The following is a 72089-nucleotide window of genomic DNA, read 5'->3' as shown; positions in this document are numbered from 1 at the left end:
GATCAATTGAGATATGGTTCTTAATCATTAAGACCTATCATAAAGCATAAAAGGTACTCTCCCTTCTTCTTAGAATGGAGAAACTTTTATCTCTCTGCCTTCTTGATTCTTCTTATTCGTTTTGCTATTGATTTAAACTTTTTCAATCAACTAAGAATTACACTTAATCTTATAAGTATAATCATATTTACTAAACCTTTAGTAAATCATGACGAATATCTTGTTAATATTATGGTGGACTTGATCAACACACAACTTTGTGTACTCGATCTCCTAGTCCTTCACTTGACACTTTGTCAATGAATTAGTCTAATTTCCAAATACTAAATTTCTCATTCATCGTGCATCCATGTTGCATGATTCCAAGTTTCTGTCCAATTGAAACTTGGGTGATGAGAAACTCTTCCTATTCGGTAAATTCTCGACTTTCGATGAATAACATAAGAATCAAATCCATTTGTTGTAGAAAAATGCAAACACCAATTTTCATAACGATTTCATTGCAAGGAAATAAACAAATAAATAAGTCAAACGAAAATTTATTTTATTTATAAAAGCAGCGGAAAACATTTGTCCTTACAATGCAAAATCCATTGAAAACTATGTATTTCAAAAGAAAATTTTCTAACAACTCTATCATAAATATCTAAGATCAAAATCTAATCTTCAAGTCCATGCGATCAAGATCCATTCCTTGTGATTAGATTCATCTTGCTCTTTCACCAAGCTTCCTTTCTTTTCACCGATCCTGTAAAACATTTAAATGCAATCTTATTACATTATGTATTAAGAATTAATGAATAGGAACTTAATGGAGTTAGATAGTGGATTTTACCTGAAGTGCAGTCATACTCTTTGACTCTCCCATCTTCTGGACTCTTCAGGCTCTTTGGGCAGACTTGTATCCAACGCCCTTTCTTTTGGCAGTAAACGTAGGTCGGTTCTCCTAGAACGTCCTCGGAAGCATGGTCGGTTGATTTTTCCAACAAATACGCTCCATTGCTTCGCCAAATCATTTCTGATTCAGCAGCAATGAGCATGTAAGTTAGGTCAATGAGGTTGTCGTCATGATTCATCATATAATACTTTCTTTTGAACTCATTATATGATTCGAGAAGTGACTGCAAAACCCAATTCACAGCCAACTCATCTGGGAATGACACACCCAACATTATCAACCTATCAATGTGTGATTTCATTCCTAGAACGTGGGCACACACAGGTTTACCATCTTCATGCTTCATTTCCAATAGGGCTTTAGTGATATTGAACCTTTCAATTCTTCGATCTTGTGGGTTGGGGAGAACAATAGGAGGAGGAGGAGGAAGTGAAGCATGATTTCTCGTTCCTCGATTAAATCGTGGAATACCATCTTCATGTGGAATGCTTGTTCCACGGGATTTGGGAAGACCATAGTTGTCGAACTTTGACATCTACAAAACGGGAGAAAAAACAAATTCAAGTTAGTTGATTGATTGAGTCCTTAGTAAATCACCCAAATGAGATACTAAGACTAGGACCCAACACAATATTCTACAACTCGGGAGAGGGATGCCGTAACCCTAATTGCAGAATATTTGAAGGTAAGTGAATGACGATTCACTAATTTCCACCACGAAAAACGAAAATAAATTTAAGTTTTAAATCTATGAAAACTCCTAGATCCTTTGAGATTCATTGAACATTTCAATGGCATGTTTAAATCTCGATATGCCCCTCTAGTTTGTGACTGGGATGCCGAGGATCACAAAGTGGGTGTGAATAACCATGCAAACTTACATGGTGCCCTCACATGTTACAGTCACCTATTCGATGTGCCGGTAAACCACACACGCTCCACCGAACTATGACAAACATTGAGTCACCCTTTGCTACCTTTGCTTAGATCCATTTAGTGTGCCGGTAAACCACACACGCTCCACTAACGTCTTCGCAAGGGCGCAAAGTGTAATTTCATGGACTTGCATCAATTCACTTTTGCCTAAGTAACTAAGATTGGGAATTTTATAAAACATTTAGTTACTTTAATAATTCATTATACTTATAATGGAAGGTTTCGTCCTATCCTACCCGTTCGGCTAACGACCCTCCACTAGTCAAGAGTGCGGTGGGTAAGAGTGGATACCCATTCTGTCACACCCCCGAACCAGACGGCGGAAACGTCCGGGGGCTGTCGTGACTCAATTGAATACCATAACATTGAATATATATGAAACATAACCACATTCGTCACCATTCATCAACATAGTACAACCAGTAGTGTTTACATATCATACATTGTTTAAACATTACATTTCCCAAAAATTAATTTGTTCATTTCATACATAATAAACTGCAACCGTCACTGAATATGATTTCCCTTGATTCACTGGTTCCCTGAGAATACAAGTATTTTGAAAAACGTCAACATATGAAATGTTGGTGAGTTCATAAGTAGAGTTTGAAATCGAACGTTTGTATTGTTTGAAAATCCACCAGAAAATCCGATATTTTCTGAAAAGAAAAGCTTTCGAAAACGTTTGTGAAGATCCATAAGTATGCTTGTTTGTTTTCTATACTTGTAAAATATTGTTTGTTGAAATCGTATGTATTCTGAAATTGTATGTATTGAAAACCCTAGGAAAACCCGATGTTTTCCTAATTCCTTGAATTACGTGATGTTACATTGAAACCATTGCATAGCGTATAGTGTCAGTCCCGGGCAACGTTGGAAGGTTCTCGAGCATGATTATTTACTACAAACCCGCATTACACAAACGCCCAGTTTATAGTTATACTAACGAACCCGAAGGCGTCGTCCGTACTAATCACGTTATCCAATCGCCCTGACTAGGTGTAGTCCCACATCCGAAGAGAAAGAGGTCACGAAGACCCCGGTAACTCCATTAGCCGGTTGGGGATAAAATGTACGAGGGGTCCCCGACCCGCCTCGCATGAAATGTAGACTTTACTAGCAATACCAAAGGACCCTTGGGGACCAGTAGTATACAAGCCATTGAAAGTCCATTTACGTTGTGTCGGATCGGTAAAACCCAACACTCCGTAAAAAAAATGTCTTCGGGCCTTAAGATCAGGTCATTGGGCTAGCTAGGCTCAACGAACAAGATTTTACACTTGTGGGGCCCAAAGATGGTGCGTAGACGTCTGTGCACACTCGCATGTTTATGTATTACCAAACGTTACTTGTATGATTCGTAGTGTCGAAGAGTTAGTAGTTGTAGATTTCCATTGGCTCGAGACCGAGCCAATTCGTTTAACAACGACTTTTGGTATTGTAATGAGTTGTATTTCGTTGATATTCGAGGTGTCATTATTTGATCAAATTGTACATATTGAATTAGCCTTGAAATATTTCTGTTTTCAGCCCCTCATTATTTGTAAAATTTACATTTTTAACCCTTTTATTGCAATATTTACCGGTTTGGTCCTTAAACTATTTTTCTTGACATTTTAACACCAAAAATTATTGAAATTAATATTTTTCAGCATATTTTTCATAGAAAACAGTTTAAGTCCCTGAAAATGCAGTTTTTCTCGGTTTTAGCCCATCTTTTCGCAATTTTGACAATTTTGGCCCAAATTGGAAATTTTTTGCAACTTTGGTCCTTTTTAAATTTAAAAAGCATTTTAAACCTTTGAAAAGGATTTGGAACACTTATAGTCCACTGTTTTACAGAAAGTTACAGTTTTGGCCCTCCAAAACAGAAAAATTCGCATAATGGGCCTTATTGGGCCGAAATTTTCATTTTTAGCCCATTAAGCTTGGAATTTATGTTTTTAATCCCCTAAATGAGTATATTTCCAGAAATTTATTTATAGAAACTGTTTTGGCACACTTCATCCATCAGAATCTGTGAAATGTCAATTTGGGCCCTTATTTTTGCATTTTTCACATTTTAGGCCCAAAATTTGTGTTTTTAACCCAAAGAAAATTATTACTAAACCACTTAGCCATTTTTCTTGAAGCACTTTGTGTTTAGAAATATATTTGAAGCTAAAATCATTTAACACAAGATATATCTCGGTTTTGATGGGTTTTAAGGCTAGATCCAACATAAAAACACATAAAAGCATACATATAAGCATGGAAATCATACAAGGCATACAAATACATATAGATCTACACTTTCACTTGTATTCCCCCCCCCCCCCACAAAACTCATAAAAACAGAAAATAGGGGTATGAATCTCACCTTGGGGTGTTGACTCGGTTTTTGGAAGAAAAGATGGAAGAAAAATGAAGTGTTTTTGGCCTTGGCTCCCTTTGATGAAGATCTTGAGTTTTGAGATGATTCTAGGGTGTAAGATCACGATTTTTGTATAGATTAGGGAAGGATTTTGATAACAAAAGAATTTAAACCATAGATCTATGCATAATCTTACCTTAGATGAAGAATATTGTAGAGATTTCCTCTTGAAAGCTTCCTAGAACTCGAGATTTTGGAGAGGGAAGAGGAAGAAGTCTTGAGTGAATTTTAGAGAGAGTTTGTGAGTGTTTTGTGTGTGTGTGGTGATGCTCTCGGCCAAAACAAGAATGGGGAGGGAGAGGGAAGAATGGAAGTGATCTTTGAAGTGAAATGCATGGAGAAATGAGAAAAATGCATGGATATCCTATGGGTAAAGATGAGGTGTCACTTGAAAGTCAACTCCTTCTTGGGTTTGGGCCTTGGGCCGAGAATGGGAAGGAAAAAAAAGGATTTTTGGGCTTTTTGCTCCTAAGCCCAATATTAGTGTTAATTAGGGTGTGTTTTAAGCTTAAGAGAATGTAGTAGGATTTTTATGTTTTTCTTGAACTAGTTTTAGGTTTCTCATGTACCAAAGCTCTTAATCCATTTCATTCTAGGCCCAACATGACCTAAAATGTTAAAATAAATAAGTGTGGGTCCAATTAGAGTCCAATTAGGGCTCTAAGCCCATGATAGTCTAATTGGAAGCTTATTGGCCCATTTGGATCCAATAAGGAAGTTCTAGCTTAAATTAGGCTTAATAAGAACTTCTAGGGTCTCCAATTGTTTGATGACTATTTGTAGTACTTGCATGATGTATTTGATTGAAGTTTTTGATTCACATTAACTTGAATATATGGATTACATGGCTCAAAATTTATAGTTGTGACACATTCAATCGCCATTTTATAGGCAATTTCCTTAAACACCCCTTATAGACCAACTTCGAGAATGAGGCCTACTAACGGTAAGACTAACTTTTACTCATACATATATATAATGTTAGACTTTTAATGTTATATATAGTATAAGGTGTATTTTATACTTTCAAAATACTAGGTGGTCTAATTTAACAATTATACTTTTAATTGTAGACCTAAACTTTTATGGATTTATTAAACCTCTTTTAATTATACACCTTAATTAATTAATAAAACCATAAGGGTGTGATTTGAACTTTTTCAAAACTACTTAGATTTTTTAGAATTTAACATTCCTAATTAAACTTTTAATCAACTTTTAAATTCCAAAACTTGAGGGCAAGTTTTGAAACATTTCATCACATTAGGGTTTAGAATTTAAATATGCATCAAAATTAAACTATTTAATCAAAATTTAAATTCCAAAACTTGAGGGCAAGTTTTGAAACCTTTTTCAAAACATTAGGGTTTCAACTATTTAAATTTCAAAACAACAAAACTTTTGGGGTTCAAATTTAAACTATAAAACTTAAAGGGCCAAATATGAAACTTTTCACAACAACAAGGATCAAATGACAAATAATTCAAATTAACATTTAATCACATAATTATCCATATTTGATGATTTCTTGCAAAGTAATTTATCAATTTACTTAAAATAATTAATCAATTATCTTATAAGGAAACAATTATCTTATTAATTGATAAATATCTTCAATTAGATTAAAAATATAGTCAAATATATCATATAATCGGATTAATATTAATCTAACTAGATTAGGTAACTATCCCAATGCAAAAACAGCAAGAAATCCCAAGATAAACACTATCTGACGCACCGACTCGCCGAGTCACCCTCTGGAACTTGCCGAGTAGGGCTGACTCGCCGAGTCCAAGAGTGACTCGCCGAGTCAGGTCGAACAATGAGGCCAAAACATGATTTTCAGTTACATCAAGCATCAATACAATAGAAACCAATCATGGCTCTGATACCACTGATGGGTTTTGGTCATAAGACATCCTATGTGCTCATACAAACCCTAATGCTTGGATCTAGGTTTCTCTATTGTACAACTTTGAATCCAAGACTATAAACCCTAATTCTAACATATGGAAATCGATATTAACATATAATTAGGTTTAAGATATTACCTTGATTGTTATGTAGCAATAACAATCCCAATTCCACCTTGAATTGACTTTGGAATGCTTAGAGTCACAAGTGTCACTCCTCTAATGGCTTACAAACACCAAGAGCAAGTGGAGAAGGTATAAAGAGAGAGGAGAGAGGTAGGAATTCGTCCTTAGGACTTCTTGGGAAGGGTTAGACGAATTCCTAAGCCCTAGGGGGTTTATATAGGTGTAAAGATAGAGTTTCAGTCATTATCCTTATCTAGTTGCTTATCCACCAAGCAACCCATAAGATAATCCTTGAATCCTTATCATAGTCGAATTCTAAGTGATTATCACTTCAAATTCGTCCACCATATATATAAGATAATCCTTACCTTATTTTGTAACTATCACATAATTACAATTCAGCCCCTCTAGTTTAATTAATTACACTTGACCACAAAATTAATTCTTAATTAATTATTGACCAATATTAATTAAACAAATATGATTTCTTCTTTAATATATATTATTCTTATAATATATTAATAAATCATAATAACCTCTCTCTCTCTTTATTTATTTCTCCAATCAAGTTGCTTTGGTGAAGGCAACCCAAAAGGACCATGCACCATCGGGTCAAGTACATACCAAAATAGTTATGGACTTAGACACTAATCCAACAAATACAATTTAAAATATATAGATTAGCATAAAATGGAATATAAACCGAAATATAACATAAAATATCAATAAACTTAAATAAGTGTTAGTAAGTTTAAATAGAACAATTTGTCATGTGTATTCTCCCCCACAAATTATTTAAAAGATAAAATGGGGCCATAGATACTCACTTTTGTCGCATGACGGTATTTGGTTCAAGAAAGTCGGGATGTTTCCGGTTCCACTGAGGCTTGAGATTTGAATGCTTTTTGGGAGGTCTTAATACATAAATTAATAATAAGTTAGACATCCATTACATTTTATTTTAGTTACTACAAGTAGATTTTATGATAGAATAATAATAATAATAATAATAATAATAATAATAATCAAGAATTTACCTAGTTTCTTCTTGGGTTCAGGATGAGTCACCAAAAAGAGGTTGAAAGGTGATGGACTTGGAGTGTAATATTTGGGAGGGTTTGTTGTAAAACGAGGGAAATGAATGAGGGATGGATGGTCGATATTTATAGAGGAGGAAAGAAGTAGTATTGCTATAATACCTCAATAGATTTGATTTAAATTTTACCACTTGCTTCAATTGATTTAGTTACTTGCAAGACATTTACCAACTAGTCTAGTTTGAGGCCTTAATTTTTAAAATGAACTTAATTTAACAATGGAAGAAAAATGCCCTCTGGGTACGTGAGTCTATGGCTAGAAGGTTTAGGTAGATAGATAACTTGATAAATTTCCCAGGCACATGTGTAGGGGTATGAGAACTTCAATGTGTCAGGTGATTTATACATCATTCCTTATCCCTTTATATATTCTCACGTATTTAGTAATCTAATATTTATACAATAATATATCATTTATCATTATTAAATGTTTAATTGTTCGTAATACAGATTCCTATTATATTTTATACCTGTTTGAGATTGAAAATTTTATGTATAATTATGTATTTGTAAACGAATAATAATAATATTACATATCTTCCGCCAATTTAGTCTGTAATATCGTCCTTCTAACTACTTTAAGATTTTTAAATACAAGTTTGTTGATGAACATTTAAGTTACTCCTCGATCGGAGCTGTGTCGAGACGATAATTTAAAATTTTCGTTCAAATGACTTTAATTGGTAGATTTCATGAATCGATTTATAATTCAGAAATAACTCATTTTCTACATATTTTAACGTAAATTACCGGTTTTATTTTTACTAGATATTTTCTTAAAAAAATGCTAAATCCATATGCCGTTTTGAATATATATATATATATATATATATATATATATATATATATATATATATATATATATTACGATCAACATATAATATCGTACAGACATTCATATTTTTGCTAATTGTTATACATATATCTTGGAAAGTAGCACGATGTATTTTTTCATGCAAATGGGGTAGCATATAACCGCAGATATTATCTTACTGACGAGATATATTCTACCTTATTTGTTTTTGTGAAATTGTTCACATGTCCAAACGACAAAAAATAGTAAAGTTTAAGTAGGCACAAGAGTCAGCTAGGAATGACGCGGAGCAAGCATTTGGTGTATTCAAGAGGCATTGACAAGTACTAGCAGCAGGGGCATGGTCTTTTGAAGTGAGAAGGTTGCAACACATAATGTACGCGTGCATCATATTACATAGTATGATTCTTGAAGACGAAGGAAGAGCGATATGCTGATATAATGAAAACGAAGTTTTGCTAAATATTGAAGAAGTAGTCGTTGGTACGCAAGAGTATAGAGCAAATAGAAAAGAAATACATGATCACGACATTCATCACGTCCTTTGTGCGGATTTGGTGGAACATGTTTATAGGACTCAAATACAATCGGACATAAAGTATTGACACGATGATTTGTTTGACGAATCAGATGAAGATTCAGATATGTTCGTCGAGGGTGACGATGACAAGTAGCACGATGATTCTGAGTGGCGCAGTTTGTTTTGTTTTGTTTTTTTTTTCAAATTCGGATATTATGTAATGCTTAGTTATGCTTTCTAGGTTGTGTTTTTTTTAATATTGTTTATTTTGTAAGTTTTTTTTTTTATATTGAATGTAACTTTTATTTTATGTAACGAAGAATTTTAATTTTTATTATTTTTTGTGTTTATTAATCATTTTTAAAAAATTATATTTATTTTTTAAATTATAAATCTTAAAAATCAATTATTTTTATTTAAAATAAAATAAAAATAAAATATAGTGAAAAATGGTAATTTCTTATACTTTTGTGAGAAGAAAAGAACGAGGAAAAGTTTGTTGCGCTCCCTTATTGAGTTGGAGGGTTGAAGTCCCGCGCTGAAGAAGTTTCCATACCATGTGGTCTAAATTACCCGGCCCAAAACATAGGCCCAGACCCGGGATCTTGGACTCCAACTTGATCCGATGATCGTACGGATGTAATCATGTAAATCAAGACAAAGGGGGATTTTAAAAGAAAAAACGGAGGTGAAAATCGAAAGAGAGGTTCACAGGTTCAGTTCCCCATTGAGGTTTTGAGGTAGAAGACGCAACGAACAATCGTAGCTCACCACACCACCTTCTTCTTCTTATCATACCTCCTCTTTGATTGCAATTCGATCCAAGATATAATTCGATACATAAAGTATACAGAGATTATCAAGATGAAGACGACAAAGGGGGGCAAAGTCATGAACCCTACCGACGCTTATAGGAAGGAGCTTCGCAAGAAAGAATTGAAGAGGGTAAGTTTTCCCTTTGAATTGATTATGTTATTCTTCAACAATTTCTTAAAGTCGTTGTTGTTTGTTATTGTTACGATCATGTTAATTCTAATCGAACCGTGCTGCTCTGTCATTTCTCTAATTTCAGTTCTTGCTCTTGAAAGTTTCGGCTTTATGTTAATGAATGGAAATTGTAAATTTTGATTTAATAATCCTTCGGAGGAATAATCCACGTTTTGACTTTAGAAGTTACTGAATTTCATATGGCTACACTATTTGAACTTCTTGAAATGTAGGTTATATATACTCTGGTGCAGCAAAAATGGCCGATTGAATACCATTACTGATAAATACATCATTACTGGACACTGATAACCATTGGGCAAAGAGCAACCACTTTTACATTCATTGACAATATGCATGCTTATTCGTTACTTCAGCTATATAAGTGTTTGAGATGTTTAGGGTTTGCGAATCAAACAGGTTTGAATTTCAAGCATACAAATGCTAGACATAAATCTGATGCTTTTATCTCTTTTGATGTCATATTGATGCACACAGATCATTTATCTTTGCAAATCCCTTGTATGCCAATTGCCAAGCTATCTTGAATCAAATGTCCCTAGTTTTTTTTATTTACAATACCAGATGAGCTTATAATGATGTGATGAGCTGGCATTATTATGACACTATTCATCAACATTTAGTATTCGTGTTATAGATGGAACTTTCTAATATTGTTTCTTTTGTTATTTGGTGTCATGAACCTGATATATTTGCATCTCTCTCCTATTGTTTCTTTTGTTATGGATGGAACTTTCTAATATTGTTTCTTTTGTTATGTGTATGCTTATTTATGACAGAACAAGAAAGAAAGAAAGAAAGTAAGAGAAGTAGGGATACTGAAGAAGGATCCTGAAACCCTCAAGGAGCAAATCGACAAGTTGGAAGCAATGAGTAAGTTCTAAATGATCCAAGTTTTGTAGTGTTTATGTATGCATGTGTGTGTGTGTGTGTGTATCAATTGATGAGTTGATTCTTCTTAACAAATTGTAAGAAACTGATCTGAACCTCCTCCTTCCTTCAACAATAAATTTGAATTTATAGCTTTTAACAACTTATATAAAGTTAAAGTATTTCCACATATGTTCTATTCTCTTAAATGATTCTTTTAGCCATGAAGTCTATGTATTTGAATTTTTTCTTGTAATTGTTGGGGGCTTAGTGTTTTAAGTGCCAAAATTCTTTGATGATCAAACTTGTTATCATTTTTGAATTTTAAGCATATTTGTTTGATAACTATTTCAAGATTCTTATTTTCTTGCTTATAATTGTTACAGAGGCGGATGGTGCTTTGGATAAAGCCAGAAAACACAAAAAAAGACAACTTGAGGACACATTGAATCTTGTTATCAAGAAAAGAAAGGTAACATATATTTTAGGTGATCATCATATGAAAATCTAATTATATATCAACAAATGTGTATATTTATAGCCTACTTTACATTTTTTTGACAGGAATATGAAGAAAAAATGAAGGAAAAGGGTGAAGCTCCAGTTATGTTCAGGTTAAGTTTATACGAATTTGGAAGTGAAGTATAAAATTTACTAAAAAAAGTAAAGATCTCATTTTTATAAAATTCAATCGTATAATTTTTCTATTATCTCCTGCAGTCATCTTGGACTACCAAGAAGACGGACTGCTGAGGAAGAAGAAAGAGCTAAGAACCTAAAACCTGAGGTGAATTTTTGACTTCATAATTCATACATACACAAGGGCAAAATGGTCATTTACTCAAAGAGTTGTAAACTTGTAATTGCAGGATTCTGTTTATTATCATCCTCAATGGAATCCAACTGGTGCACCTCCACCTGGAAAGCCTCCAATGTACAAGTCATCGATAGGTTAGGCTTCGTTTAACTTTTGACCATTTTACCCCTCCATTCTTCTGATCTGAAAGAGTTTTTTTGCTTTGATTTCAGGACCAATTATACCCTTAGTGGAAGGTTCAACAAGTGATGCTGCAGGATTAGAGTCAGATGATGTTGACTCGTCGATTCCTCCACCACCACCGCCACCTCCTCTGCCACAAAGTGGTGGCGATACAGAGGCTGGAGATGATGCACCGCCTTCGTCTTTACCTTTACCACCTCCACCACCAATGCCGCCAAAGCCCGCCACAACAGAGGTAGGCGGCACTATCTTGCCGCCACCGCCTGGCCCTCTTCCTCCCCCTCCTCCACTGCCACAATCCATATCCACCCTAGCACCACCGCCTCCGGGGACTGCCGGAACTGGGGAGAAATCTCAGTCTTTAAAATCAGATTCCAACATTTCTCACCTTCCTCCACCACCTCCACCACCACCAAAGCCCACCGGAAACCAATCCGAAGGTGGTTCAGAAGCCAAGGACTTCTCAATAATGGTTCCACCACCACCACCTCCTCCACGTCAACCACCACCCGGGATGATCCCGGTTTTACCAACAGACATGCTACCGCCAGGGATGTCTCGTTTTTCACTACCACCACCACCACCACCTCCAGACATGCGACCACCACCATTACCTCCCCTAAGAATTCCCGGCCCACCACCACCTCATCCGGGAATGATGATGCCAAGGCCGCCATTCGGGCCGCCACCAATGATGAGACCGCCACTTCCTCCCGGACCACCACCAATTCCAATGGACGATCAGTTTTCAAGACCGCCAACTGTACCTCAAAAACCATCATATGTGAAATCAGCCGCTTCCACTGTTGTTAAAAGGCCTTTAGCTCAACATACCCCACAACTAACTGCCATGGTAAGTCACTACCTGAAAATCTAACTGATAGCTGAAAAGCTAGCTGCTGGCTGCAAAACTGATAACTGATAATCTATCTGGCAGATAAAAAATGACGTTTGGTAAAACTAGCTGAAATATGTAAAATGACATAAAAGGGCATGTAGAAGATTGAGTATGTTATAACTAATAAAGGGTATATTTTGAAGAATTAAAAAAAAAAAGATTGTTCATAATTTTTTTAGTATTTAATTAATTTTGAATATATTTTAATAGGTGCCAGCATCTGTACGTGTGAGGAGAGAGACAGCTGGACCGAAGGTGAAACCGAAGCCATCAGTTTCATCAGTGTCAGTTGGTTCTGTCCAGCCTGGCGTAGTAACGCCAGCTGTCATGAAACAGTCAACAGTGAAAGTGTTGGCATCATCTTCTTCTTCATCAGTGAAACCTGCAAGTGTGGATGATTCTTACATGGCGTTCTTGGAGGATATGAAAGCTCTTGGTGCTCTTGACAACTGAGAATGAGAGCATTTGATATATATTTGTTGTCATCCATTTTAATTTTCTCTTTATTTTGATGTAATGGAACTTAAAAAAAAAATAAAAAAATCTATGGCTTTTTAGTTTTAAGTGGTCCTTTGATTTTAAATTGTGTTGGATCATGTCAGCTGTTAGATGCCATGGGTTAAGACTTTAACACTAAGGTAGGGAAATGTTATTTCTGTAAAAGGATTTTTAATCAACTTTTGGATTTAGTTTTTTTAATATTGGAGCTGTCCTGTCACCAAATTGCCTATTTTTTTTTTCATTAGTATAAAAATTAACTTTCTATTTGCAAAAATGTCTGCAAGAGTAGATTAATTCACAAAACTATTTTGTTGACAAATTTGGGTTGATAAGGACTAAGGAGTTTGTAAAGTACGTTTAATTTTGCTAAATAGTTTCAGCGAATCTAGGTTTTGTAACTCATTTTGCAAAATCTCGTTTCTTTCTATTTTTTTTTTTTTTTTGCCAAATACACAACATATTTCTTTCACACACAACCAATTATAAAATATATAACTCTATAGAATATAAATTGGTGTATTGTATAACTATGTAAAACTATGATGAAACTATGAAAGGTATTGTAATGTATGAAACTATGAAAGATATTGTATAACTCTGTAAAATTTTATATTATATATCATTTCTTTTATTTAATGAGAAATTATAGACACTAGAAAGTAAGAATAATTTTTGTATTTGAGGGTAATGAAATTGTGGAGTGTATGCTCTATATAGGGTTTAAGAGTGGGTGTTTGAGATTGCTTAGTTTGATAGATTCTTTCTATTAATATTTTAAACACTAATTGTGAGATTTTTCAAGCCTATGGTTAACTGCCTAGTGCCTTGATAAAAGTTAATATTCTTGTTTGAAGTAGTTTGGCTCCCATAAAAATTAATTGGATTTAAGAACTTAATCGGAGAAAAATAAAACTCAAGCGTTAGTAAAAGATTTAACAGAATGAAAAAGAAAAATAAACATATAAGAAAAACAATCATTAGTAAAAGATTTAACAGAATGAAACTCAAGCGTTATAAAATACTGAAATAATGTTTTTTTTTTTAAATAAAAAAGATTTAGATTTTAGACCTAAACAAAAATAAGTTCTTTGATCTAATGATCTAATCTTTACCATATCTTTGAAAAATAATTAATTTTATCTTTTTAGAGAATTATCAACTTGAGCCCGATAGAAAACTGGGCCGTAGATTCAGCCCAAGGTATAACCCTAGAAACTAGAAAGTATGTAGGGCATTACAAAACCCTTCTGATTAATACGTTTCGAGTCCCCAACATCCATAGCAGCAGCCTTCTCCTCCCGAGCTGAAACTCCAAGCAGGTTAGGGTTTTCCTCCAAGAGGATCCACCCTTCGATTCAACGTAAGTATTCATTCTTCATCTTCATCTCAATGCATATCCGTTTGATTTCAAACCTTTTAACAAATCGTTTCATAGTCGCATTACTTTCTTGTACCATCCTCGTTATTAATATCCGATGTGTAGAAATAGTTTCTGTGAATGCATTTTCGTTTTAGTCTTCTTGTATGCTTACACGATACAACATTAGGTAATTACTTTTCAATCGAGTGTTTTTGAGTTGTTCGATCTTTGTAGCGTTGTACATGTGCTTGTGATCGAGTATTGTAAGGTGATTATTACGGATTCCTAGTGTAGTTTTCATTTACTTAGTAATAGTATCAGTATAGAGTTGTGGAGCCTCGAGTGAAGAACGGGTGAGCCCGAAGCTTTGTTCTTCTCATAGCGCTCCGGACATGCATTGCCTTGGTGTTATGAAAATGGAGTTTTTAATTCTGTTTTCATTGAACTGTTTTTTTGGCGTATATCTTATTGTTGCATACAATATTCAATTTACAATGATCATTAAATTTTCTAATCTATATGAGCTATTGTAACCTAATTTCCCAATTGGTTGATCTTTACATATATACATATCACATTACTAATCTATCATAGCTGTTAATCCAGATCTTCAAGATGTATACCTCAATGAAGAAGATCCAAAAGGACAACAAGGATGCAGAACCCACTGAGTTCGAGCAGAGTGTTGCTCAGGTAATGCACCATTAATGTCATTCTTCCACAAACTTTCCTTCTTTTATTAACAATCTATTCATTGATTTCCATCTTTCATCTCAACACAGGCATTGTTTGACTTGGAAAACACCCACCAAGAGCTCAAGAGTGACTTGAAGGACCTGTACATCAACTCTGCAAAGTATGAATCAAATCCATTAATCCAATATAAATTCTCTCCCTTTTCTCCATCATATCACATATTAATCTCAATTTGATGCTTCCTTTCCAGTCAAATTGATGTTGGAAACAAAAAGGCTGTTGTGATCCATGTCCCCTACAGATTAAGGAAACCATTCCGCAAGATCCACACTAAGCTTGTTAGAGAACTCGAAAAGAAGTTCAGTGGAAAGGTACTTAATATTTACACAACACCCCATTTGTATTTCTTTATAACAAAATTTAGTTATTTAAAAGTTTTAAATTCTGGTTACAGGATGTTGTTGTGATTGCAACCAGAAGGATTGTTAGGCCACCAAAGAAAGGCTCAGCAGCCACCAGACCTCGATCACGCACCCTGACAGCTGTCCATGATGCCATGCTGGAAGATGTGGTGCATCCAGCTGAGATTGTTGGGAAACGTGTTAGATATAGGCTCGATGGATCCAAAATCATCAAGGTAAATGTAGTTATTTTTATAAAGTTTTTGGGAATTTGGATTTGTGTTAATGGTTTTTGTTGTGTGTTTGTTTTAGATTTATTTGGATCCAAAAGCTCGTAATGACACTGAGTACAAGTTGGAGACATTCAGTGGAGTTTACAGGAAGCTTTCTGGGAAAGATGTTGTGTTTGAGTACCCAATTACAGAAGCTTGAAATGTGTTTGGGAGGGTTTTGAGTTGGTTGAATTATATTTTATGTTGAAAATTTTGACTTGAAAAGTATATCTCGTCAGTTGTTCTTTGGTGTTAGTTAAATTGACGTTTGCTTCTTTTATTGGGGCATGATTGTAGTTGAATTAGGAATATGGGTATTAAAGCGTCTGCTTCTAGAAATTATCTTGATTTTACCCGGTGGATTTTTATGACTATTTTGCTAAAATGACCATAAAAGTTGGAAAGATTTTCTGTTAAAAAGACCTTGCCCGATCATTTTATTTTGTGAGTGTAAGCGTTTTATGCAGGACAGTCATGTCTCATAATTTAGCACCGAGTAACTCTAAAGATTAATAATTTAATATGATCCTCGAATGATTTAAAGACATCAATCAATCAGAAGCTCAATATTAAGGTTAGAATGAGTGGTTGTGTGCATGCATCAATCTTTTCTGATTGCCTTCCAACTAGACATAATCATGTTATCAAGGGGTAGGGTATGTCATATAATTTTCATTTTAATTTTGTTTATTTTTTTAAACAAATATTTAGTTTGGTAAGCAAGTATTATATTTTAAATAAATTTTAATTTATTAAACAAATATTAATTTTAAAAAATACAAACATAATAATATTAAAATACTTGACTTATAACATAAAAGCGACGTAAAATTTAACTTAAAACATGAATGATAAAACATAACTTCATACTAGACTTAAAACATAAATAACTTAAATCTAAACTTAATAAACAATTTCAAACATTCTTATCCCAACTAATTTTGGGTAGGATCTATCTTCGTATTTTTCACTATTTGACGAGTTACTATCATGCAAGAAGAGTTTTAGTGCTTCATGAATCTTTGAGAGAAGTCTATTTTGGTTGCAAACACAATCCCATATAGATGCTAACATATAAAGCATTTCTTAATTAGGTAATTGGTTTTAGAAAATGAACCATCATTATTCTTTTATGTTGGAATGGTTAGGCTAATAACATTCCTAACAAATGATATTAGAGCTACAGTTGTAGCCCGAATGATATGGTCGGCACAGGTGGCGTAATCTCCAGGAATTCTCCTGGTCCAAAGAAGTTAATCCTGAAGCCTTGTATCAAAAGTCTACTTGATGGCCCATCTCAGATGAATGTGTCCCGAGAGTATCAGCGGTATTAAAAAGGATTGGATTAGATGAACAATCGTTCGGGGAGACCAAGAGCAGAACTTGGGTTTGAGGGGAAGATTGTTAGCGTGCAAACCCAATCCCATATTGGTAAAAAGAGAAACTAGATGCTAACATATAATGCAATGGGTAATCCCTTCTATTACCAATTTGTTTTTGAAAATGAAACACCATTGTTCTTTTATGTTGACATGGTTGGACTAGTAGCGTTCCTAACATCTATGGCATTTCTGAATCAATTAGAAGAAATATGATGGATTACTAGTAAATGCCTCTATTTAAATACAAACTACTAAGTAAAATATGACACATTGTTTCACTTGACAACATCTACTCATTTAGGTCAACGAGGAAGACACAATAAAAATATCCTAAGAGCAAAAAGATGATATCCATGATGAATTCAACATCCAAGACTAGACAATTGAAATAACAAAGATGTTTACAATTGTACCTTTAGAGGAAAGATTATGTTTTATAATTTTAATCTTCATGTATTACATAATTAAACAAAATCAATCCCAACTCGAACCTCCCAACCTAACCAAGTAACTAACATTTTTTTCAATTAAATAGATTAAATTATAGTTGAAATTGTTACAACCAGTTAATCCGTTTAAAATTTAAAATATTTTTTATTTATATTTTTTAGTATTATTATATTATTGATTTTTTTTTGTTACTCATTTGGTTAGTAACCATTCTTGGAAATCAAGTTGGTTAAAATGAAAGTGAGTTGGGTAGCATTTATGAATAAAACATGTATAGTGTTTTTATAGTTGTAAACATTTTGTGTTTGTGTCATGGACTTATAGACATATGATTGTATTATTTTCAAACATGAATAATTACCGAAGTTTTTAAGTTTGTGTAATTTTTTTTAAATGATTATTTGATTTTCAAGGATATTTTTTTCAAAAATTTAAATGGGTCAACATGTTTATTAAAAATGTTGAGTTGGAAAAAACAATAAACATACCAATATTTCAACCAATCTCTTTATTAAAAGTATTGGGTTGAGTTGAGTTGGCAATTCTCAAATTTTTTTTTTTTGGTTTGGATAGATATTTTCAACTGTATATTTAAACATGTCAACCTATGTATGATCTATCCCAACACATTATCACCCCTACTTGGATTAGAGTAAACTTTTATTAAAAGCTCTATTTTTATTTTTTTAGTAATCTTACAAAAAAATAAAAAACCGGTTATGTACTTATCGGGTTGTTGTACTTCCACCCTAGATCGGAGTTATAACCGATTAGAGAAATTAAATATCCTCATACCCAATGAAATGGTGACATTTGTAACATTTAATGAGATTTAATGATATTTTAGAATACTAATATGACACATGTCATCACTTAAATGGATAGGAAGATTGGTAGGATTAAAAGGTAGAAGGATATTTAATTTCTCAACCGATTAACAACTAATCCGATGCCCAATTTTGATACATGTAGTATCCACATTATCACAGTTTACTTTGTAATGTTTAGTAGGGTGATAGGTGCAATCAATGGATGAAAAAATATGCTTAGTGGGTAATTACTAATTAGTTTGAAAGTAGTGGGTAGCCTATTTATGTTGGCTTTCACGTTTAAGCCTACCTTAGCGAGTTAGCTGTTTGTTCAGCTTGTTTATTTTAATCTTAGGCTGCCTACCATCATTTAGCATTTCATATTCTATTACGTTTGATAGCCCCTTCCACATGCAAAGTCAAAGTGGGTTTATTTATAAGAGATACTATTTTGACAAAAAAAAATCAAGATGATAATATAGGTGACATTGTAATAAAACAAAAGGTTAAATATCATTATATATACAAATCTATCAAACAACCCAATTTTAATTTTTGTATAAATGTTATTAATTCTACATAAATAAATTTAATAGTAGTATCAAGCCACTTTTAGAACATTAGATGAATCAGATTAATACTTCATACAATCTCGATTTCTCGAATAGTACCAGAGCTACTTTTAGAACAGAGATATATACACTAAAGTTTTAATATTTTCATCACAAAAAAGTCCTAAACTTTATTTTTTTGACAGTAAAATCCAAATTACTGGCAATTTTTGACACTTTTACCCTTTTTTCCTGGTTAGTCGATAATTAAGATTTTTTTTGTCAAAAAAATAAAGTTTAAGACTTTCTTGTCAAATTGTCAATTAGAACTTTACTGTAAAAAAATAAAGTTTAAGACTTTCTTGTGAAATCGTTGAAAATATTGGGTTTTACTGTATATATCATTTTTTTTGTTAGAAATTTAATGGTATGATACTCTTTAAGTATAAAAGTTATTGAAACATTCTCTAGTCAACTAGATCCTATTGAAATCATTAACGTTTGCTTATTGTTAAATCGTTTTTTTTTAATCTCAACAAACCAACATTGAAAAAAAAATAGAGATAATCAAGAAAGAAAGAAAGAAACAGGGTTGTGTTGACTTTTTGCAGTCCAAAAAATAAAGAAATAAGAAACCGAAAAAAACAAAATTGTCCTTCTTTTCCTTCTCAACAATCACATCCTTTTGACTAGACATGTGTTGTTTGTGTTTGTATAATTTGTTCCCACTTTTTAGTTCAAGATTTGGCGGTGAAGCAAGAAGAAACTTTTACAAGGGTGAAAAGAATTGTAAAATTTTCTTCTTACTTCGCCGTTAAATCTTGAACTAAAAAGTGGGGACAGATTATACAAACACAAACAATACATACCTAGTCAAAAGGGTGTGAATGTGGAGAAGGGAAATAATGAGCATTTTGTTTTTTTTTCGGTTTCTTATTTCTCTATTTTTGGGACTGCAAAAAGCCAACACAACCCTGGTTCTTTCTTTCTTTCTTGATTATCTCCATTTTTTTCAATGTCGGTTTGTTGAGATTAAAAAAACGATTTAAAAATAATCAAACGTTAATAATTTCAATAGGATCTAGCTGACAAAAGAATGTATGCTTAAAGAGTATCATACCATTAGATTCCTAACAAAAAAAATGATATATACACTAAAGTCCCAATATTTTCAACGATTTGACAAGAAAGTCTTAAACTTTATTTTTTTGACAGTAAAGTCCTAATTGACGATTTGACAAGAAAGCCCTAAACTTTATTTTTTTGACAAAAAAACCCTATTACCGGCTAACTGGGAAAAAAGGGTAAAAGTGCCAAAAATAGCCGGTAATTTGGATTTTATTGTCAAAAAAATAAAGTTTAGGACTTTCTCGTTAAATCGATAGAAATATTGGAACTTTAGTGTGTATATATCCCTTTAGAACATTAGAAAACAATTTTATTTTTTTACTATTTTTGATAGTGTTCTTGGAAATAGTAAAAAAACAGCTTAATTGTTAAAAATTGATTGTATAAAGTTTTGATGATTTTAATATTTTTACTTTTAGTAAAGTATCAATATAATTGCTTTTACATGAAAAATAAATGTTATCGTCAAAGTTGAGTTTTTGATAAGATTAAATACGATGTTTTTGCCCGAATATTTTATGTTTGAATGTGTTACTGATTGTTCTCATTGTATGCATAACTAAGTTGTAGTTTTTTGTTGTAACTTTTGCAAAGTATTTGCAATAGTTCGAGTAGTAAAATTAATTTTAGTAATTTTTAAGTGAATCTTCACATAAGTCCTAATATTTTGGAAATTTTTTTAATAAAGTTCTTTTTTCTTTTTAACAGAAAAAATCCACTATTTAACTTTTTGAATAGAAAAACTTAAGAAAACGATCAATTTAATCACTTAAGCCATTTTGACTTGTTTCGTAGGTTATGAGACCAAATTGTTAATTTTTATAAAATAATGTGATTTTTTACAGATTTTGTAAAAAATTTGTATATAATATATAAACATATTTTTTATATATATTTATATGTATTCTTATGTATTTATGAATTTTTTAAAGTTTTTATATGTATATGTTTACGTATTTTTATGTATTTTAAATATATAAACGTATTTTTTATGTATTTTTAAGTATTTTAAATATTTTTTGTGTTATTTTTTTATGTATTACGTATTTATATGTATTTATGTATTTTTAAAATTTTTTATATAGATGTTTATGTATTTTAACTGTATAAACGTATTTTTTATGTATTTATATATATTTTTAAATATTTTACATATTTTTTTATGTATTTTTGTGTATTACATATTTATATGTATTTATGTATTTTTTAAGTTTTTTATATAGATGTTTTTGTACTTTTATGTGTTTTAAATGTATAAATGTATTTTTTTTCGTATGTATATGTATTTTTAAGTATTTTACATATTTTTATGTGTTATTTTATGTATAATGTGTATATATATATATATATATATATATATATATATATGTATTTTAACGTATTTATTTATTTTTTAAAGTTTTTTTTATATAGATATTTATGTACTGAAATGTATAACCATATTTTTTTATGTAGTTATGTATTTTTCTTTAACTTTAAGTTGTTTTCACCATTTCATCCAATTCTCACAAGTTGCAACTTCTTCGAGTATGTCTAGATGGTGTTCCTATATACCTACATAATTTAAGATTTTCTCATTCGTTTATATTGAAATAAAATATCGAATTAAAAAAATAGTAATTTATAAGTTTTCGAATTAAACACCGAAAAGCTTTTCACTTATAAGTTTTCGTATGTGTATAAATTATTATTTTGTTTTTTTAATTTCAAGATAAGCGAATGAGAATAGCTGAAAATATGTGGGTATGTAGGAAAACAAACTAGACATACTCGAAGAAGTTGTGGGAACTCGATGAAATTATAAAGACGACTTGAAGTAAAAACAAAATATAAAAATACATTAAAGTAATATGGTTATATATTCAAAATACATAAGAATACATAAACATCTATTTAAAAAAAGTAAAAAAAAAAATACATAAATACGTAAAAATAATTATAGATATGTAATACATAAAAAAACAAATTAAAATGTAAATTACTTAAAAATACATATAAATATCTAAACAAATACTTGTATATATTTAAAATGCAATAAAATACATATACATGTATGTAAAAAAATTAAAAAAGTACATAAATACATATTAATACATATAAATATGTAATACATCAAAAAAATAACATATCAAAATACATAGAAAAATACTTAAAATACTTAAAAATACATATAAATATGGAAAAATACATTTACACATTTAAAATACATAAAAATATATAAACATATACATATAAAAACTTAAAAAATACATAAATACATATAAATATGTAAAAAAAGATGTTTACATTACATACAAATTTGGACAAAATCTATAGAAAAATCTAATTATTTTGCAAAAATTAACGATTTGGTCTCATCACCTGCTAAACAGGTCAAAAAGGGCTAAAATTGATAAATTGACCGGTTTCTTGGTGTAACGTCTCAAAAATCATAAGTAAAAATTTCATTTTTAATTCAACCCAAAACCATCAAATATTCATCTCAAACCATCCAAAAGTATTTCAGAATAAAATATGTATCAAAGTACAATCCCAAAATCATAAAAGTGTGGAAACATTGATGAATGCATATGGACGAAGATAGAATCAAATGTTGTAACATACCATATCTAGAGCCTGACTTTGTAAAGCATCATTTGTACAAGTCAAGTTTTGTACCAAATTATTGGTTTTAGGATAATCATGGTGAAACATCCATTGATGAAAATACGTCTTTAGGGTGGATGATTCATACACAACGTTGAATGAAGATCATGAATATAGTTACAGAGAAATGGTAATAGATGCAATGGCTCCAGATTTTACGACTAGTAATCCTGAGGAGGCGCCAATTGCAGAAGATAAATTATTTTTTTAATATGCAAGAGGTAACCGATAAAGAGTCGTGGTTTGGATGTAAAAAGGCCACACAACAGTCTGTTATAGCTAGACTATTGAATATAAAATTAGAGTATCGCATACCTGAACGGTGTTATGATGGTATATGCCAATTGATGAAGGATGGGTTACTTGATGTGCACAAATTATACCTATCAACTTTTAAATTTATAACCTAACAAACTTATACTAACTATGCACCTATAGGCAGTGTACCTAGTCAGATTATAATATAGCTTTGGGTAAGTCGGGTGTCGATCACAGGTAATGGTATTTAATTAATAAAATAATTACTAAAAGCTAAACTAAGAAAAACAACTAAAAGTGGGGGTTTTATTTGATTTTACAAGTTCAAAAAAATTTAAGTACTCAAATAAATGTAATAAATATACTAAAACACTTTCGTTTAGTTTCAAATCCACCTTTTTCCTATGGTTAGTTCTTATTTATGGATTAATAAAGTTGGTTACCAATTTATATGTAATTAGAAATTTGGTCAAATTTATTAATATTTTCACCTATTCATGTACTACTTTGTAAGGTCCTACACAAGCAAACACAAAATTAGTTATTAATTATAATTGGGCTATGTAAGATTTGTTAAACACAATTATGGTCACAATTATGTTCTCCAACACGGTTAAATTGTTACTTTTGTCACTTAACTAAGATTTGGTCGATCCTAACTCTAGCAATTTAATGGTCACTAAATAACTAGGTAAACAAGTTCATGTAATTTAATGGTCACCAAGCTACACTAAACTTGAATTTAAGCAACAAAGTCACAAACTGTAACATGCTAGGTAATAATAATCAAACACATGCATAAACCAAATTCATATAATCCAAAAAGTAAGAAACTAACTCATAGTATTAGGTTTCATCTAACTAAACGAAAGCAAGGGTTTTTAGCCCATAATCACAGCTGATGAGCACATAAACATAAGGTAAACTAAGCTACATTAAACTAGGCAAACCGAATGTGTAGATGTGAATCCTTGCTCCAATTGACTTCCTCGCTTCCAAAATCAGCCCCAAAGGGTTCTTAGAAGGGTTTTTGTCACAATACTTCTCTAGAAAGTCATCTCCAAGTCTCTCAATTCGTCATAATGTTTAGATATATATACTTGCCTAAAATTTGGCCACCACGATGTGGTAAAGGCCCCGCGTCGTGGAGCTCGTGTTTATCCCGTATTCCCCAAGCCAACGACAAGAATCGCGAAGATTCCATTCACCACGTCGTGGTGGTTGAAAATCCGACTTTTCTAAAAACACGAAATTTGTCCGAAATTGTGTCTAGTTTTCAAATCATTTTTAATCACTTTAATATGTGTTACGAGTCAGGAGATATGGTCAAAATAATGACGAGGGGTCAAGCTATCCAACAACATCCTTTATGTATCTTCTTCTTGCTTAAGCTCACATTTTCCTACTTCCAGCTTCCATATTGCTTCCGAGCATGTCTTTTACTCTACATAACATATATTAAACATAATAAGTACCTTTTGTTCTATAATAAGCATAATTATAGCTAAAAGTATGAAGATATGATGTAAAATATATATGTAGATATGCACATATCATTACCGGAGGAGAATAATATGGTAGGTAGTTTATATGAGAGCAAAAAGCTAATACAGTCACTAGGTTTTCCTGTGGAGGTGATTGACTGCTGCAGGTTTGGATGTATGATATATTGGAGGGGAGACAAGGAGATTTATCGGTGCGAATTTTGCAATGCAGACAGGTACAAACCGTCGAAAAATTTGTCCACATGGTCGTGCATACCCTTTAAGAGAATGCATTACTTTCCTTTTACTTCAAGGTTGAAATGACTATATGCTTCACAATCCGCAACCGCTTCAATGCGATGGCACGTTGAGGATCATGGACATGATGGTGGTATAATGTGTCATCCATTAGATTCTAAAGCTTGGAAGCACTTTGACAAAATTCATCCTTCATTTGCAGCCGAAATATGTAATGTTAGATTAGGCCTATCTGTTGGAATAGGTGTCTAAGCCCATAACTATTTTGGTATGTACTTGACCCGATTATAAGCATTGTCATTTTGGGTTGCCTTCACCATAGCAACTGATAGGATGAATTAAGGAGAAAGAGGATTAATTATGATTTATTAATATATTATATGAATAATATATTAAAAGAGAAATCATGTTGTTTAATTAATATTGATCAAGAATTAATTTAGAATTAATTTTGTGGTCAAAAGAGATTAATTAAACTTAGGGGACCGGAATTGTAATTATAAGATAATTGCAATTGGGCTGATGGATCACCTTGGAATATTGGTTGGACGAATTCTATGGGAAGCCCATAAGGAAATATTCCAAGGGATATTCTAGAAGGAGTGCATGGACTGCTTAAGGATTAAGTAGACATATTAGGGTTTCCAGCTAAAAAAAACCCTAGCAGCCACAAGTATAAATAGACCCCCTAATATAAGGATTTCAGCCCTATGCTTCCTGGTGTTGCCCTAACCGATTTCCTCCCCTCTCCTAAGTCATCTTGTTGCTAGTGGTGTTTGTGACTACATTAGAGGTGCAACATTTGAGGCACTAAGCTTTCAAAGGTCAATGATATTCAAGGAGAACTTGTTATTACCTGATATGGTCATATTTAGTCATAAAAATCATGCATGATCTTAATACTTTATGTTGTTTTTGTCTCATATAATCAACCAAAGGTGCTTAATTAGTTTAGAATTTCATTTTTCAGCAACAATGACATGCTCGGGTGGAAAATGAAGCGGAACTAGCGATTGGAAGCTTGGATCTTGGATTTTGAAGAAAGAAGGATGTTGCTGGACAGCTTGACCCCTCGTCAGTGTTTTGGCCATATCTCATGAACCGTAACTCCGATTGACGAGATTCAAAATGTTCTGAAAAGTAGAAACAATTTCGGACGACTTTCGTGTTTTGAGAAAATTCTGATTCGAAACTTAATCGGTGAGTAGGGTCGATTACTCGGCGAGTTGTATCGAACTTTCGCGATTCTGGACGCGCTGACTTGCCGTACACGGGTTTTAAGTGACGGACTCGTCGAGTAGGTCACTGGACTCGCCGAGTAGCCTCTGCTTTGTGAAAATCTATATAAAGGGACTTTCAGATCGATACCCTAGCATATAGAGAAATCCTTGGAGGCCAATTGTCGACTAAAGGTGCTGCTGGAGCGTGGGAAGCAAGGGAATCAACCCTACATTCAATTTTAAGGAGAATCAAGTCAAAATCAAGTTTACTCTTACCTAATCTCTTGTTTGAACTATGTTTTTACCAATTGATTTCGTTTTTGTGCTTGTTTCTGCTGTAATCATGAGCTAAAAACTCATAACTTCTGTTTAGGTAGATGAATTTGTGAACATGGATTGATTATTTGATTAGGATTAATTTTAATTGGTGATTATGTTTTATTAAGCTTGTTAAAGAACCTTATGTGTTAACAATAACTATTCTTCTGTTAATAAATCAGTAATTAAGTTGTATGAACATCTCTTAGTTGCTAATTTCATATGATTTTCGTGACCACATAATTGTATGTCTAGGAATAACGAATGTGAAACTAGAATTAACTTAAAGATAGGTAAGTTAATGTGTGAGCTTGTGTGATACACCATCAACAAGAGGTTAATTGAATCACCAATTTGATTAGCTAATTACAAGCCTTTCTAAACCCGAATCAACAAACTAGGAAATTCATTAATTTAGACAACTGGCCATTGCTTGAATTAATCTGTTTTCTAAGGATTAGCTATAGCGAATGTGAATCTAATCACTTTAGTCGGTAACCAATGAGGAATTAATCCGATACCATAAAATCATCCATGGGAAAAAATGATTCGAACCTAAACAAAAGGCCTTTTTAATCATTGAATTTAGTTGATCTTTGTTTTCTTAGCTATTAGTTGCTTAGTTTGCGTGTTAGTAAAGTATTTAAGTTTATAGTCTTGCAAAACTAGAGAAAACCCATTTTCTATTACTTGTTTTATTTAGATAATATTAGCATTTATTTTTATTGTTTACCATTCCCTGTGTTCGATACCCTACTTGCTTGAACTATATTACTAATCGATAGGTACACTGCCTTTAGTATGTTTATTTTGTGTCTAAGTTAGTAGGATTAAAACTAGTTGGTTTCACACACATCATTACCACATAACAAGAAAGGTAAGATCTAAACCCTAGTTTATATGTCAATTTGATTGTTATATGCTAGTTCATAGGATCATTGCTTTGGTATTCAATGTTGTTGTGTTCATAGTAGAAAACCTAGATCAAAGCAATTAGGGTTGCATGAACACCATAGAAATGATGTTATGCTCATAACCCAACACTATCTACCGGTGGTTGTCGGGGCCAACAAAGTTAATAACCCTAAATCTTTCACACTAAAATAGTGTATAATGGTAAAGGGGTTGAATCCACGAAGATTGGTTCAATTTTATAACTCTATGAAAAATATCTTGTAAAAATACTTGTAAAGAAATTAACAATAAAAACAAAAAATGGGGGGTTTGTTGTTTTGAAATAATAGAAACAAACTAGAATTATACTAAGACTTAAACAAACAATTTCAACAAAAACAAGAGTTTGATGTAAAATCAATAAGAGAAAGATGGTTGACTTGAGGTTTCCTCACTTTGACTTTTTGATGAACATATCATTAGAATCCAATGGTGCAATACTTGTTTTAAATCCTTAATTTGGCTATAGTAATCCAAGGAGCTTGAGATTACCTAGACTTTTCTTAGTTGTTAAAATGGTTAGAGAAGCTCATAACAATTTCCTTAGTCAAAGTCACTATTTCCAATAAACATGAAATTAGTGAAAGTCGACTAGCATTAAGAACCAAAAAGTCACCAAATCCAAGAGGAATCAAAAGCTTCCACTACCATGTTGGAGAAAATATTTTTATGATTGTGTGAAGTAAAACTAACACAAGAATCACTTGTTGGTTGCTAATTTGAAGATCATTTACTTAATTAAGAAATTAGCCAACTAATCACCCCCAACACATTTAAACTCATTAATAAAAACATACAAGCAATGATAAGATGTTAAAACACAAAAAATTTTCATAAAGATTCAAACACAAATTCATGGATTCTTCAATATTCAACAAAAGTCGAAAGGATTCAACAAAAGTCAACCAATATTTGTTTAGCCAATCATGGCTAAACTCAAAGAAACAAAGTTAGTGAAGATCGTACCTAACATTTAAAAAGAATCAAGAGGAGAAAATGATGAAGTTCTTGAGGGTTCTTGGCCTTCAAAGTGCTCCAAAACTCCAGAGAGAATGAGTCAAAATCGGTGTAACATCCTGTTTAATCAATTATGAGTTTTGAGTTTTGGTTCATAGATCCTTGAGGCTATGATGAGTTAATAGCAGCGTAGAGCTTCTCGTCGCCTTTCTGTGGATATAAGAATCGCTGGAATCGGATTTGTAACAAAGAAGCTATGATAGTTGGAAGATATAGCAAATTTAGTCCTTATTGAGAAATGGGTGGCAATAAAGTACGTTGGGCGTAGGTATGGGTACGCTTAGCGTACCTATGAGCATGGAATGGACGCGAAGACCACCTAATACGCTGGCATACTAGGCTGTGAATGAAAACCCAAATATTTTAAGTGACCCTATATAAAGAATGAGATGGCCTCATTCGTGGCCACCTTTCTCAGAGAACATACCCTCCAAAACCGTAAATCTTTTTCCATAAGAGCTTGTGAATGTATGAGAGCCTTTGGGGTGACTTGTGAATCCTTAGAGTGAAGAAGGAGCATTAAAGGGAAAAGAGTTGGAGTCCAGGCTTTGGATCTAAGCTTCTATGGGGATGGAGGATCATTTGAAGGTATAAAGCTCAAAGCTTTCATATTCCTTTTGATTTGTGCATATTATGGTCCATTTTAGGGTTTTTGGTCCCAAAGCTTGAAGCTTTATGATTTGTTAAACTCCAGAGCCCATTATCTGTCCTTTTGAGTGTTTTTGATGGAGTGGTTCCATAAAAATGAGACCTTGGATGTTAGAATCAAGTCATGCATGAGATAAGAGCTTAATGAGAAAAGAGAATGAGTGTTTTGTGTGTTTGTGACCACATCCGCCATGCAAAGGCTTAAAGTCCCTGACTTTATGGAGTAAGAGCTATTAGGGAGGCTAGATCTAAGAGATGAGTTAAGGTCTTAACGAATTAAGACCAAGAAAAAGGACTAAAGCAAAACTGGGTGTACGCCCAGCATAAATCCTAGTACACCCCGCGTACTGGGCTGGTGCCCCGATCAGTTTCATACATGAGTGTGTACGCTGAGCATACCAAAGGGGGTACACCTCGCGTAACCCCATTGTGGACTTTTGGGCTGAATATTGTAATGGTCCTTGAGCGTTGGGCCTGGACATTATTGAGGTATTAGAGAATTGAGCAGAGAAATATTATATTTAGCCTTGGGTCCTTGAGTTGGACCTGTCATTGGGTTTGGAAGTTGGGCCTCGGGAGAACCCATTTATTATTGGGCCTTGGTGGGCCCAATGAGTTTTAGGTTATTGATGGACTGGTCAGTGGACTACCTTTAGACATAACAAGTGAGAGTTTGGACTTAGTTCCTATTTGGGATAATTGTAGGGTTGGCACAGAGTTAGTGGATGGTGCGTAGCAGCAGCGTCTTTAGGATCTGTTCATCATCCGTGGTGAGTCTTCTCATTATACGTTACCTAGAGCGGTAGTTATGTGTGAGCGGAAGGTCTTATGTGCTTATTTGAGTTATGCATCTTGTCTATGTGATATTATGCTATGAGTTATTTAGACCGGACCAGAAGGTCCAACAATATGTGGGGCCAAAAGGCTCAACCAGACCAGACCGGAAGGTCCAACGATATGTGAGGCCGGAAGGCTCAACCAGACTGGACCAGAGGGTCCAACGAGCTAGATCGGACTAGAGGGTCCAACGAGCTACGGGACTAGAGGGTCCCACTGAGACACATGGACCGGAGGGTCTTACAGAGTACAGCCCCGAGTGGCGAATTTGTTGTATGTGGTATTTTGGGGAACTCACTAAGTTTCGTGCTTACCGTTTTATGTGTTATGTGTTTCAGGTTTCTCAGGATGGAAGGCACCGACTTGATTGTACACGCCAGAGAAGAGTTATGTTTTGAGGATCCTGGATTAGTAATAAAGCAAACATGGAGTTGTGTTTTGTAATTTGAATAAACGAGATTTCTATATAACACGTTATGAAAAGTATGCAATTTTAAAATTAAAAATTTGTTTGAAAATTTACGTCGTTACAAGTTGGTATAAGAGCCTTGGTTTGAGGGATCCGGATGCACCCTCGGGTAAATCTAGACTCAAACTGAGGATTAGAGAAAAGTTTTCAAAGAGATGTTTTTCTAAAGCGAACAAGAGTTTCTAAGAGAAAACGAGAAGGAGAAGTGTGTACAATCAGCCAAAGCCCGAAAGGTGATTTCCAAAAATACCATTTATTTTATATTATGAGATGTTTATAAGACATTTTATGAGATATCATGCATGCTAGAAATAGGCTAGGTATTCCATATTTTAGGACTAGAGTGGCCTGACTTGTGATGCCTTAGCCTAGAAGTTGTTGTTATCTGTTATGTGCTTTCTAGTATGTGCTGAGAAAGAGTATCCAACATGAATCCTTTTTAGAGAGGGATTTGAGTAGAAGAGTAATCTAGGAGAGATACCTAGATGAGCATTGGAGGAGCCTACTGAGAGAGTAGTCAGATGCCTGCGTGAGGTGAACTTGCTTGGGTTCAGTGATATCCTCTGAGCAGGAGGAGAGCAAGTAGGATAACAACCTAGAGGGGTTTTACGTGTTGGTGAAGATTATTCGATGCCCGAATGCTGCTTGCTTCATTCTTTGTGGAACTCTCGATGATGTGAGTCAGCTGCTAAGTGAATATGATGATATTCAGGAGGTAGATGGCTGGCATCATTAGGATTTCTTCAGTAGCTAATAGCAGAGAAGTGTGAGCACCTATGAAGATCCTAGGGGGGTGACCATGGTCAGATGAGTGCGCTGACAGGGTAGAGAATTTCGCTTGGGAGCGAACACGTGTAACAGGATGGACGAACGAGAAGGTTGCACAACTACTTAGGAAATCTGGGATGGTCCGTGTGGAAAGTATGGGTAGATGTGGCAGGTAGTATGGGCCCATACTACTAAAAGCAGAGGACCTATACTTGATGCAGGGAGTATTTTGGAGGTTCTAAGTAGCAGGTTGAGAGGTGATGTCATGGTTCGAGTACCATGATTGGTAGGAGGCTGAGAGGTGATGTCATGGTTCGAGTACCATGATTGGTAGCAGATTGAGAGGTGATGTCATGGTTCGAGTACCATGCTAAGTAGCAGGTTGAGAGTTGATGTCATGGTTTGAGTACCATGATTAGTAGCAGATTGAGAGGTGATGTCATGGTTCGAGTACCATGCTAAGTAGCTGATTGAGAGATGATGTCATGGTTCGAGTACCATGATTGGTAGCAGATTGAGAGCTGATGTCATGGTTCAAGCACCATGCTAAGTGACAGATTGATTGGTGATGCCATGGTTCAAGTACCATGATTTGTAGTAGATTAAGAGGTGGCCACATGGTTCGAGTACCATGACCCATAGCGGTTTGTGTTACTGGTTATACCAGTTATTCCGTTGTGATTGGTTAGACCGAGATTGGATGCGATAGAGTATGAGGTTAGAGGTCCATGCGGAACAAGTTCCAACGAAGCATCCCTTGTGAGAGAAGTCGAGATGATTCCAAGGTATTTTTGGTGAGACGTTTTGGTTTTCCATGAGTAACCTTTGGAGGTTCATCATTTTGGGTCAGGAGATGACCTGATGCTCGGTGTTTGAGGGGTATAATCGAGAGGAAGCCGAAGCTTGTGTCCATAGATGTTAGAGAATGCTTTCAAGCGAGCATGATCTTTCCTTGTGTTTGAGTTTTGGGGTTCTCCCCTTCCGATGAGTTCTAATGGTTGTTCAGGCGGCGAGCCTTTAGGGGGGTTATGACCTTTCCGTCCCTTTAGAGTTGCGATCGGGATCGATTAGGAAATCAGAGTTAGAAGGTTGTTCTTAGAGTCTATTAGTCGATGGGCGATTAGCAGGATGATGTTTTGCGAGGATTGTCTGGCAGGGAGATAGACCACTAGAGTTTCAAAATTCTGTAGAGTCAGATCGAGTATCGCTTCAGCAGTCGGGTCTGTCCTTCTTCGAAGTCGGGAATCTCTGTTGGGATCAGGTGTCTATGGAAGGGATTGTTACATGATATGAGGTCCTTTTGGAGGTGCTTCTTAGGTTATTGGTTTCGATCTAGGTGTTGGTAAGGAGTGATTTCCAGAGCGAAATCTAATTTAAGTGGGGGAGAATTGTAACATCCTGTTTAATCAACTATGAGTTTTGAGTTTTGGTTCGTAGAGCCTTGAGGATGTGATGAGCTAATAGCAGCGTAGAGCTTCTCGTCACCTTTCTGTGGATATAAGAATCACTGGAATCTGACTTGTAGCAAAGAAGCTATGATAGTTGGAAGATATGGAAAATTTAGTCCTTATTGAGAATGGGTGGCAATCGAGTACGATGGGCGTAGGTATGGGTATGCTTAGCGTACCTATGAGCGTAGAATGGATGCGAAGACCACCTAGTACGCTGGGTGTACCAAGAGGAACGCTGGGTGTACTAGGCTATGAATGAAAACTGTTAACACGCTGTCGCGCACGTATTTAGCAAATAAATTTATCACTGCTGGTTGCACTAAAAATATAGCACAGGGAAGCAGGGTCGAATCCTTAGGGACACAGCCTAAAAGTCAATGCCTTTCTACATCAGGCACATCTAGTCAAAATAGAAATTATAAAAGGGGGGGGGGGGGTTTAAATAAAAACTAAAAACTAAAAACGCAGTGATATTAAACTAAACGAAAATAAATATAAAAAACGATTTCAGTTCTGCTGCGACTTTCCTAATCATGTAATTGATCCAGATCTGATTATTAGAGATGCGTTCTATCTAAGCTGGTACTAAGAAAAACTAACAAGCTCTAGTAATTCTCTTTTACCTAAATTAGTTAATCAAAACAAGCTCTTCAATTAACCCTAACTTTTTACTGTCTAATCAAACAATCTCTTAATTAATATCAGAAAAGTTGCATAATAATCTATGTAAAATTCCCAGCAATATCTAATACTTCTCACAAGCTCGGAAGCGTAAAGATATGATTTTTACAGTTTATACCAGAGTTAAATCCCAAAACGGAACCAATCTAATACTTGTTACTTTTACCAATTACCAAGAACAATTACAGATTCTATTAATTGATTAACTAGAATGATAAAACCCTAGCTAGGTGATCAGACTAACAAGAATTCAAATCAAACATTCATTAAGCTCAAAACTGAAAAATCTAAATAGATACACAAATCAAAAACCAGATCTAATGATCAATCACATGAAAACTACTTGTCTTATGCAAAACTGAAAACTAGGGTTTAGCCATACATGGCCAAAATCTGATAGAAATAGATGAAAAGAGACATCAAACAGCTAATCTTACTAATCTAAACGTAGGAGATGATCCACAGTCTTCAGATCTTCAGAAATTGATGAAATCGGAGAAGAAACACCTCCAAAATCGTATTTACGCCGTCTGGAACCTCTGGAATCGCCCAATTAGGTTACTGGAAGGTTATAAGGGTCTATTTATATGTTTAGCAGCAAAAACGGCGCACCTACGATCGCAAAGGGACAACCTGCGATCGCAAGGAGACAACCTGCGATCATAGGTTTTCATTTAATCACGTCTAGTGCCTTTTTAATGAAGTAGGATTCCATTTTAGCACTTTTTAGCCAACCTGCGATCGCAGGTTTTCATTTCTCACTTTCGGATGAATTTTTGTGGCACGAAAGAACCTCGAAAGCAACCTACGACCCAACCTGCGATCGCAAGGAGACAACCTGCGATCGCAAGTTGTACCTATGACATCCAAAATTTCATCTACTTTTCGGATCATTTTGAATCGCGTCAATCGGAGTTACGGTTCTCAAGATATGGTCAAAATACTGACAGGGGGTCAAAGCTGCCAGCAACATCCTTTAACTTTAGATTGTAGATGCTTTCTTCGTGTGACCAATTCAATCGAATGTTCCTTGACCAAATCATCTTTTAAACTTTCCTCAACATACTCCTTATGTCCCAAGCTCCATTTTAATCTCCAAAAACGCATCTAATTGCTCCCAAAGCAATGCTCCACTCGAACTATCTGAAATTGACAATAAAACATGAGCAGTATGGGAATTCTAACGAAATAAATGAGCTGAACATTATTTATCTAAATGACATGCAAATGTACAAAATATGATGCTAAAATGATAATGAAAACTACCTAAAAGATGCATAAAATGGCATCTAACAAAAACCCTAATATTTTAAGTGGCCCTATATAAAGAATGAGATGGCCTCATTCTTGGCCACCTTTCTCAGAGAAAAACCCCTCCGAAACCCTAAATCTTCATCCATAAGAGCTTGTGAATGCATGAGAGCCTTGGTTTGAGGGATCCGGATGCACCCTCGGGTAAATCTAGACTTAAACTGAGGATTTGAGAAAAAAATTCAAAGAAATGATTTTCTAAAGCGAACAAGAGTTTCTAAGAGAAAATGAGAAATAACAGTGTGTACGATCAGCCAGATCCCGAATGGTGATTTCCCAAAATACCATTTCTTTTATGTTATGAGATTTTTATGAGACATTTTATAAGATATCATGCATGCTAGAAATAGGCTAGGTATTCCATATTTTAGGACTAGAGTGGCCTGACTTGTGATGCCTTAGCCTAGAACTTGTTGTTATCTGTTAGATGCTTTCGAGTATGTGCTGAGAAAGAGTATCCAACAGGAATATTTTTAGAGAGGGATTTGAGTAGAAGAGTAATCTAGGAGAGATATCTAGATGAGCATTAGAGGAACCTACTGAGAGAGTAGTCAGATGCCCGCATGGGGTGAAGCTGCTTGGGTTCGGTGCTTTGTGGAACTCTCGATGATGGGAGTCAGCTACTAAGTGAATATGACGATATTCAGGAGGTAGATGGCTGGCATCATTAGGAGTTCTTCAGCAGGTGATGGCAGAGAAGTGTGAGCACCTAGGAAGAGCCTAGGGGTGACCGTGGTCAGATGAGTGCGCTGACATGGTAGAGCACTTCGATGGGGAGCGAACACGTGTAACAGGATGGACGAACGAGAAGGTTGCACAGATACTTAGGAAATCTGGGATGATCCATGTGGAAAGTATGGGTAGATGTGGCAGGTAGTATGGGCCCATACTACTGAAAGTAGAGGAACCATACTTGATGCATGGAGTATTCTGGAGGTTCTAAGTAGCAGGTTGAGAGGTGATGTCATGGTTCAAGTACCATGATTGGTATCAGATTGAGAGGTGATGTCATGGTTTGAGTACCATGCTAAGTAGCAGCTTGAGAGGTGATGTCATGGTTCGAGTACCATGATTGGTAGCAGATTGAGAGGTGATGTCATGGTTTGAGTACCATGCTAAGTAGAAGATTGAGAGATGATGTCATGGTTCAAGTACCATGAATTGTAGCAGATTGAGAGGTGATGTCATGGTTCGAGCACCATGCTAAGTGACAGATTGATTGGTGATGCCATGGTTCGAGTACCATGCTTTGTAGCGGACTAAGGAGAGAGAACATGGTTCGAGTACCATGATATGTAGTAGATTAAGAGGTGGCCACATGGTTCAAGTACCATGACCCGTGGTGGTTAGTGTTACTGGTTCTACCAGTTATTCCGTTGTGATTGGTTAGACCGAGATCGGATGCGATAGAGTATGAGGTCAGAGGGCCATGTGGAACAAGTTCCAACGAAGCATCCATTGTGAGAGAACTCGAGATGATTCCAAGGTATTTTTGGTGAGATGTCACATGAAGTTGCAAGACTCAAGGACAAGTAGAGATAGCGTTTATGGGAGATTGCGGCCTGAGTTGAGCAATCCGCTGATAGTGGAGATGTCACCTTGTGTGACCTGAGTGGTGTTATTTCCGTTCCTGTGAGAAACCTAAGAGGTGTTGAGATTTTGGTTTCTGAGCTTGGGGGTAAAACACTGCGGGTTAGCATTGATGGCGACCTTCCATCAGAGTATTTGGGCAGTATGTCTGCCGAGGGGTAATGATAGAGCATGAGCAGGTTGTCAGTGGGGACTGAGATGGTTGAGGACAAGGATACACCCAATTTGAGTATAATAGGGCATGTATTAGCTGCAACGGTGGACGCTTAAGAAGATGATATTGGGGCGGTGGCTCTTATTGTCTATGATGAGTATCGAGTGTGGTGATGAGGTCTCCGCTCTTATTACAATCCACGTGATGGAATGTTGGTTGAGGAGTCGAGGATGGGGAGTATGATAGTTCATTATTTTTAGATTAAGAGTCGGGGTTACTACTGGACAGTTGAGATGTCCGGTAATGGGAGGGTATGAGATTCTGTATGATTAGAGGTAATCATGATGAGAAGTTTCTGAGGATTTCATTTGAGATTTGGGATATTTGGAGTTGTGGGGTCTCTATTGGGGAGAACATCGAACAATACGTAGTACCTTCCAAGAGTAAGTGTGATGTTCCTGGTGGAAACAGTTTGTGGAATAGATTATTGGTGCGCCAATTGGTGATGGTTCGAACCCTGAGTGGAGGAGAACCTGGTATTTTATTGAGAGCATCAGAGATTTGTTTAAGAGCGGTTAGGGAGCTGGATATAGAGACATTCCATATGGATTCATGAGACCAGGGTTATTGGCAGTCGAGGTGAGTTGCAGAGGGAGTTAATGCGTGTTGTACGTGTTCAGGAAAGGATAAGTGTCTGCACGGCAGGTGGCCGTTGGTTAGAGGCCTGGTAGTAGATAAGATTTTTTCGAGGTGTCTAGCTCGTAAGGATACTTCGGCAGTTGGGAAATTTTGGTTCGATGAATGGATTATTCTATGCTCTTTGGAAAGGGTAAGAGATGATCGGGCAGCCAATTTCTGGGTCGGCATGCGTAATCTCGCTTGGTTTTGAGCAATATAGGAAAGAGTTTCAGAGGGTCATCTTCGTGCTCTGAGTCGTTGGTGAGTCCTCCATGATTCCAATTGGGAGATGGAGTATTCCGGGGTATCCGTGTATAATGTCCTAAATCTCAGATTATTTTGAGTTTTGAGTTTGAGATGGCAAGTGGTGTATCAAGTATCTACGGTTCCAGTAAGAGCCCTTTGGCCAATTGACATCAAGCGATATTATTCGAGAATGTGGATTGCAGCAGGGAAGGGTGTTTCATTATGACGAATGTCGTCAGAAATAATGATGCATAATTTAGATAAGTGTGTACACCTATCTATGGTTGGTCCGTAGGGCATGAGTTAATGACCGCAGTGTGGTGTCGACCTGAGGATGAGATTGTGAAGTGGGTTAGAGCAAGTGCGGTAAGACTGCGGGGGGCTGCAGTTTCAATGAGTTGGTGGATGCAGTAGGGTGTGGTGATGCTACGGGGAGCCGTAGTACTCACTAGTCAGTGAGAGGTTGTTGTGATGCTACGGGGAGTCGTGGTACTCACTAGTCAGTGAGAGGTCGTTGTGATGCTGCGGGGAGCCGTGGTACTCACTAGTCAGTGAGAGGTTGTTGTGATGCTGCGGGGAGCCGTGGTACTCACTAGTCAGTGAGAGGTCGTTGTGATGCTACGGGGAGCCGTGGTACTCACTAGTCAGTGAGAGGTCATTGTGATGCTGCGGGGAGCTGTGGTAGTCACTAGTCAGTGAGAGGTCGTTGTGATGCTGCGGGGAGCCATAGTACTCACTAGTTAGCGAGAGGGAGTTGTGATACTGCGGGGAGCCGTAGTACTCACTAGTCAACGAGAGAGTGTTGTGATGAAGTACTCTCTGATCAGAGCATGACGCAGAAGAGTTTTAGGTTTGGGTAGCCCTAACATTTGAGTTTTTGGGAGCCTAGTGGTCGAATCAGGGGCGAGACTGGGGTCTCCATATTTGTCGGGAATCACTATATCCTGAATTGAGTTGTGGTTGTCGCAACCAAAGGGAAGTGGAGCAGTGATATACGCGCGGGTTGTGGATGATGAGTCATGAGTTGAGTGCTTCATTGGGATGAGTGGTTCTAACTCTGCGTCAGACCAAACTCTTGAGTTTGAGTTTGGCTCTGGTGGTGCGTGGGTAGGCTAGATGAGATTCTGTATTCTAAGGTGTGTTCCATGTTGAGGGGTATTGTTTGTCATCTGATGTCTTAGACCTGGGTAGGTCAGTACTCAGGTACGAGAGGTACCGCGAGATGCATGGAACTGTGAGCAGTAGACGAGAGAGGTAGGGGTTGATTCGATCTTCAGTTGGGATTGTAGCTTTCGCTTGGGGTAAAGTGAACGTCGTGACTTGTGCGTCGCGATGAGCCGAGATATTTATCGTGAGAAGGAAGTTTATTTGCGTGGGATTGATGGAGTGGTTTCATAAAAATGAGATCTTGGATGTTAGAATCAAGTCATGCATAAGATAAGAGCTTAATGAGAAAAGAGAATGAGTGTTTTGTGTGTTTGTGACCACGTCTGCCATGCAAAGGCTTAAAGTCCCTAACTTTATGGAGTAAGAGCTATTAGGGAGGCTAGATCCTAGAGATGAGATAAGGTCTTAACAGGTTAAGACCAAGAAAAAGGACTAAAGCAAAATTGGGTGTACGCCCAGCGTAAATCCTAGTACGCCCCGCGTACTAGGCTGGTGCCCCGATCAGTTTCATACATGAGTGTATACGCTGAGCGTACCAAAGGGGGTACGCCCCGCGTAACCCCACTGTGGACTTTTGGGCAGAATATTGGGTCCTTGAGAGTTGGGCCTAGACATTTGGATGGAGGTATTAGAGAATTGAGCAGAGAAATATTATATTTAGCCTTGGTTCCTTGAGTTAGACCTGTCATTGGGTTTGGGAGTTGGGCCTCGAGAGAACCCATTTATTATTGGGCCTTGGTAGACCCAATGAGTTTTAGGTAATTGATGGGCTGGTCAGTAGACTACCTTTAGACCTAACAAGTGATAGTTTGGACTTAGTTCCTATTTGGGATAATTGTAGGGTTGGCACAGAATTAGTGGTTGGTGCGTAGCAGTAGTGTCTTTAGGAGCTGTTCATCATCCGAGGTGAGTCTTCTCACTATACGTTACCTAGAGTAGTATTTATGTGTGGCCGGAAGGTCTTATGTGCTTATTTGAGTTATGAATCTTGTCTATGTGATATTATGCTATGAGTTATTTAGACCGGACCGGAAGGTCCAACGATATGTGAGGCCGGAAGGCTCAACCAGACCGGACCGGAGGGTCCAATGAGCTATGGGACTGGAGGGTCTCGCTGAGACACATGGACCGGAGGGTCTTACAGAGTACATCCTCGAGTGGCGAATTTGTTGTATGTGGTATTTTGGGGAATTCACTAAGCTTCGTGTTTACCGTGTTATGTGTTTCAGGTTTATCAGGATCACGGGACGGCACCGACTTTATTGTACACACCAGAGAAGAGTTATGTTTTGAGGATCCTGGATTAGTAATTAAGCAAACATGGAGTTGTGTTTTGTAATTTGAATAAACGAGATTTTTATATAATACGTTTTGAAAAGTATGCGATTTTAAAATGAAAAATTTGTTTGAAAATTTACGTCGTTACAATCGGATGTCAAAGATAAGGATAAAGAGGCACACCAACCTTCCTAATATAGAGCTCGATTTGAGTTTACGAAAATGCCCCCTGCAGGGATCCATGCGGGCCGCATGGATATCTTACGCAGGTCGCATAAAAGGACGGGGTTATGGCATTGTTCAAATCTTGGGATTTCACAGCTTAGTCCATTTGCCCAGCTTTGGCCTAATCAGCTTTTTGGTCATTTTACTTCAAGATTTTTTCATTTTGAGCCCAATTAGCCTCTCCAATTCACTCAGAGCTTACGCAAACTCCCGATCATTGATATCCACACACTTGAAAATTCTCCCGCACCTTGTAATTTAAAGTTCAAATCTTCCAAGCCTTCAAGCAATTGACAAACCCACTCTACAAATCACCTCCATAGTCATCAAGCTCGAAATCCCCATTGCCCTTCAAGTCCAATCGCCTCCTAAAAATCCCGCTCCACTAGTCTCCAAATAATCTGCAATAATGCTCAAGAAACTAGAAAGTACCCGAAATGGTCATAAAATAACAAAAAGGGAAAATGCATGGAAATTAACTAATATGCACATGAAATGTGCTAAAATAAACTATAAAAAGAAGTAAATAATATGAAGCTATCATCTACTGATGGGTTTGCACCACATGACTCATTTGGAAAACAATATTCATCCTGGCATACCATTATAACACCTTATAATTTGCCACCTTCTATGCTCGTGAAAGATCCTTACATGTTTTGAATGCAGTTATACCAGAGCCTACAAACCCCAAGCATAAAATAAATGTATTTTTGCAACTGATTGTTGCAGAATTGGGGCAATTGTGCGAAGAAGATGTATTAACATATGATATATCTTTAAAACAAAATTTTCTATTACAGTACACTTTGATGTGGACAATTAGTGATTTTCCAGCTTATGCAATGCTGTCATGATGATCTGCAACAGGTAAACTTTGTCTATATTATGGGCAATATAAACAAGCATTTAGGTTAAAGAATCATAAAAAGATGTCATGGTTTGACTGTCATAGAAGATTCCTCCAGGCTAATCACCCATATAGAAAGGATAAGAATAAGTTCAAGAGGAATCATTTAGAGACAGAAGGTCTTCCTCCTACTAAGAATGGTGAAGAAACTTTAACGAAAATTGAATAATTAGATTTGGTAAAGGTGACAGAACTAAATGATGAAGATGTAAACAAAGCATGTGGCAATGATTGTTGGAAAAAGAAAAACATATTTTGGGATTTACCATATTGGAAAACAAACATAATTAGACATAATTTTGATGTTATGCATATGGAGAGAAATGTATTTGAGAACTTTATTTACACTGTAATGGATGCCAAAGTGAAGACAAAGGGCAGTTCATCAGCGAGAAAAGATCTAAAACTCTATTATAGGAAGAGAAAAGGAATCAAAGAAGAACAAAGAGGGTACTATGCTCTAGACAAGCATCAAAAGAAGTCCATATGCGAATGGATGGAGAAATTGCATTTCCCTGATGGTTATGTTTCTAATTTGGGGAGGTATGTCGATATGACCACATGTAGACTGTTCGGAATGAAAATCCATGATTGTTATGTTTTTATGCAAAGATTGATGCCAATTGCATTTCATAAGACGTTACCAAAAAATGTGTGGGAACCATTAATAGAGTTGAGTCTTTTCTTCAAAACATTAACTATAACATCAATCACTACACAAGACATGAAAAGGATTGAAACCGACATCCCAATAATTCTATGTAACATCCCAAAAACCAGGAGAAATTTTTTCATTTTTAATTAAGATTTACAATCATAAGTTTGATTCCAAAATCAATCACATAATCATCATATCAAATCATCAGAGTGACAATATCAATAAGTGCGAAAAATAGTGGGGGCGAATGTTGCACCATCATGTTAGTCCCTTCCCCTTAGTACCGGAAGTACCTAAAACCACAATACAAGTTGTAAGCAAAAGCTTAGTGAGTTTTCCCAAAGCACCACATACCAAACATACAACTGGGTCTCGCCCTGGGGTATATTCCAACCTAATAAGCAAGTATGGGCCCCACCCTGGGGTATATTTCAACCCGATCGTACGATAGTGGGCCCCACCCTAGGGTATATTTCAACCCGAACATACCATAATGGGTCCCGCCCTTGGGTATATTTCAACCCAACATGCCATATTGGGCCCCGCCCTGGGGTATATTTCAACCCATCATACAAACAAACACACACACACACACACACACACACATATATATATATATATATATATATATCACCATAACTAGCATTCTACATAACCTAATAATGGACCGACATTGATGTCTTCGACCCATGGATATAGGGAGGAGACTTACCTCGGTTTTCTATTAAATACTAACTGCTCGACTACTGATCTAGAAAATCCCACACTGAGCATACAAAAATTACCCTAATTAGGAATGGGTTAACAATCATGACTATGGGCCTAAATTCCAATCCAACTCCTAAGGTCAGCGCACCCCCCCCCCCCCCCTTTAACCTTACCTATAATGAAATTAATCAACCCTGGCCTAAAACACAATAATGGGCCTTAAGACCCACAGGTCTAACTCATAATACTTAAGGCCCACAATAATAATTTGAGGCCCACCTTCCCTAAACAGGCTAAAGCCCAAAAAATAGCTAAGGCCCCAAAACCACAAAAGTCCAACAATTGTCCAAATTTCCACTGGGGTGTACACACGGCGTAATACCAGTACTCTTGGAGTACTCAATCCCAAGCAATATGCATGACATACATCTTAGTACGCTCAACGTACTGAGCTGTTAAGCACTTTTAGCCATTAAGTGCTTGATCCATCAAGTCACTTATGCCAACTTCCAAATCTGAGTCATTTAAGGGGTCCAAGGGCATAAAGTTGGCAACTTTATGACTTTGCATGTCTTATGGGAGCCCAACATCCAATTTTATCCATCAAGACTCACTATAAGGACCTATATCCATGCATGATGTCATAACAACCATCAAGATAGCATTTTTATGCCACTAACATAACAATGGGACTAAGATCTATCATTAAAATCTTCTGGAGTTGCCAACTTAGAAAAGAGAATCCATGGACCCAAAAGAACTCATAAACAAAACCTAACTCTAACTATCAAAGGTAACAACAAAGTATGAGCTTTTTACCTTCAAAAGCTTCCTAAGATGATATAGATTCAGGATCTTGAAGCTCAACTACGTCCAATGCTTGCACATCAAGTTCTTCTTCTTGAAAACACACCAAAAAGCCCACCAAAGTTACTTCCAAGCTCAAAGATCACTCTCAATAGCAAACTAGGGTTTTAAGGACATTAATAAGCAGTGGAGGCTAATAAGGCTGAGGGTCAAAGAGTCATAAGTGAGCTTAAATAAGGCTCATACCCTAAAATTAGGGTTTTAGCATTGGCCATGTATGCCCCGCGTACGTGGCTCAAGTTCCCGCTTCCACATGCCCATGCACGCTAAGCGTACATAAACGTACGCCCAGCGTACGTGGGGACTCCTTTGAAAATTTAATTTTTGCTTTAAGGGTTAAAAGGGAAAATATCAGGGTCCAAGTGTTACAAATCTCCCCTACTTAAATTAGACTCGAAGTCCGCTCATGAGAATAAACATGTGTAGTGCTCTCTCATCTCGTCCTCCGTCTCCCATGTCCACTCGGAGCCTTTACGGTGCCGCCATTTCACCTTCACTATGTTTACGACCTTGTTACGCAGAGTTCTAGTTTTCCTATCAATAATCGCGACCGGCTTCTCCACATAACTCAGGCGCTCATCCACCTGAATATCATCCAATAGGATCACCGCTGAATCATCGACTACACGTTACCGTAACTATGACACATGGAAAGTGTTATGGATCTGACTGAGCTCATCATGAAGATCCATCCGGTATGCAACCCTACCCACTCGGGCAGTAATCCTGAATGGACCAATGAATCGAGGACCTGGCTTACCCCGCTTCTAAATTCGGATGACACATTTCCAAGGACCAAGGTGACACCCTTAGCAACACAAAGTCTCCCACCTGAAACTCAAGGTTCGAACGACATCGGTCAGCGTAACTCTTCTGGCGAATCTGTGCTACCCACAACCTTTCGCAAACCTACCGGATCAACTCGGTGGTCTTAAGCACTACCTCAATGCTTCCCATGACCCGATGTTTGACCTCCCCCTAACAAACTAGGGTCCTACACCTCATTCCATACAACATCTCGAATGGTGGTCGATTAATGATAGCATGATAACTATTGTTGTAGGAGAACTCTACAAGTGGAAGGTAAGTATCCAACTGCCTCCAAAATCCAGCATGCAAGCCCAAAGCATATCCTCGAGCGTCTAGATCGTCCGCTCACTCTATCCGTCGGTCTGGGGGTGGTATGATGTACTGAAATGCAGCTGATTTCCCAACTCCTTGTGGAACTTCCTCCAAAATCAAGTGGTGAAACGAACATCTCAATCTGAGACCACAAACACAGGCACCCCATACCTAACTACCACTTATCGGATATAAATCTCAGCTAGCTTCTCTGCGGATATACTCTCAGCAATCGGGATAAAATGTGCACTCTTGGTCAGTCTGTCCACAACAACCCAGACCGAATCAACACCCTGTGCCATCTTGGGCAATTTGGTGATGAAATCCATAATGATCTCCACCCACTTCCACTTGGGGATGGGCAACGGCTGAACGTTGCTATGAGGTCTCTGATGTTCGGCTTTGAACTTCCTACAAGCTAAACACCGCTTAACAAACCAAACAACTTCCCTCTTCACGCAGGGCCACCAGTAGCTTAATCTCAAGTCTCAGTACATCTTTGTGGCCCCCGGATGGATAGAAATCTTTGATTTATGCGCCTCCTTCAAAATCGGCTGTCTCACCCCACCTGATGTCGGAAGCTAGACCCTACCAAACTGAATCAATAACCCCTGACTATCCCTAATAAACAAAGGAATATGCCCTCTAATCCACCCAGTCTTCCAGTTTTCCTTTTTTAATCCTTCTACCCGAGCCTCCTTGATCAAATCCATAAAGGGTGAAGTGATAGTCATCCTCAAACAAATATCTTAGATCGATGAGCACACCGCCTTACGGCTCAACACATCGGCCATCACATTAGCCTTCCTAGGGTGGTACAAAATCTCACTGTCATAGTCTTTTACCACATCCAACCACTTCTGTTGCAGCATATTCAAGTTCGGATGATCCATTAAATACTTCAAACTCTTTATGATCGGTGTAAATAGTGCATCGGACCCCGTACAAATAATGCCTCCAGATCTTGAGGGAAATCATCACCATCCCCAACCCCAAATCATGCGTGCGGTAATTCGCCTCGTGAGGCTTCAGTTGCCTCGAGGCGTAAGCAATCACATGCCCTCTCTGCATAAGAACAACTCCCAATCCTGAAATAGAAGTGTCATAGTAAACCACAAAATCATCCAATCCCTCATGTAACATGAGGATCTGGGCCTCGTACAACCTCTTCCTTAGAGTCTCGAAGGCCAACTACTGATCCGGACCCCACTGAAAGGTCACATTCTTCTTGGTTAGCTGGGTCAGAGGCACCACAATCATAGATAAGTCCTAAATAAATCTCTGATAATACCTCGCAAGACCCAAGAAGCTCCAAATCTTATATACGTTTTTCAGAACTTCCCAACGCATCTCTGAAAAATAAAGCTCGAGTGGAAGGGTTCATTGTTAACGCGTACTTGCTTCGTGAAGCATCGATATTTTGCTCTTATTATTTCAAGACTAATGTACCTACATGTAATAGAAAGTTGCCTCGAAATGATGATGAAGGAGGAGATGAGAAACCTGATTATGATGACAACGAAACTTTAGATATATTTTTATATCTTGGTCGTCATTATTAACAACTGAAGACTAGAATATTGTCTGATGAGGAATTCAATGTTTCCCATTCTTACATACTCCTTAACGAAGATATGATTAAAACTTACATCGGGTAAAATATATTTTTTTAAGATAATATATTTATTTGTTGTTTAATTGCTCCAAATAACATTAGTTAAAATTATTTTGTTTATCACATCATTATAAATTTGAAAATATAATTTAAATGGTAATACAAAAAATTTGAAGATCACTTGAAAGATCTTTTGGGGGATATGGATCAACCTGGCCTTGCAACTGAAGTGGAAAAGAATTTTGCAATATGGTTTCAAAACTATATGGGTGATAAGTTTTATTTTTATTTTTATTATTGTTTGTTATATATGGTTATAATTGGTGCATCACCATTTATTGTGTAGGCACATAAAAACAAGATAAATAACAAGTATATATTTGACCTTTCCAGTATGCCATTGCAGATAATCAAATTATATAATGTATATTTTGTCAATAGTTACAGGTTTGATACGGAAGCTCACGGTCTGAACAAATCAACAATGAATATCGGATTGTGTATTAGTAGCAAGAAGGTGACTATTATGGTCAGGTAGTGGAAATTTTAGAAGTCGAGTACCCTGGTTACCCAAGGAAAGCACATTTTTGTTTAAATGTCATTGTTATGATCCAACACCTAACATAGGAGTTAAGGTTCACAAATAATATAACTTGGTCGAAATAAACGTTAAAAGAAAATATAAAAAGTTCGAGCCATTTGTTTTAGACATGCAAGCCACTCAAGTGTGTTACGTCCTATACCCAACTTAAAAAAAAACAACTATGACTGGTTGACTGTATTGAAAGTTAAACCTCATGGTTGGACTGATTTATATGAAAATGATAATAAAAAAGACGTTGCTTTCTAAGAGGATGAAATTGTATCAAATGAAATCATTACACCAACTATAGATACAGGCGACTATGAAGATCAGGACATGTCAAGCAACGATTTAGATGATGAAAATTTCATTGATGAAGAAAGTGAATTTAATGATGATGACAATGATGGTACTCCTGACTGGGAGGGTAGTTATGAATATAGTACATCGAACAATGAAGAAGAAAATGAAAAGGAAGAAGATATTGAGTTAATATTATATTGCTTCTTTAAAGATGATTATATTTACTTTTTGTATGCGAGTTGGTAAATGTGATGTTATGTATTACTGTCCTTTGATAGAATTAAGTGCAGTTTGCTCATTCTTTGTACTATATTTTTTTTTTTAAATTTGGAATGGTATAAAGTTATTCAACATAAAATAAAACATAACAAATGTTTCTTTCATGTAATAGTAAAGACATATATAAAATTATACCATAAAATAATCAAATTATATTATCACTTTAAATACATATCATTCAAACCATAGGCATTATATTGTAAAATATTTTACAAAAATTAATTCCTATCAACTTCACTAGGCTTTTTTTTTCCATAGCAAACAACCGAACAGAAATAGAATTTCATAGCATAATTTCGTAGGTAAATAGCTATGGTACTTCCGTAGCAAAACAACTATGAATTTTTTTTTTTCTGTTGAAAATTCCCGTTACAGATTAACCACGATATTTAATTTCATACCATAATTACAATGGAAAGTATTTTCGTAACAATTTTCGTTGCAAAATTGTCATGAATGGCTTTTCCATAGCAATATCGGTAATAATATTACCAACGGATTTCGAGTCGGTAACAATTTCCGTAGCAATTCTCATGTTCGCTACCGAAAATTAATTCCGTAGAAAATGTGGTAGCAAAGTAGCTATGAAACGGCATTCCATAACACGATCCGTTGCAAAATTACAACGGGAATACGTTCCATAACAACCTTCCGTTGCAACTTCGGTTTTTTCTTGTAGTGCTTTGAAAGTAAATGATTTGTTGTATGGATACAAATGTTGTTCAATTAAGGAAGAGCATGAACGGAAAGTAGAGGTTATAGAAATGAGGATGTTACTGCAAAATTATGGTAAAACTTTATTGTATAGAGTACCAAATAATGATTTTAGAAATTCGTTAGAAGTAACATTGATTTCTATAAATCAAGGAAGGAAGATTGTGGTTCGGACATGTATAGAGGAGACAACCAACGCCCGTAACAACGAGGGTGGATAGAATCGTTGTTACCGAAGCAAGGAAGAGAGGACATCCGAGGAAGAAGTGAGAAGATAATGTGAAGTTAGACTTGAAAGAGTTAACTTTTACGGAAGACATGTTTTTTGATAGGAAGACATGTTCTCTCATTGGAAGACATGGAGGCTAGTATCAGACTAACGCAGTGTGATAGAAATAAAATAGGTACTAGATTTTCCTTCCCATTGTTTATGCTATAGGTATTAAGCCCTTATCATCTTACATTTATTTGCATGATAGTTCTTGTTTGTATTTACTAGGATCAACCCTTGCCTTTGCATTGCTCCTACAAAAAAAATTTGTTTACGTTTCCCCCCACTTGGCTATTAGTTTAATTTGTTTATATTTGTTTTTGCTTCATTATAGATTGACGTTTTAAATGTAGGAATATTATCTTATTTTATTGTATTTCATTTTCTTTTTCTTATTGTTCTTTTTCTTTTCTTTTGGAGACCTTCCGTGGAAATATATCATGCATATTCTTATGGGATTGTGCCTATTTCTATGAAATCGTGGTATTGTTATTAGTATTGTTATTGTTTGTAATTAAGTAACGTAGAAAAAAAAAGTCATGGGTTTCTAAAACTCTTTGAGATGTTGCCAGTTCCTAAAGGAGATTAATTTTGAAGTATTTGTAAGAATTTTGTATCTTATTTTGTATGAATTTTAAATTTTTTGATATTTATTATTATTTTTTTTAAACAGAAGTGCAAAATTATAATTTTTATCATTTAACACTTTCATTCGACAATCTTATCATATAACATGTTTTCGTTTGGAACCTATAAATTATTATATGATACTTTTATTATTCAGTGCAAAATCATTAAGACGTTTGCCAAACAATCATAACTTATTGAACGACTAAATTAGTATATTGATGGCATAAACGCTATAACAAAATTGGAAAAAGCTTACAAAAGCTGGTGATAATTATGAATCAACAAACAAGTAAACCTAAAAAAATGCCGTATAAAACAAATTTAAAGTTTTAAAAGGGAAATTCTTCTCCAACTAAATTACAAGTCAAATGTCTCCCGTGAATTATTACATGGTCATAACTCACTCTTTTTTCTTTATGATCCATGTCGCCTTCAAGCAGTTGAAATACAGAAATATTGTCTGTGTTTCTTCGCACATGGATTTCTTCCTTTATTTTTAAGAAATAATAAATTGCAAGTTGGCTCTAATGTAATACAATTCCAATCCAGGATAAAATTTTCAAGGCTATCCATGAGCGCTGCAATCAATGCTTGTTACACGACATATAAAACAAACCAAGATCCTCCTTTTTTTGTGTTCTTTCACTCTTGGATTCATGGAAAATATCTCTCAACTATGTTTTCGGAGTAGTGTTTTTACCAAAAAAAGAAAAAAAGAAAAACAATGATTTATTTATTTTTTAAGAAAAAACACGAGAAACAATTACACAACAATATCTGGACCAAGCATATACTTGCTACCATACCAACTACCGGATATATATTTGGATCAAGAAATTAATTACAAAGTCAACTATGAACACTCCCTACATGATTCAATACCTGATGCCATCACAATCCAATCTTTATCTATCTGCTTTTTTCATAAATCACAAGTCAAATGGCTCATTAGGGTTCCATGAAGAAGATAAAGTGAGAAGAACTTTGTTTCCACCATGGCTGTTCATCATACGACTATGAACATCTTCATTATCTTCATCTCTGTAACTTTGCTCATCACTCATGCTCTTTCACTTCCTTTGTGTACAGATTCAAGTAATCAACTTCTCAGAAACCCCATTACGTTTTAGCGCACTTCCAGTTTATAATTTTGTTTATGTTTCTAATGATTCTTGTGTATATATAACAGGTGCTCCACTTAAACCCAAGACTCCTCTGGTTTTCTGTAACTACAATGGCAGTTCATGCTGCGATTCTATCCAAGATAAGAATATACAGAAGCAGTTTGTATCCATGAATGTATCTCAACCTGCTTGTGCTTCTCTTCTGAAATCCATCCTCTGTTCTGTAAGTTTCTTGGTTATAACTTGAATGGTTGGATTTTAAGCAAGTTTTGGGTTTTATGTATCAAGAAAAACTTGAATGTTTTCATTTTTCAGCGATGCGATCCATTTTCAGCGGAGCTTTTCACCATTAAAACCGTTCCTCGACAAGTTCCTGTGCTCTGCAACTCTACAGTTTCATCAAACTCATCGCAAACCAACCAAGCTAATAACAATTTCTGTGAAAAAGTATGGGATACCTGTCAGAATGTATCCGTAAGAAATTCACCATTTTCGCCATTGTTACAAGGTCAAGCTCCAACACCAGCCAATTCAAGCAACAAGCTCACTGACATCTGGCAATCAAGATCGGATTTTTGTAACGTAGTTGGAGGACCTTCACTCCAAGATTCCGTCTGCTTCAATGGGGAAAAAGTCCAACTAAACATAACCACCAACAGCACCAAATCTCCCCCAACTGGCATGTGTTTGGAGAAAATCGGAAACGGTTCATACCTTGACATGGCGGGTCACACTGACGGGTCGAACCGGGCTTTCTTCTCCAACCAAAAAGGCCAAATTTGGTTAGTCACAGTTCCTGAAATCGGGTCTGGACGTAGGTTGGATCTTGATGAGTCCAATCCGTTTCTTGATTTGACAGATGAGGTTTACTTCGATACACAATTCGGGTTGATGTCGATAGCATTGCATCCAAATTTCGCTCAAAATGGAAGGTTATTTGCTTCTTTCAACTGTGACAAATCGAAAAATCCAAGTTGCTCCGGAAGGTGTGCCTGTAACTCCGATGTAAAATGCGACCCTTCAAAGCTACCTGCGGATGACGCCGCCGAGCCTTGCCGGTATCAAACCGTTGTGGCAGAATACACCGTTAATGGGACATCATCCTCACGGGCATCTGTAGTAAGTTTTCGATCACATAGATGGGAAGAGAAATTTTTAGGTGTTTCTTATATTTGGAGTCTGTTTTTTCTGCAGATTCCGGTGGCTTCGCCGGTGGAAACGAGGAGGATATTCACGATGGGTCTTCCGTTCACGTCTCACCATGGTGGGCAGATTCTTTTTGGACCAGACGATGGTTACTTGTACTTCATGATGGGAGATGGTGGAGGAGGTGATCCTTACAATTTTGCACAAAACAAGAAGTCGTTACTTGGGAAGATTATGAGATTTGATGTCGATAAAATACCCAGTAAGTTTGAGAAAGAAGACGTATTTGACTTTTGAAGTCAACAGCGCTGAATTTTAATTTCAAATTTGTGTCGAATTGTTGTACATTTTTAGAAATTCTTAGAGAAAAGATTAGATTTTCATAAACTGTCTGCAAAGAAGAAAAAGTTGTGTCCAATTTGATAATAAAACCAACATGAACTTTGAATCTTGAAGATTTTGGTTTGACCTAAAGAAGTCAAATCTGTATTTATCAAAATTTGAACTCTCAAGTCTAACTTTAAACCCAGGTGAATCGGAAATTACAAGTTTGGGATTATGGGGAAGCTATTCAATCCCAAGAGACAATCCATATCTTGAAGATAAAGATTTGCTGCCAGAAATCTGGGCTTTAGGGTTTAGTAATCCATGGCGATGCAGTTTTGACGCAGAAAGACCTTCGTATTTCATGTGTGCAGACGTAGGCCAGGTATTACATTCACATAATTACATTCTCCTTCAACTAATTAAACTACGTTTATTGTTTATAAACCTGTTAACGTTTTACATTTGTTACTAGAACGAATACGAAGAGGTGGATATGATCACAAGAAATGGCAACTATGGGTGGCGGGTTTACGAGGGACCCACCACTTACACTCCTGAAAAAAGTCCCGGAGGAAACACGTCGGTGACTTCTATAAACCCTGTTTTTCCGGTGATGGGATACAAACACTCTGACATAAACAAGAACGAAGGTTCGGCTTCGATCACCGGAGGGTTTTTCTATCGGTCCACAACCGATCCTTGCTTGCATGGAAGGTAAACTAGTCAAGAACCTCACTTCCATATACTCATAATCATAACAATCCCTAAAGCAAAGGGATTAGGTACTATTTTTATTCACTTATTGGGTTTTTAAAAAGTTAACAAGCTAAAAAATATTTGATAAAGAAAAAAAAAACAACTTTTTCAAAAAGTTTGGAATTTATGTTTTTTTTCCAAAAAGTCAATAAAGAGTTTGAGAAACAATCTCAAACACAATTCACATCACATAATATCACATAATGCTTTTGAATACAGATAATGTTGATCAGTTCAGGTAGTTGTTGAAAGAATAATCCTTTTGCAGAAATGATATCTACATATGTATATATAATCAGACTAATATTTTGATGTTGATAATGTGTAGTTATTTATACGGAGATCTATACGCGCATGAGATGTGGGCAGGCGTTGAAACGCCTGAAAATAGTGGGATTTTTACGGTGAACAATATCTCCTTCACATGTGCGAAGGATTCTCCGGAACCATGTAGCCTTGTCCCGGGCAGTTCACTTCCTGCCCTAGGTTACCTGTTTTCATTCGGGCAGGATAACAACAAGGACATATATCTATTATCAAGCAGCGGTGTATATAGAGTTGTTCCTCCAAGCCGTTGTGGTTACACTTGCGAGTATGAAACTCCAACCACGGGTCCAGTGACACCCACTCGTGATTCAAGTGCAAACATATCCAAGGGTTCTTGCAAGAGCCTCTTTGTGTTTCTCTTCTTTTTCTTTGTGTTGGGCTACCTCACTCCATAATAACTTTTGAGATCATGACTCTAGTTTGAGTCTTCACACTTATGTAATATTGTTGTCTTCAAGTATTATTTCTTATTGACATGAAAAAACACTTATATCCGGTTTCGAACCTCGCACATGCTAGCACGGTTGTTTTTAAATCTCAAACGGGTCCCACAACAAACATAAAAAATATATATAAACAACATAAAAGATAACGCAATCGTTTAAACATGAATAGACGATGAATGAGGGAATGGAAAAAGATGTAGTCATAGATTAAAGTCCAACAAAATCCTTTTTTTTTTCCTCCACTTCTACAGTAAATTACATTACAATGACCCACACCCCAAGGATTCTTGTTGTATCAAAACTTCCCAATTATATAAAACCCCCATCTGAGAAAGAAGAGGAAAGGGAGATAAAGAAACAAAATAATCAAAGAATCTCAAAAGGGAAAGGGAGCTATCTTGATTGGGGCCCACTACATTCCTCCTATTCAATGAAAATTTTTGTGGGATGGTTGTCATCTCATGTTGCAGCATTCAGGGCGTCCATGGCGTTGTAGCTTGTTCCACATGCACATCATTTGTCTAGGAGACTGATAATGAGCTGTATAATACTCTTCAATGCAACCAAACTGACAAAACTTCAAACTGTGCACATATTCTACACGTTTTTTTGTGCTATTAAACTGCTCTACCCACATTCCCATACTCACATCTTCCATCTTGAACAGCTTCAATTTATGCTTCTCAAACTCCATTGCAATAAACTCTGCAACATCTGATGATAGAATGTACCCTGGACCATTTGCATATGGTGGATAATCCTCTTCCGGCCATTCCTGATATTAAAAAAAAAATACATACATACAAATTGAAACACAAAAGCTTTGGAATATAGAAGGAATGGAATCGGTCAACGGAATCGGAATCTTGAATGGAATGGAATTCGTACCTCGTATGTGACAGACCATTTGCCATATCTTAGAGGTTTATGATAGTAATTGATGTTTCCTACATATAGGCTTTTCCCATCTCCTATTTTATTTGCTTCATTAAGAACAGCATCAACTCTAACAAATGTATCATCATCACACTTCATGATATATTTGGCTGATGCAGTTCGAACCTAAATTAAAAATTAAAATAACATCCAAATTTTAGTGTGGGGTCCAACATTTTCTCATGAAAAGAGCTTTAAGAGTCTACAACATATATAGAGACAGATAGAAGTAGAACTAACCCCATATTCACATATAGCAACAGTTTTCAAGACAACAAGGTCATAATTGTCCATGTAAGGCACAATGACAATATCACCAAAGAAATCTGCTTCTTTCTTCAATTCATAGTTCACTTCTTTTCTTGCATGCTGACATGAAGAACAAATTGTGTAAAGTTGATGTGTAAAGCTAAAGTAAGAATTTTGATAAGCATGTGTTAAGTGTTTTACTTACTAATGCAACAAAGAAACGGGCGACAACATGTGAAGATTTAATAAGATTATGTTGCATCCAAGATTTTCTAACAGCCATTCTTTCAGCAAAATGATTTCCTGCTGAAAGAATACCAATGAAGAGATCAATGGGTTCATTTGGAAGAGGTGGAGCTTTCCATTTATCTGACATTTCTAAGTGTCTTTGAGGGGCAAAACTGGGATGTGCTGAGGGTAATGATGCAGCAAATACAGCAGTCACATCAATATCTCCATTCAAAGCCAATCCAGTGGCGTCTTCCAATGCAAAACCCTGATAGAAAGTGGAAAGTATAAGAGAATTGTTTATCAAAATGACGAAAATAGCCCAAAGTGTACTACTAACTAGTAACTACTTACAGTTCTATATGGGAATGAAGTAATGTGTCTTCCATCAACGTTTACATGATAACCCTCTAATCCTGCACTGAGAGTTAATACGAATAGCTTCCCTTCTGCAAAAGGGTAAGGCCAGTCAAAAGTCACCTTCTTTGTTCGACCTATGAGCCTGTTCAACCACCAGCTTGATTTTGACTCCTCTGAGTGATCATCATCATCACGGATCCACTTCTCACATTTCACTTGACCATCAACTAGAAAGAACCCAAAAAAATTAGGTAATGAAATCGGAAGATGGTTTGAAGGTTAATTAAGTTAGGTCTGGAATTCAATTGGGATTTAGGACTTACCGGTTTCTTCATCAGCTCTGGATTTCCATCCTTCACAACGATGAGCAGATCCCCATTGCATTCGATAACATGTATTCTGTTCAATCACAGGCTTTCCGCTCCAATCGCCTTTTAACCTAGGGTTAAAATGCAAAATCCTTGGTGGGTCTTCACCATCGACGGTTTTTAAGCCCTGTAACTCCATCATGAACTGCGAAACCATCAAATACTGTCCGGATTTCAACAACGAAATCTTTGGGTCCTGCTCAGGATGAGCTTCTCGAGGTCGACCCACAAGAGTTATATGTGATCCCAATGTCATTCCGCAAGGGAGCACAATGATGCTTCCTTTTTCGCGGAAAAGAGACCCTGATAGTGTGATCGAATTAGGGCAACTCTCTCTGGTTTTGTTTTTCACACCGTTGATGGTGATGTTTTCCGAGGGTAATTTAAGTTTACCCGATTCGAGTTCTTCCCAGTACTTCTTCCCTACTGAAAAAGCTTCCGTTGCAGATTTTTGAATGCCCCCAAATCCATCTTTTGGTTCGCCGTTCAAACTATTGATGTCGAAATTCAACGTGGATAAAGCTTTGAACTCTCGGATTTTTCGAGAATGCCTGGAACTAACAGGGATTTTGGCAGCGATTTGAGGGAGATTTAGAGGGCGAATCGGGGCTTCTTTTTCTTGTAATTCTTCTTCACTGTCTAGGGCGTAGGGTTTTTTGGAAAATTTGTCAGAGAAGAAGAAAACACTAGACTCGTCTTCTTGACTAACTATTTTCGACACAAAGGGAACTTCTAGACCAACCATGAGCAGATACAAAAATCCTAAACCGATCAGAAACTGAATCGATCTTTTCTGTTTTAAAGACATGAACCAGTCTAATTTAGTTCGCTTCATGTCCAAGTTCTTCCGATTACCCAAAACTCAGAAAGAATTTGAACAAGAAACAAACACCCACAACTCAGAAAACCCTAACGGTAATATGATTTCTTGTAATCATGAAAAAGACTCGAACCCAGTTTCAAAATTGAACTTGATTTCTACAATACCTGGCCCCCCACTCCCCAAATTGAAGATGAAACACACCTCAGAGAGAGAAACGAAGAGGGCGTTACCCCACGGACGCGTTTTGATGGTGGAGATGTAGAGAGAGGGGTTGTAATGTGTGTTTGTGTGTGAGAGAGAATGTGTGGAAGGGTGGAGGAAAGCTTTAACACTTCACAGGTCGGTCGCCTGCCTGGAACAAACAAAAGTTCAATTTATTCTCCATCAATTCAAATTTAATTCAAAAAGGATACCGTTTTTAGTTTTTGTTATTTTCATTAGTTTATTTCGTGTCGATTTTAATTTTATCAAATTTATTCCATTTATATCAAATTCATAAAATTATTATTTTTCATTTTATAGAAAAATTATTTGTTAAACATCTTAAAGTGTAATTATCTTAAGGAAATAAACAATGAAGTACTAAAACCTTTTAATGCGAGAATAAAACCATAAGAAATTATGTCGATATGTGTTTGTTCTTATCGATAGGTATTAATATATAAATACAAACAAATAGCAAAATAACTATATATTTTTTATATTATAAAATAACAAAAAATTCTTGAATATAAAAATAATAAAAGGCATGATCGAAACGGTGCGCATCAACTCGTTCAAGGTTCATATGAAAAGTTAATCGTAAAAAATTTAACAATATTATAGACATGATAAAGTATTAACATTAAGTTTTTTGTATGAAACTACAGACATTAAATCAGACTGTTTCAAGATACAAAATCTCAATATAAAAACATGTTTTTGTAGGGTTTCAAATAAAAGTTAGATACCCTCGAGGTACAAATCCTTTGTTCATAATTGTACAATTAGATTTCTTATTAGCCACAAGAATATGTCATTATTTGTTGCAAATTAGACATATATTATATATTATAGATACCTCTTAAATATTAAGGAATAGTATGATTATAATTTTGGATCTTATATTTTTTTTATTTGTATTAGTTATAATTTTGGTCCAGTTTTGGTTCTTATAGTTGTTAATTTGTGTTAATTATAATTTTAGTCCATATAGTTTTAATTTCAATAATTGAAGTTTTATCTCTATAATTTATAAATTAAATTAGTTATAGTTTTCTTTGTAGTACAAGAATAGTCTCTATGTAATAGAAATATCACATAAATGGTATAATTGCCATATTATATAAATGGCCCATATAATATATATATATATATATATATATATATATATATATATATATATATATATATATATATATATATATATATATATATATATTTATTAAAGAGAGAGATGTAGAGATAGAAATGTAGAGATGGAAAGGGAAAAAGAGATAAAGATAGAGATGTAGAGAGTTAGTGGAAGAGAGACAAAGAAGGAGAAAGAGATAGAGCTAGAGATGTATAGAGGGAGAGAGAGAGAGAGAGAGAGAGAGAGAGAGAGAGAGAGAAAGAGAGAGAGAGCTACAAATATAGAGAGGGGGAGAGATAGAGCTAGAGATATTGAGAGAGTGGTAGAGACATGGGAAGAAATAAATATATAGAAAAACAGAAAGAGATTGAGTATGAAATATGAGTCATTAAATGAGTGAGAGAGAGAGAGAGAGAAAGAGAAAGAGAGAGAGAGAGAGAGAGAGAGAGAGAGAAAGAAAGGGAGAATAAGGATATAGAGATATAGAGGGATATAGAGCATGAGTATATAGATACCGAAAGATAGGTTGTACGTATAAGTGTGAGAGAGAGAGAGAGAGGAGTAGAGAAAATGAGAAGAAATATACAAGTATAAAGAATGAGTAATGAAATATGAGTATCTTGTGAAAATATTATGGCAGCTTGAGTAGTTGTAAGTCTGTTATTACTCTAATTAAAGAAAATAGTTAAGTTATAATTATTATGTGAATTGGAATAAGGATTACTCACTAAGCTCTTTGTAGTTTATCCTCTTTGGGATGTGTGTTTTGCAGGTAAATTTATATAAGCAAGGAAAGAAGTAAAGATATTGTAATACCTAGCTCGGATCATTATATTTATTTTCTTTGAACCAATCATGTTGATAACTACTTGTACTGGATTGTTAATGTAAGCGTACACCAATGCGTTTTATTTTTAAATAAAAAGTGAATTTTTTTGGGTGTACCATGTGCTAAAAATTCGGGTGTAACAAGAATTGTCCATGGGGAGAGATCAAAATGTCAATTTGTTTTGAATCCATGGTTGGCAGAGCATAGCTCACAAATGGAACATAGTGAAAGTTGTAAGTACGACCTTCAGGGAAGTATGGAGAGATGTCGAATAGTGGATTCATATTTTCCTTGATTGCTTGAATAAAAATACTCCCTTGGATTGCTTTGTCAAACTATTATTGAGACAAACCCTCAGTCCGTTTAAGCGGCTTCATTGGGCTAATATACTCAATCTCTATGCCTTTTCCTTTGCCCTTGATAGGTGCTCTTGGAGTTGAGATATTGATATCTTATTGGAGAGTAGGAGTCACTATCACTTCCAAAATGTTTGTCACCAATTTCAAAGTATGCAATCCATCATCGCTTTCCATTGGAGAGCCTTCATCTATTTGAAAGATGAGATGATGAGGGATCATAATTTCCTTCAGTTGAGTAGCTCGGAAGACATCAAATTTGAGTTGAGTTTTAATATTGGCCTCTTGGATTATTTTTTAACTAAGGAAATGAGTGTAAATGGGCATGTTAGCCACTTCGCTTTCTCTTCCTCAAAAATGAACTTTTGGAGGGAGATTGTTCAGCATTGACAATTTGCATGTCTTCGTTGCGTGCCTCTTCATCCAAGGTTTCGTCTTTGAGTTTAAACTAATTACTCCATTTCCATCCGCTATTAACTCCTTCTCCCCTTCTTGCATCGAACGGCCTGACCTTTGGTGCAAGCTCTACTTGTTCCTTTAGATCTCCAAACTTCTAAAAAAAACCTTTTGAAAGCTTACATTGACAATCTTGGTGAGATTATCATAAGCTTTGATGGTGGGAGCTTGCTTCTTGAGAGAATCCAAAAGTTTCCTCGAAAATTAACAAGACTTAATCAAATTTGTAATTCAAAATGTCCACAAAGTGTTGGCCTGAACAAATTACTTTTATCAGAACCTGTTGGATCACAAGGCTCATTCTATCCTTCGCCTTGATCTCTTTCTCCAACCTCTGAATTTGCTTCTCATCACGAACAAAGTCTGCTTGATTAATTTTTTTGGTAGCAGAGATCATGTTTCCAATGACTTTTAGCATCCATTCAACAATTTCGATGTGTTGTTGGAGATTTTCTTTGTAGTGTTCCTCAGATTCCTCCATAGAATGTTTCAAATGAAGAGAGATCAACCCATCTAACTATTTTTCACGGTCTTGAATCGAAGGAGTGGCAAACTTAATCTTGGAAATAGATTTGAGGACTAGATCCATTTTAGTATCAAGTGGGCCAACTTTAGCATTTACACATTCGTTCTTTGTATCAAATTCGTCAACTTTTTCTTTCATCTCATGAATGGAAAAATGATCGCCAATGAGCTCGTATGAGGATCCAATATCTGAGCTAGGGTCCTCTTTATGTTCAACATCCATATCATTATCTTTTTTTACTATTATTCTCATCATCATCATCATAAGCGTCATCACCTCCATCTTCCATTTCTTCAGAGGAAGATTGCAAATTAAATGCATCTTGTGGTTTGGAAAATGTCGGCGTCATGAACTTAATCACCTCTATGGGTCTCTAAATACCGGTGATAACCATGTCAACTTCTTCAAAGAGAATTTCAACACTTGATTTATGTTCTTCATCAATATGGACATGAAGATCTTATGAAACCTTATTTGCTTCAGGTACATCTCCATCTTTTTGGTCCGCATCCAAAGGTGGATCATCCGAAATATGAGTTGATTCGGGAACATCACCTTCAGTAACATTCCGAGGAGGATCATCTAATAATACAAAGGTCTCAAGAACATTTACACTTATTTTCTTGGTAACATCATCCTAAGAATCATCCAAAAAATTAGGAACATCATGTGGCTTTAGAGAACTTCTTATTTGCTTCATCTAGAACTATGTTTTCGTGATCATAGTTGAAGTCTCTTGGAGTAGAGTGAGTTGCTCGAAATCTTCTGCTAATTAGAAAAGTTGTGATTTATTGCATAGATTTTTTTCGAATGCTTGGTTTGAATCTTGTGAATAAGAGAATATTATGTTTGAAAAATAGTAGCACCCGAACTTCCTTTATCTGTGGTGGATATCGGTTCAGTTGGGGCATTTGAGATTAAATGGACTGTCCCGACTTTGACTTGTATTGGATTTCCAATAGGGTTTGGAAATTGTGTTTGTGTAGAAGGAAAGGGTTTCAAGATGACTTGTGTGTGTGTGTGTTCCAGGGGGCTCCAAGGACTTTTATTCAATACCGAAACCAACCTATTGGGAGGATGGGGTAGATTATGAGCAGACTCCCCATGAGTGTGTGCAAGTGATGATGAGACTCCGAAGGGTACTTCAAATGAATGGACATGTGGGGTTGTCTGACACTCAGATTCAGGTCATTTATCGATATGTGATTCCTTTTGAGAGGAATGGATATTTTTGGATCTTTTTATGGCTTTGTCTTTAAAGGGAGATTAAGGTCTCTCTTTAGACTTCATCTTAATTCTACCACCAGTTGGAGTTGGTTTCTTCACTTCCGAGGGTTGAACATCCGAGGACTAGGTAGGAATTAGTGGGCCAACTAATTTTGAATCTTGTAGATGTTTGGGTTTGAAAGGAGAGTGGGAAGGAAGAGCATCCAACATGTGTTGAGGAAAAGCATTGAATGGGACCAAAAGAACATTGATTCGGAAGTTTGTATATCTTAATAACTTTAAACGAGAGGTATACCTCATTAATTGATGTGTTGATCGAAACTAATTTGTGCTTCCATGCATACAATTGTTGAAGAATGGGAGCCCATAATCTCGGACTAGGTATCTCGTTCTTCTTCCGACGTTGAGTGATTTTCAAAAAGTCACTCCACATGACTTTAGGAAGATCAACGATATTGTTTTACCTTGTGTAGATGTTGTAGACCATATACAACCAATCCTTTCACATAGAGTCAGAGTCGCCATGTTTTCTTGCAATTCCCTTCGTAATGATGTGCATAAGAATGGTCCGGATTCCAGGAACAAATAATTTCTTGAATTTTTTGGGCGCATGCACTGCTTTGAAACCGATCTATGTCAGAAAATTTTGAAATTGATCAGTTGTGGGTTCTTCAACAACGAACCTTTATGGATTTGGCTCAAGCCCAACTACTTTGAAAATCAGTTCCTTTGTAACATCAACAATTTTGTCATCATTGGTGATGTAAACTTCAATTTGATCATATAAATGCGAATTCTTTTAAAGGCTTTAAAAAGGAGACAAAGAGGGAACTCAGGGTTAGGTTCTTTAGTGAGAGGAATTGCAATGAGATGAAGAAAGATAAACTCAATCATGACTCGAATAGATTTATCGTAGCACGTGGCGTTCAAGGAGAAAAGTTGAGTTGTATCCCTGATGATGGTCTCAGATAATGAAGAATCGGCGGGGCCTTTTGATGATTTCTTCTTTGAAGGAGATTTTGCTGATTTGGGCGCCATTGATGAAAGAAAAGATTTTGAGAAAAATAGAGTACAAAGAAAAATTAATAGGGCTTGAAGGATAGTAATAGAGCATAAAGAGGGAACAATTTATTTTGAAATCAATTTATAGTATGGGTTTGTTTTGGGTCAGGTCGAAGAAACAAGAATGACACCCAATTTGAAATGGTTTGCATTGAATGTGGGGTACTGAATTACTCGTCTTATGTGACAGTTAACCCAAATTGATGTGACATTTGTTTGGTTAAAAAGAGTAATTGTTGATTCACCTTCAAAAACAAAGACTATCATTATCTCATTATGTAACACCGAAATTTTCAAAACAAAATTTTCATTTAAAATCGTTTATCTCTTTAACACTTTTCACAAAAAATCTCCATTTTGTTTAGTTTACAATACATGACTCTTTTGTCCAATCAAATAATAAACCAGGATCCTCAAAATAAATGCTTCCTCTGGTGTGTACAATCGAACCGGTGCCATCTCGTGATACTGTGATAACCTGAAACACGTAACACAAAACACTATAAGCACGAAGCTTAGTGAGTTCCCCAAAATACCACTCTAACACATATTAGCCACTTCGAGGCTATAACTCTGTTGACCCTCCGATCAGTGTGTCTCAGTGGGACCCTCCAGTCCCAGCTCTTTGTGGGCCCTCTGGCCCTAACTCTATGGACGCAAGGGTCCTAACTCTGAATCATGCATACCACATATCACAATAAATCTCAACATATAAATAGCATACGAATATATTGGCACATAATACGAAAAACACCACATATAACACATATTAGCCACTCGAGGCTATAACTGTATGGGCCCTTGGGCCCTAACTCTGCGGACCCTCTGGTCCTAACTCTGTGGACCTTCTGGTCCTATCTCTGATATACACACAACATAAATCACATAGAAATAATGTGGTGCCACACATCACATACAATATCTCTGTCACATAACTCTATTACCACTCTAGGTAAAGTATAGTGAGAAGACTCACCTCGGGTATCTCGGAAAATCTCTGACTCGGTAAACGCTGGCCTAGCCTCCGCCTAATCATATGAAATAAATACCCTTAATAAAATTCTCAAAGGCTAGACTATGTCCTCTTATGACACTCTCAAAAGGGTAAAAGACCAATTTACCCCTCTCATAGCTCAAAGGCCCCACAATAGACCATACCCTAAAAGTCAACCAAAAGTCAACTCTCCGGGTTACGCTGCGCGTACCAGATGTGTACGCTGAGCGTACCCGGCTGCACCTCAGAATCGGGGAGCGCCTCCCAGTACGCGGCGCGTACTAGGAATTACGCTCGGCGTACTCCCCTGCTTCAGCCCTTTTTCTCTTGAGGTCTTAAACAGTTAAGACCTACGTCCATATTTTAGATCTGACCCCTTCTAAGCCCCTTAATCCATAAAGTTGATGACTTTAAGCCTTTGCATGGCTGAACAAGTCACTAACTCTCAAAATGATCCAACCTTCAACTCTAGAAGGCTTAAAACACATGCATGACTCCAAAGTAACATCCAAGATGGGAACTTTATGGCTCTACATCACTAATAACACTGAAAAGGGACAGATCTCGGACCATGGAGCACTTTACACTCATAAAGTCTCCACCTTTGGGGTTTTTAGCCCTAAAAAGGACACATACAACAACAACCAAAAGAAGAGGAAAGTTTTGAACTTTATACCTCCAAGAGTAGCTCTTTCCTCTGTAGATCTCAGATCCAAAATGGCACCTCAAGCTTTAGCCTCCAAGATCTCCTTTCCTCCTTCTTCACCAAGTCACTAAAGCACCAACAAGCTCAAATCAACACTCTCACACACTAAGAACGATGGGGCTCTCTTTTAGGGTTTCACTCACTGATATGGAGGCTAAGGAATGAGCCATAACACCCTTTAAATAGTGCACAAGGAGGATTAGGGTTTTTGCACCTGGGCCGGGTACGCCCGGCGTAACTCTAGGTACGCCCAGCGTACCTTGGCGACTCCGCGTCCAAATTAAGCGCGTGAGTACGTGCAGCGTACCCCTCTGGTACGCCCAGCGTACTCACTTGCTACACATCCTCCACTCAAGGACTAAACATGACAATTCAATAAAGAACAAGGATGAAAGAAATGTACCTGAATCTCGGGGTGTTACAATTCTCCCCCACTAGAACTAGACTTCGCCCTCGAAGTCTCATTCATCGAACAACTCTGGATGCTGCCCTCGCATCTCCGACTATGACTCCCAAGTCATCTCAGACCTCTTTCGATGTTGCCACTGAACCAAAACCAAAGGTACCTCTTTGTTCCTCAAAACCTTGATCTTCCGGTCTCTGATCGCCTCCGGTCTCTCAGCATAATTCAGGCTCGCATCCACCTAAATATCCCCTAATGGCACCACTGCCGACTCATCGGCTATACACTTCCGCAACTGCGACACGTGAAAGGTGTCATGAATCTGACCCAACTCTGCAGGTAGCTCCAAGTGATACGCTACCCTGCCCACCCTTGCGATCACTCTAAACGGTCCAATAAACCGGGGTCCCAGCTTGCCCCTCTTCCTGAATCGGATCACTCCTTTCCAAAGAGATACCTTCAAGAGCACCAAATCACCGACTTGAAATTCGAGCTCGGACCGGCGCCTATCCGCGTAACTCTCCTGGCGACTCTGAGCGGTCAACAACCTTTGCCTGACTTGTTGTATCTGCTCTAACGTCTGAAGCACGATCTCTGTACTTCCCATCACACGTTGCTCTACCTATCCCCAGCAAATGGGGTCCGATACCCCCTTCCCTAAAACAACTCAAAGGGTGGCATACTGATGCACTAATGATGGTTGTTGTTGTAGGAAACTCTGCCAAGGGCAAATACGAGCCACAATTCCCCCCCGAAATCTAATACACATGCCCGAAACATACCCTCGAGCGTCTGAATTGTTCGCTCGCTCTGAAGTGTCCACAGACATCACCATGGTAAAATCTAGCTCATTACTCATATTCATCTTCGATACCGAGCACCAGATCCGCTTTTGGCCCACATCTGAACCCCCAATGATCACACATAACATGATCCAAAATATCTCACTAACTTCCTCCCCATGACCACTATCACGGCCTAGTGACACGCAATCACGAAATTCCCTTTTCCTCATAAAAATACAATCCAATCGAAGATCGACTCAACTCTAACCTCTGGCGTCTGTTGCGCCTATTCTCCCGCGCGCCTCGCTGACCCTCCTGACAGAGACGGAGACCCCAGTCCCGCCCCGGTTTAACCACTAGGCTCCAAAAACTCGACACTAGGGCTACTCAAGCCTAAAACTCTTCTGCATCATGCACCTATCGGAGAACACTCCATCATCACACTCTCTTTCCATCTAGTGGGTACTATGGCTTCCCGCATCATTACGACAGCCTCTGACTAATGAGTACTACGGGTCCCCGTAGTATCACAATGCCAACTAACTAGTGAGTACTACGACTCCCCGTAGTACCACGACTCCCTCCCTCTGACTTGTGAGTACTACGACTCCCCGTAGCATCACAACACCCTCTGACTGGCGAATACTACGGCTCCCCGTAGCATCACGACTCTCTCTCTCTGACTTGTGAGTACTACGGCTCCCCGTAGCATCACAACACCCTCTGACTAGCGAATACTACGACTCCCCGTAGCATCACAACTCTCTCTCTCTCTCTGACTTGTGAGTACTACGGCTCCCCGTATGTGACAACCCGAAATTTCCATTCTGAACAAACCATATCAAGCCAATAGGAGTAGAACAGTTACAGTGAAAACTCAGATTTCGAGTATAAGTTTGGCAGTTTTCAGGATTTTACACTTAAGGAGATATTAGGAGAGTGGATGCACTAGGGTTTTGTGCAACACTGTTATTCCAATACTCTAGGTCATTAGAGTTTGTTCCAGGAATAAAAATATTTTTTGCCAAAAATATCTCTGGACTATAAATAGAATTCTGAACCAAATTGGTTCATTTGTTGGATTCCATTTAGAGAAAAGTCAAAATTCTCTCTCACGGATCTTCAGGTTTTTATCCCAAATTGTGAGTACTTCGATCTAGTTATGTTATATAGCTTAGATTATGTTTAGAAACACCAATTACATATCAAATCTGTGAGACTCGGGAGTTTACCGCCCAAGAACGTTCTTGGGGAGTAAACTCCAATATGTGCCTTAAATGCTACTTAGTCCTTTCCCCGTGATTTGTAACTACCTTAGACTTGTATGCTAGTGTGTATATGACTAGAAAACATCAAAATCGGATTAAGACCCCAAGATTTGGGAGTTTACCGCCCAAGAACACTTGGGGAGTAAACTCCATTTTAAGGTCCTAAAGGGTTCCAATGACCCTCAAAGCCTTAGAACTCAAACTAGAAGCCTTCATTTCATATTTAGGACACCAAAATCAATTATAAACAATGATGAAAGTGAGTTCACGGCCAAGGAGCTTCTTGGGCCGTGAACTCCATGTTTAAGTGCCAAAATGCTTTGAAACACTTCCTAAGGCTTAGACTTAAATTAGGACAAGTACCCTAAAGTGTTTATAGCCTAGAAAACATAAGGAATCACATGTATTAAGGAGTTTACGGCCAAGACAAGTTCTTGGGCCGTAAACACCTATAAAGGGGTCAAATGACACCCTAACTCCTTCCTTATGCCTAGAACCCAACATAGATCATAACCTTGAAATGTTTGAGACTTGAAAACACCATAAACACCCTCCCAAGGGAGTTTACGGCCGTAAACTCCAAGGGAATATGGTCCCGGGGCCGTAAACTCCTCAAAGGAGTTAATAGGAAGCCCAAACACTTGATTTAGCCTTGAAACAATTCACCACTAGAGTTGTAATAATTCTAAGCTTCATTTAGAGACTTGGTTGAGAGTTTACGGCCAGGAGTTTACTCCCCTGGGCTGTAAACTCCAAAACATATGGCCATTAGACCATAAAATCCCATTAGGGGCATTGCACTCCTTTGTTGCAACCCATTAGCCTCCTAGCACTTGACCAAAAGTGTTTTCCTCGCGTTTAAATGTTTATACTTGTATAATTAGTGTTTTAATCACTAATTATTTATATACATATGTCTTCATATGTAATTAGGATCATTGTGTGTGTCTAAAGTCTTCACTTGACACCAAGCACTTGTCCGATCCTTCCTCACGATAACAGTCCGTTCAATTTCAGTCACCTACTGCAGGTGAGTTCATACCCCTTAATCAATGATTTAAATTGTTTTTAAATGTTTTATGGGGGGGGGATACAAGTAGAATTATGCTAGTTATTGTATCAATCACATGTGATTAATATGCAGCATTGAAATGATTTACTACACATTAGCCGTTTTACCAAACAGTTTCCTTCAAATGATTTTTATAAACATTTTATATGTTTTAAACTCCTTATTACACTATACATTTTATTCTGTATGTTACATTTCAAACTTATTTACAATTGTGTTTCAAACAAATGTTCTTTATACTAAATTGTTTTATTAAACCCATGCCTTCGAAACCATTTTATAGATCGACATCAAGTCGATCTTTTCTTAGAAAATATTTATGTTCAAAGGTTTTACAAATTTTATTTTATGCTTTTATATTATAAATTGCATGCCTCTATATGTATAGTTATATAAGAAATGTTTAAAGGACTTAGGAAGGCTATCCACCCTATTTCCTTTTCGCGCTTGAGATGTGGTCTGGTGGGATATCGGGTACTCGTCCGAAGGTCGTTTAAATATTAGTTATATATCATGTGTACATATATATAGTCATAAAAGGTCCTTCCAGTTCATCCCATGCCCTTGGGTAGCAAGGGTATACATCCATGTTCATACGTCCCAGTTAGATTACTAGTAAACTACCATATGGGTAGTTTAGGAAGATACTAGAACTATTACTAGAACGCGATATCATACAATGAGTCAGTTTATTCATGAGTCTGTACTTGCTAGATAGAGAGCACGTACATTACAGCTAGAACATTTCATTACTATGAGTACATATACAACTATACTAGGAAGAGAACATATACAACGATACTAGAACGAGTACATTACTATACTTGCTAGATAGAGAGAGAACACACATTACAGCTAGCACACGTCGAACATTTCCGTACATTACACTTACATTAATACGTTCATAAAATTGTGATCCACTGTATTGGAGCATGCCTTAAATGTCATGGCCCGAGTTGTAGCCAGAGTCTCTTGAAGGGAGAGCGTGAGTTTGTGTATAGATCTATACTGGATTGACTATCCTACACCTTGCTGCTAGCTACAGCGGGACCTGCAGGTCTGCGGGTGCCAAACGTCATTCCGTTATTACGACCATTCTTATGTCGTTGTTACCAGTCAATAGTATGGTACAATTAATCACATGATGCCTTAATATAAATCCGGTTTAAGGTAGTTAGTATAGCAGTAGTTCTTATAGCGCTACGTTTTAGTACTACATTAATTTTCCCCGTACATATATTTAGTGATCTTTTCACTTAAACTATAAATGTAAAAACTATATTTTGATAATGATAGTTACACTTGGGAAAATTGCACACTTTTACAAGAGACGAACATATAGAACAGTTAAGTCTTGGTAGAAGACTACATTGAGAACAGTTAAGTCTTGGTAGAAGACACCTTTATATAAAGTAGGAATCATAGGGATTTCTAGGTTTTTCAAACATTTACAGTTCATTTACAAACAATTTCATACTTACAGTTCATTTACAAACATTTTCAATACTTACAATTCATTTACTTACAAATTCTTACATACAAATTAAGACACTAAATACTTATGATCTCACCAGCTTCAAAGCTGATACTCGCTTTCAAAATTACTTGTATCCTCAGGTCATCATAGACAAGTACCGATGCAAGGAGAAAGGAAGATGGAGTTTGTTCAAGACTCATCTTTCATTTTGATTTATGCTTTAGTGTTTATCAAAATTTGACAGAACACACTTGTATAATAATTCTATTATTAATTCAATGGATGATGTTGTTGCTTGTTTACTACTTTTCATTGTTGTGATACTGTACATGACGTCCTCCGCCCCAGAACGTTTCCGCCGTTCTTGGTTTTGGGGTGTGACACCGTAGCATCACAACACCCTCTGACTAGCGAATACTACGGCTCCCCGTAGCATCACCCTAACAGAGCATCACAATATCCTGCCTCTACCACTGATTCCCTTACTCCCAGCACCATACACATACAACAATACATTTCCTCTTTCACTCAATGCTCAACTTCAGTGCATCCAAACACTCAATTGGAATACAAGGAAGGCGCTAACTCTTCAGAACACACTGATGATCCTCCGAAACCCTTTCCACTACTGCTCAAAATCCAAGCAAAAATACCCAGCCCAGGAGTTGGCTACTTGACAATCTTCTACCCATATTTCAATCCAGAAGTTCTCAACTGCCCATACCATCATTACGAGTCTTCCACTTGAAACGACTCTGACCACCACCAGATTCCTGACCATTGACCACCCGCCATGGAAACACCCATTATTCTCTCAGACATATACCACATGCATTATCTCTCCCTGCACCTTTCTTTGATCACCAATGACCCTGATCTCATGAATTCAAGCCGCAGGTTTCTGTATCCAACCCCTAACCGCTCTTGCACAAATCTCTGGTTCTCTCAATAAACCACCCGGTTCTCCCCCACTTAGGGTTCGAACCATCACTATCTGACACATCAACAACCTCACAAACTATTTTCACCAGCAATAACGCACCTGCCCCTAGAAAGTGCTACACAACGCCTGATAATCCCCTTTAAGGAATTCAATCGATCTCATAACTCTGAACCTCAGACGAATTCCTCAAGAACTTCTCGTCACGACTGCCTCTAGTCGTTCCAAGTCTCGTACCAATCCAATTCCAAACAACTCAACTGTCCAATAACATCACTGACTCATAGACTGGACCATGAAATCATCGTACTCCCCCACCTCGACTCATCAACCGACGTTCCAACACATGGATCATCCCAAGAACAAGGACCCACTCCTATATTCAATACCCAACATAGATAGAAAAACCACTACACTGATTAACTCGACTAGACTCCCCACTGATACCTCTACAATACGCCCTACTATACTCAAATAGGTGCAACGTGGTCCTCGACTATCTCAGTCCCAACAGACTATCTGCTCATGGTAAATCACTGTCTCGCGGCACACATGCTACCTGATACTCTGATGAACAACCATCATCAATGACAACCTGCAGGGTTTACCCCCAAAACCATAACTTAAACATCATACCTCTTATGTTCCGCACAAGAACATAAATTGTACCACCCAGGTCATAGAAGGTGACATCTCCTTTATCGAATGATTGCTCAACTCAGACCAAAATTCTCCCCTCCCCCTGACTCCTTACCAAAATTCTCTGAAAGGCTCTCGACCTCCCTCTCAAGGGACTCCTCTTCGAACTTAATCATGGCCCACATGCCTAAAACCCATAATGTCCAATCTCTACCTCATCAATCGTGACCGGATAACCGGAGAACCACAAGTATCATTCACTACGAACCATGGTACTCATCCCATGACATCTCTTCTCAATATGCTCCGGTGTATGGTACCCGAACCACATCATCACTCCTCCATCTATTCCGATGTATGGTACCCGAACCATAACATCACTCCTCAATCTGCTCCGATGTATGGTACTCGAACCATAACATCACTCCTCAATCTGCTCCGATGTATGGTACTCGAACCATAACATCACTCCTCAATCTGCTCCGATGTATGGTACTCGAACCATAACATCACTCCTCAATCTGCTCCGATGTATGGTACTCGAACCATAACATCACTCCTCAATCCGCTCATTAGAACCTTCAGAATACTCCCTGTATCAAGTATGGGTCCTCTGCTTCCAGTAGTACGGGACCCATACTACCTGCCAAATCTACCCATACTTTCCACACGGACTATCCCGGAGCTCCTAAGTAGCTGCTCGACCTTCTAGTTCACTAATTCCATCACGCGCTCGCTCCCCAGCGAAATTCTCTACTCTGCCAGTGCACTCATCTGGCTAAGGTTACTCCCTAGGCTCTTCCTAGATTCCCATACTTCTCTGCCATCAACTGCTGAAGAGCTCCTAATGATGCCAGCCATCTACCTCCTGAATATCGTCATATTCGCTTGGTAGCTGACTCCCATCATCGAGAGTTCCACAAAGCACGAAGCAAGCAGCATTCGAGCATCGAAGAATATATATGACTCACTCTGGGTGATAACTCCGCTTGCTCTGCTCATCCTCGAAAGTACCATCGATCTCTGCAACTCTACCCCTCGCGGGTTCGGACTATTACTTCGATAAGCACCACGGTACTCATCTAGGCATCTCCCTTAGATTACTCCTCTACTCAAATCCCCTAAAAGGATTCCAACCGAATATTCTCACTCATCACATACTCAAAAGCACATCACATATAACAACAACTCCTAGGCTAAGGCATCACAAATCAGGCCACTCTAGTCCTAAGATATGGAATACCTAGCCTGTCTCTAGCATGCAATAATATCTCATAAAGTGCATCATTAATATCTCATAACACAAGAGTAAGGGTATTTTGGGAAATCACTGTTCGGGCTCTGGCTGATTGTACACGCTGCTCTTTCTTGCTTTCTCTTTGAACTCTTATTCGCTTTAGAAAATTATTTCTCTGAAAACTTTTCTTACCTCCTCAGTTTGAGTCCAGATTTACCCGAAGGCGCATCCGAATCCCTCAAACCAAGGCTCTGATACCAACTTGTAACACCGAAATTTTCAAAACAAAATTTTCATTTAAAATCGTTTATCTCTTTAACACTTTTCACAAAAAATCTCCATTTTGTTTAGTTTACAATACATGACTCTTTTGTCCAATCAAATAATAAACCAGGATCCTCAAAATAAGCGCTTCCTCTAGTGTGTACAATCGAACCGGTGCCGTCTCGTGATACTGTGATAACCTGAAACACGTAACACAAAACACTATAAGCACAAAGCTTAGTGAGTTCCCCAAAATACCACTCTAACACATATTAGCCACTTCGAGGCTATAACTCTGTTGACCCTCCGATCAGTCTGTCTCAGTGGGACCCTCCAGTCCCAGCTCTCTGTGGGCCCTCTGGCCCTAACTCTATGGACGCAAGGGTCCTAACTCTGAATCATGCATACCACATATCACAATAAATCTCAACATATAAATAGCATACGGATATACTGGCACATAATACGAAAAACACCACATATAGCACATATTAGCCACTCGAGGCTATAACTGTATGGGCCCTTGGGCCCTAACTCTACGGACCCTCTGGTCCTAACTCTGTGGACCTTCTGGTCCTATCTCTGATATACACACAGCATAAATCACATAGAAATAATGCGGTGCCACATATCACATACAATATCTCTGTCACATAACTCTATTACCACTCTAGGTAAAGTATAGTGAGAAGACTCACCTCGGGTATCTCGGAAAATCTCTGACTCGGTAAACGCTGGCCTAGCCTCCGCCTAATCATATGAAATAAATACCCTTAATAAAATTCTCAAAGGCTAGACTATGTCCTCTTATGACACTCTCAGAAGGGTAAAAGACCATTTTACCCCTCTCATAGCTCAAAGGCCCCACAATAGACCATACCCTAAAAGTCAACTCTCCGGGTTACGCTGCGCGTACCAGATGTGTACGCTGAGCGTACCCAGCTGCACCTCAGAATCGGGGAGCGCCTCCCAGTATGCGGCGCGTACTAGGAATTACGCTCGGCGTACTCCCCTGCTTCAGCCCTTTTTCTCTTGAGGTCTTAAACAGTTAAGACCTACGTCCA

At 36.9% G+C, this 72089-nt stretch overlaps 4 protein-coding genes across 4 annotated transcripts; 3 read left to right on the top strand and 1 right to left on the bottom strand.

The window, feature by feature from the left end:
• Positions 1-9420: 9420 nt before the first annotated feature.
• On the top strand, positions 9421-13192 carry ELF5 (proline-rich family protein). Its single transcript, XM_079040622.1, has 8 exons — positions 9421-9662; positions 10505-10598; positions 10982-11067; positions 11160-11209; positions 11316-11382; positions 11465-11546; positions 11625-12448; positions 12704-13192. Exons 1-8 carry the CDS (start codon positions 9582-9584, stop codon positions 12944-12946), a joined length of 1527 nt encoding a protein of 508 aa, XP_078896748.1. The 5' UTR covers positions 9421-9581; the 3' UTR covers positions 12947-13192.
• A 1031-nt stretch (positions 13193-14223) lies between these two features.
• On the top strand, positions 14224-16062 carry LOC145103081 (small ribosomal subunit protein eS7-like). The gene is made up of 6 exons (XM_079040621.1): positions 14224-14354; positions 14961-15047; positions 15137-15210; positions 15301-15421; positions 15505-15687; positions 15764-16062. Exons 2-6 carry the CDS (start codon positions 14970-14972, stop codon positions 15881-15883), a joined length of 576 nt encoding a protein of 191 aa, XP_078896747.1. The 5' UTR covers positions 14224-14354; positions 14961-14969; the 3' UTR covers positions 15884-16062.
• A 33078-nt stretch (positions 16063-49140) lies between these two features.
• Positions 49141-52535, top strand: LOC145103079 (HIPL1 protein-like). The gene is made up of 7 exons (XM_079040619.1): positions 49141-49456; positions 49551-49708; positions 49801-50604; positions 50680-50893; positions 51162-51340; positions 51431-51672; positions 52043-52535. Exons 1-7 carry the CDS (start codon positions 49357-49359, stop codon positions 52434-52436), a joined length of 2091 nt encoding a protein of 696 aa, XP_078896745.1. The 5' UTR covers positions 49141-49356; the 3' UTR covers positions 52437-52535.
• A 129-nt stretch (positions 52536-52664) lies between these two features.
• On the bottom strand, positions 52665-55807 carry LOC145103080 (Galactosyltransferase family protein). Its single transcript, XM_079040620.1, has 6 exons — positions 54584-55807; positions 54255-54487; positions 53878-54168; positions 53664-53792; positions 53376-53549; positions 52665-53262 (listed from the first exon to the last, which is right to left on the bottom strand). Exons 1-6 carry the CDS (start codon positions 55461-55463, stop codon positions 52942-52944), a joined length of 2028 nt encoding a protein of 675 aa, XP_078896746.1. The 5' UTR covers positions 55464-55807; the 3' UTR covers positions 52665-52941.
• Between the last annotated feature and the right edge of the window lie 16282 nt (positions 55808-72089).

The sequence above is a fragment of the Lactuca serriola genome, chromosome 4, assembly GCF_051521515.1.
Source record: "Lactuca serriola cultivar US96UC23 chromosome 4, Lser_US96UC23_V15, whole genome shotgun sequence".
Lineage (NCBI taxonomy): Eukaryota > Viridiplantae > Streptophyta > Magnoliopsida > Asterales > Asteraceae > Lactuca > Lactuca serriola.
The sequence above is the reverse complement of the archived record's forward strand: the minus strand, read 5'-3'. Positions and strand labels throughout refer to the sequence as shown.

What these genes read in the sequence shown, in the direction of transcription:
- ELF5 (XM_079040622.1), top strand. Translation starts at nt 9,582, where the DNA reads ATGAAGACGACAAAGGGGGGCAAAGTCATGAACCCTACCGACGCTTAT. An exon ending in CGACAAGTTGGAAGCAATGA is followed by an intron (nt 10,599 to 10,981) that starts GTAAGTTCTAAA and finishes TAATTGTTACAG; the next exon opens with AGGCGGATGGTGCTTTGGAT. An exon ending in CTAAGAACCTAAAACCTGAG is followed by an intron (nt 11,383 to 11,464) that starts GTGAATTTTTGA and finishes TTGTAATTGCAG; the next exon opens with GATTCTGTTTATTATCATCC.
- LOC145103081 (XM_079040621.1), top strand. Translation starts at nt 14,970, where the DNA reads ATGTATACCTCAATGAAGAAGATCCAAAAGGACAACAAGGATGCAGAA. An exon ending in CTGTACATCAACTCTGCAAA is followed by an intron (nt 15,211 to 15,300) that starts GTATGAATCAAA and finishes CTTCCTTTCCAG; the next exon opens with TCAAATTGATGTTGGAAACA. An exon ending in AAAAGAAGTTCAGTGGAAAG is followed by an intron (nt 15,422 to 15,504) that starts GTACTTAATATT and finishes TTCTGGTTACAG; the next exon opens with GATGTTGTTGTGATTGCAAC.
- LOC145103079 (XM_079040619.1), top strand. Translation starts at nt 49,357, where the DNA reads ATGGCTGTTCATCATACGACTATGAACATCTTCATTATCTTCATCTCT. An exon ending in TGAAATCCATCCTCTGTTCT is followed by an intron (nt 49,709 to 49,800) that starts GTAAGTTTCTTG and finishes TTCATTTTTCAG; the next exon opens with CGATGCGATCCATTTTCAGC. An exon ending in CATCCTCACGGGCATCTGTA is followed by an intron (nt 50,605 to 50,679) that starts GTAAGTTTTCGA and finishes TTTTTTCTGCAG; the next exon opens with ATTCCGGTGGCTTCGCCGGT.
- LOC145103080 (XM_079040620.1), bottom strand. Translation starts at nt 55,463, where the DNA reads ATGAAGCGAACTAAATTAGACTGGTTCATGTCTTTAAAACAGAAAAGA. An exon ending in TTGCTATATGTGAATATGGG is followed by an intron (nt 53,550 to 53,663) that starts GTTAGTTCTACT and finishes TTTTTAATTTAG; the next exon opens with GTTCGAACTGCATCAGCCAA. An exon ending in AATGGTCTGTCACATACGAG is followed by an intron (nt 53,263 to 53,375) that starts GTACGAATTCCA and finishes TTTTAATATCAG; the next exon opens with GAATGGCCGGAAGAGGATTA.